This window comes from Cryptomeria japonica, chromosome 6 (genome assembly GCF_030272615.1).
Source record: "Cryptomeria japonica chromosome 6, Sugi_1.0, whole genome shotgun sequence".
Taxonomy (NCBI): domain Eukaryota; kingdom Viridiplantae; phylum Streptophyta; class Pinopsida; order Cupressales; family Cupressaceae; genus Cryptomeria; species Cryptomeria japonica.
Genome location: NC_081410.1, coordinates 521,608,667 through 521,680,755, shown reverse-complemented (window position 1 = coordinate 521,680,755; position 72,089 = coordinate 521,608,667). Strand labels below are relative to the sequence as shown.

Below are 72,089 nucleotides of genomic sequence, written 5' to 3'. Positions count from 1 at the left end.
TAGGAGCCTTGAAGACATTGAAGCTTAATAGATCTAGTGGCAATATCTCTCTCTTGGGGATTGGTATGATTTCATGTTATTTTCATGTCTTTGTATGAGCTTATTTACATCAATTTGCATATTTAAATTCATTCTTTAGACCATTTAGGATATTTGGTTTGAAGCATTGTTATTTACATTCACAATTACATTTAGGGTTTACTCTCATGCATAGGGTAGCTCTAGTTTCTTATCATTTAGGATCTTGCATACACACAAGGTTCTAGCACACACATTTTTAGTACTTTATCGGCTATTTGTGGAGGTGGAAATCACCAAAACATGGTTTTTACAAAGGCAAAACCCTATATAGCCACCCAAACCTTCCCTTTTCAGTTGCAGGTGCAGAAACAAGCATCCAGAGGCACTTTGAACTCTGGAAAAGGCATCAACACCACCCAAAAGTCTCAAAAGTGAAGAAATTTGTCAAGGACAGGGGCATAGTGCCCTAGTAATACCCAGAACAAGGCCGTGACACCCTGGTCCCTCCACTTTGCAGTGATTTTTGGTAGGATACAACTTCAACATCTCTAGTTTGCATCCTTTCATTTGCAGCTCTCTGTCAGTCCATCAGAGACAGTGGCGTGGCACCCTGGTCCTGTTTAGTTTTGTTTAATTTGTAGCATTTTTTACACATCCATAATCCTCCTTGTTTTATGCTTTCAGTATCTTAGTTTCAGATCTACAAGTTTGTTCCATTTCGAGTTCATTTATGCTTCGTTCTTTATTTCCTAGTCTAGTTGATCATTCAGACCTTAGTTTTTCTCATTATTTGCAACAAGAGGAATAGAAACCCTAAGAGATAATCCTTGGCTCTCTCTTTCCCACAAGAAGTAGCCAAAGTGATCTATCTCCCTAGGCTCTTTCATATTCCCAATGTATTGGAAAAAGTGGGATTAGATCCTAGTCACCCGATCTCGCTTTTCCTGCCCCCACATTTTGGTGAACTTGACGTGAATGCAACCTTCTTTAATTCTGATTTATGTTCTTAGATATGATTATTTTTCCTGTTTCAAATTCAAATTTACATTTACAAGTTTCAATTCCTTGCAAATTTCAAAACTTAGAGGTTAATTTTGTTGAAACCCTAATTTTTCAATTCAAAATTGAACTTGTGGATAGCTTAATTTGGATCATTAATTTCGGATCTGATTTAGGAACACATTTCACTCATAAATTTTATTCTCTAAATCAACATTTAGAGTGCTTTCATTCGTTAAAATTGAACATTTCCTTCTATTTTGCATATGTCATCATTTGAAAGAGGAAAAGTTTTGTCATGATGCATTCATTTCGTAAATGTGATAATGGGTTAGCTTCCCTTGTTTCAATTTTTAATTCTTCTAAAGAACCTCTTCCTATCTATGAAAAAAATTTAGTGCCTAAAAGATTCCTTATCAATCCCTTCAAAGCTCTCCTATGCTCTAAGGATGAAGATTAATTGAAAAGTGATCTTGACAATTCTCCTAAAATGTGCCCTTCTCATCTAGCTATCTTAGAGGAAGAGGATGATATCATAAACACTTTTCTTAATGTTACTATACCTTCCATACATGATGCCTCTCTAAGTGAAAATTTATTGATGGACATTGACTTATCTTCTCCTAAATCTGGTCTTACCAATGGGGGCATGTTAGTACAACAAGAGGTTATGAGCACTTCTCTCACAGATCTCCTTCCTAAGCATAATTCTTTGAAGAAAGATGTTAATCTCTCTCATAAATAATACTCCCCTCATGAGGTTAATTTTGTGCTAGAAGATGGTCTTGTCCCTACTTTTCCTAGTGATGGCATTTCCTCTTTTGATTTCAACAAAATTCTCACTAGAGATGATGCATTTTAATTTGAAATGATTGCCCTTCTCCTAAAGTTTGTCTTACCCCTAATGATGTCTTAGAGAAAGAAGATGAAATCATGATAAATTTCCTTAATTCTCTCTCCCCTAAATATCCTATTGAACACATTTTGAGGCAAGAAGATGATTTGGACACATGTAGTGATGCTCTCTCTCCTAAGGATGAAGAATTAATAAACAATGTTATCCCTTCTCCCAAAATTGGCAATAACAATAAGGACATCTTTGTGCAATATATTTCTAATAACCTCACTATTTGGGATGAACCATTAGAAGAAGGTGCTGATTATTCTCTACCTCATGAGAGAATCACATCCAAAGGGGATAAAATCATGATTGATGACTCCCTTGATAGCATCTCACCTTTCATGAATCTTAATCATTCTCTTTCTAAAAATAAAGCATCTCCCTCTCCTCAACTTGGCTCTACTCATAAGGATACTCTAGTTCATGGTAAGATTATTTACATCTCTTTCAAATATCTCCCTCTCAAGGGTGAGACTTTAAAGAGTAATGTTGATCTTTCTCCTAGATATTTTATTCCCCATGTAGATCCTTTGGTGATAGAAGATGATATGACCTTTCCTAGTAATATTCTTCCTTCTAAAACTTCAATGCCTACCCCTAGTCTCCCTCCTAAAATTGGTCTTATCCATGATAATATTTTAGTGCAAGAGGAGACTATCAACAATTCTTCCAACAATCTTGTTCATTCTTTTTCTAAGGACACCTTTGATATTCCTAAACCATCCTCAATCAATTTGATACATGTGAATGAAACACCTAACAAACCCCTCTTCACAATTCAAGGTTCTTGTCCTTCTCAAAATTCCCCACATAAGCCTATCTTATTGGTTCAAGGTGGTTATGCTAATGATTCTTTTTGCACTCCTAAGAAACCTATTATTACTGTGCAAGGAGGTTATCCTACTAAGAGCCCTTATGAGTATGCTAAGACAATTACTGGAGAGAATTATCATATGGTTGCTCATACTTACAACACAAGAAACAATAGGCCACCTAGTCCTCCTCTAGTTATCCCAACTTCACTTTCTCCCTCTCAACCTATTCTTCCACAAGCACCTCGTATATCAAACCTTAGTAAGGAGTATGATCTCATTGAACAACTTAAAGCTACTCCCACCAAGATCCCTAAACTTCACCTGCTTATCATGGGATGTTACAAGACGCTTTGAAAAACTTAGATGTCCCACCTGCAATGACACCTAATAACATGTCCGCTTTGATTGATCCTACAAACAAATCCAAAGCTCAAATTGTATTCACACAAGATGAGTTACCTTCTCCTGAAATCCAAAATCAGTATAATCCTCTAATGATTGTGGTTATTATCAATGATAGTGCTATAAGATGAACCCTTGTGGATAATGGGCATGGCCTTAATGTTTGTGGTGTGGACTTATTGGATAAGATTAATGTGGATCATTCTCTCATCAAACCTTCTTCTCTTACTATTCGAGGCTTTGATAATGTTGCTAAACAATGTCTAGGTGTCCTAACCTTTCCTGTTAGGGTAGGTCTTGTTGTGTTACCCACACCTATTCATGTTATGCCTAGTAATTTGACATATAACCTTCTATTAGGGAGACCTTGGATTCATAGCATGCAAGTTGTCTCCTCAACTTTGCATAGGAAAGTCAAATTCATTTATAACAATACGACATACACCTTGTTTGCTGCCAAACCTCAAGAACCATTATAAATCTGGATCTTCTTGTTCAACTACTTCCCATTCTTCTTCCAATCCTTCCACTTCTTCAAATACATTTATTTCCTTTAATGATGTTGTTCCTTCTATTACTCCTGATTCTTCTACTCAATCAGAATCTCCTCCCAAGGATATCTTTTCTCCCAAAGAAGTACTTGCAAATGATGATTGGGGATATCTAGACTTTACCCCTACTTTTATAGGAGAATATAGAGTATCTTGGAAAGGAGCTAAGACTGAGAAGGAGAAATCTAAGGAGCAACACAAAGAGAAACCCGCCTTGCCTAAGAAACCGAGTAACAACTTTGTGGTTGCTTCTAATTCAAATAATTCTTCAAATCCTTCCTCTAATTCATATAGCATTGAGACCTGTGGGGAGGCTGGACTCCTGAGAAACATCTCCACCTGTACTTCTTGGGTAGTTCTACACTTCTAGGTATAGAAAATTGGCATCACCATATCTTTCCAATTTGGCATCTCTTTATGGTCCTGGTTTTCACACTTTAGCTAAGAGTGGCTATGATGGCAATGGTTGTGGCGCAAATGAACAATGAATTAAAGTCCTTTAGAACATAACACACATGAAGCTTCGTTTCGACTTGGATATAATCCTTCTAAGCCCACCAAAAAATATAAAAGACCATCTCTCAATGTGAATGCTATATTTAGTAGTGATGATGACCTCACCTCAATTAAATTATCTTCTACTTCTTTCAACACTCATCCCCCTTAGAAGGAAATCTTGGTGATGAACAAATCTCTTTATAAATATATTCAAGAGATTTCTAGTCCCACTTATGAGGCTTTATTTTCTACTCATTCTAAAATCCCTTCTTCTAGGAATAAGGCTCCGATGAGTTGCACTTATCCCTTTCCCAAGATTTCTTGTGTGCAAGAGAAGTATGACTTAATGGCCTATTCTTCTCCTATAAACTTTTCTCTTTCTAAATACTTTTTAACATTCATCATCTTATACATGTTTTTAATCTCACTTATGGTAGAGCATTTAACATGTCATATTCAAATACATCATTCAATCTATCATTTCTTTAAATAACATTAATGGCTATTATGTTGCTCATCATTATGTGACATTGGTAGCTCATTTATTGGGGGCTCACTGTCATTCATGATGGGACAATTTCACGTACAATCATACTTTTGGAAGAAACATAATAGCCTTTTTATATCTCATCTCTTCTCCCTATATATATGGGGGGAAAGAGTGATTTCAAACATCTCTCCTTCTTAAGATTAAAATTTCCCCTTTGTGAAGTAGTGTCTTCTATAAGGATTCCTTATTGATTGTAGTGGTGTATTCATACTTGAATTCCTTCTCTCATATTGGAACAAGCATCCCTCAGAGGTATATTAAGTACATATCTTTAATTGGGACCTCCTCTTGGTGTTGGAAGTATTTGATCATTCATCAATTTATTTTCTTCATTGAGTAGTATCGTTTATAATAAACCCTTCTATTTTGTGCACGTGCATATCCCTGATGAGGATCTCTTGCCTTCTTTTACAAGAGTGTTATTATAAATAATCTCTCTTTGATGTCATCTCAATCCTCTGCTCTTTTCAAATCTCTTGCATTCATTCGTTCTAGAAGATGTTATATTTGTCTAAGATAACTCCTCTTGAAGGTAGATGTATTTTGAACAAAGATCTCTTCTCCTCCAAGGATCTCCTGTACACTTTTATTGAAAGCTATCTCTTTTGAACTATCTTATCCTTGCTTGAAGAGTATTCCCTCTCTTTCTTGGATTTATGACATTGTTGCATGATGGATATCTTCTTGGTGTCTAAGGTAGGTATCCTTGTTCTACTTGCATACACATGCACGAGGTGTTCTCACTCTCCTCCCATACATGGATCACCCAGATAGACTTTGTGGGCTAGTTTTCCATGTCCTTCTCTTCATGGACCACCTATTTTTAGGAGCGAGATGTCCATGGTTCCTTTTCTCTTCTCATGGATCACCAAAGTGTGTATTAATGCTTTCTATCTCTTCTTCCTTCTCTTTGCATTTTTTTTCATTTAAATCTTTCATCTTGTGTTAGAGAGCTCTCAAATCCTCACACTCTTTGTTGTGTTGGAATTGAGGCTTAGTTCTCTTTCTTACCCAATGATTCTCCATTAATTTTTGATCTTGTATCAAATATTATTGTGAGCATTTGTCATCAATCTTCTTTCACAATTTGATCTGGTAAACATGATACCCTATTTCAACTCACTAAAATTAGTAAGCTGAAACAGGGGGGCATATAGCTACCCTTGAATTTTCATCATCTTCCTTAGTAAGCATTTAGGTGATTTTGTGATTTTATCTAACATGTGTTTTTGTAGGGTGCGAATCCTAACTGTGTACTCCAGATACTGTTGGGGGCTTCATCTGACAACTTGTGGATATATCCTTTTTCTTGTTGTTTACTTTTATGTACTTTAGCTTGCATATGCACATAGTGTCATATGACCGCTAAAGTGGGGGATAAATGTAGTGTCGTAAATTGTACACCCTTACTAGGGTGGTACAATTTCACACTTAGGTTAGCACCCGCCTTATTGTGTCTTGCATCTTGCATTTCTAATTTCCCTTTAAGCATTTAATTAATTAAATCTAAAGTCATATTTCATCACTTCACACATCATAAAATTGGGCCCTTTACCCTAAGTGTGCCCCTTTTAATTTTATTCCTCTAATAAATCATTTAATCATAAACCCTAATTATGTCCTATTTTGACCTTTAAGGACCGATTTCGCATATCAAAACACCTCGAAATCAGCTGTAACTTTGGGATTCACTCTAATATCATCATATCTAATGACCCTAAAACTTGGTGAAAAGTTGGTCGGACCGTGGCTGGAGTGCACATGGTTCTCGACTTTTTTCCCAAAATTTCGGGACCACAATTCTATGATATTATAATGCTTAACCCCAAAATATTGGCAAGAAATTCAATTCCTAGGTCGGCCTAAAGGCGAAATTAAGTTGAAATTAAGATCTAGGGTCTCATACATAAGAGCTCTCTTTCTTCATTTGAAGGGAAGGGGGGGGGGGGTCTTTCTAAGAATCTAATAGAAGGTTTTTAGAGCATGAGGAGCCTTCTATGTAGTGAAAGACAAGCCTATGTGGAGTCTTCAAAAACATTCAACAACATTTCATCAAGCATTCATCATCAATTAGGAGCCTTGAAGAAATTCAAGAGTAATAGGAGATCTAGTGGCAGTATCTCTCCATTGGGGATTGGTATGATTTCATGTTATTTTCATGTCTTTGTATGAGCCTCTTTACATCAATTTTTATATTTACACTCATGCTTGAGATCATTTAGCATATTTGGTTTGAAGCATTGTTATTTACATTCAAATTTACATTTAGGGTTTACTCTCATGCGTAGGGTAGCTCAAGTTTCTTACCATTTAGGATCTTGCATACACACAAGGTTCTAGCACACACATTTTTCGGTACATTATCGACTATTTGTGGAGGTGGAAATCATCAACACAAGGGTTTGACTAAGGCAAAACCCTATATAGCCACCCAAACCTTCCCTTTTTAGTTACAGGTGCAGAAACAAGCATCTAGAGGCACTTTCAGCTCTAGAGAAGGCATCAACACCACCCAAAAGTCTCAGAAGTGTAGAAATATGTTAAATATAGGGGCATGGCACCCTGGTCCCTCCACTTTGCAGTGATTATGGGCAGGATACAACTTCAGGGTCTCTAGTTTGCATCCTTTCAGTTGCATCTCTTTGTCAGTCCATCAGGGATAGTGGTGTGGCACCCTGGTCCTGGTCAAGTTTGTTCAATTTTTAGCATTAGGTACACATCTAGAATCCTCCCCCTTCCATTCTTTTAGTATATTAGTTTCAGATCTGCAAGTTTGTTCCATTTTGAGTTCATTTATGCTTCATTCTTTATCTCCTAGTCTAGTTGATCGTTCAAACCCTAGTTTTTCTCATCATTTGCAACAAGAGGAATAGAAACCCTAAGAGATAATCCTTGGCTCTCTCTTTGCCACAAGAAGTAGCCAAAGTGATGTATATCCCTAGGCTCTTTCATATTCCCAATGTGTTGGCAAAAGTGGGATTAGGTCCTAGTCACTCGATCTCACTTTTCCTGCCCCAACACCTTCAAATCTGTAATAGATGATAATGATGCTTTGCTTCTTAGATGAAATCATATATGTTGTATGAAATGAAATGGATATGAAAAAACCCTAACACACACACACATGCTTGCAAATAAATGAAGTAATGTTGCTCCAATGGATAGAGGAAGAATATGCAGCCTTGAAGAAAGTCTAATAATGAATGCTTGAACACTTGAGATCCAATTCTGCCTTCATGAATGTATGATGATCTTCTCCTTATTGTGTGTTATACCAAATGAGAGGGGAAGATCTCCTTACATACTTTCCCATCATTAATTGTGTAATTTTTTGATAGAGGCCGACATAGGGAATTATTTCTCGCTCATATTTGAGATAGGTCAAAGGGAGAGGGGCCAAGATAGGTCCCATTTAAGGGATCCTAGGGTGCCATACCCTGGTCCTGCCCTATTTTGGGGTAGGATCAAGGTGGCCATGCAAGGTGTAAGGTGAAAAATGAAATTTACTTGCATAATAGAGGCAAAAACATGTCCCAATCAAGCATGGGGATGAGACTGATACGGTGAGGGCCCAAAATACGGTCAAAATTACAAGGGGTGCAATTTTAGGATGCTACAATGTTAAATAAGAAATAATGAAATTTCACATGACTGTAATCAATCTTTTAAACAGTTTAGTAGATAACTGGTGCAACAGATTCACTAATAAACTGGTTAAGATAAGTGCAAACCAAATAGAAAACAAAGCATTCTCCCACAAAAGCACAATCACCATAGCACAAGATATTTGACGTGGAAACCCAAATGGGAAAAACCACGGTGAGCAGAAAATCACAAGTAACTATTTGCAGAATAGCAACCACACCGGTTAAGGTTAGACCAGTTAAGGTCATACAATGTTCTTCACCAGAACAGATCCTGTTAGGAATCTAGATCTTTGTTAGGAGATAAGTCATGTTAAAGACTACCTTGTTAAAGGATTTCATATCCACAGTTGTGAACCATCTTGTTAGAGAATTTACAAAGGCTTTGCTTGGCCTACCCGGTTAAGGGTTTCAGACTTGTCGAAGATATTAGTAATCAACAAGTGAAAGATCTAGATAATAGCACAGTATGCTTAATTAGATCCTTGACGACTCCTTGTTAATGCATTTCAGCATTACTTCAGTCTTCAATATCTCCATATTCTATCTCTTCACAAGACCTAATCTTCTCTTCAATGATCGCACATAACCTTTTCTTTTCTATATCTCATACATGCAAACCCTAGACATGATGTCCTTATAAAGGAATCTAATTTCATGTCGGTCCAATAGAATTAGACTACAAGTTCCTAGGTACAGTGCATCTAGACACATTTGGTAACACAACACAAACACACCGCCAAAGTGTCGATGGATGATAACTCATCACACATTACAGTAATACCGGTTGGTAACTCATCACATATATATACCGGTTAATACAATATACCGATTACCAGTTGTGAAAAATGAAGACTGAAAGATCGTAGTGTTCCGATAAAAAGTTAACTACTACTTGGGTCCTTCGTACCGCTTGAGATCCTCAAACTGCTTGAGGTCTTTAGTCAATCTATGGTCTAAATACTATTCATTCAATAATACACAATACTGGTTGGAACAATTATCAGTTGAGCATAACTCATACATCAAGAAAGTGTGTGTCCATCAATGACAATCAAAACATCATCAAAATGCCATCACAGTGAGAAAAAATAGGGTACACCACATGACAATAGTTTTTTATACATGGAAAACCCAAGATAGAAAAAAACAAAGAGAGGATTAGCTCTCAATATTATTTTAATGGTTATAGAGAACAAAAAGATGGCTCATTATCGGATGGACTCACTATCCAAAGTTTAACGACTCACTATCAGATGATGGCTTGAAGCCAATATTACAAAAAATGAACTGTCATAATTGCATATGTCATATGCATGAGATACAATTTCATTGAGGTGCATAAATACTTTTACATTCGTTGCACATATCACTTTTTACATTCATTGTATATACAAAAATAATGATAAAAAAGACCATGCATTACTCATCACTAAGCAACTGAATATATACCAAGTAACTTTTCATGAAGTTGACTTCGCTGGAGTAAAGTTTATCCCAAAAAGATCTTTACACTCTACTGCAGGAACATATCTTTATCATATTGATGATGTCGACCAAAACACAAAAATACTTTCACCAAAATTAGAAAAATAAGAAGGATTACTTAGAACTAATATCTTGGCAATGGTTCTGGATGAAATTGGACCAAAAACTTGATGTTGTTCGCTAAGTCAAAATACAAGTACTTCATTACCGGATCCATAGAAGTGTTGCAACAAAAACTTTATTATCAGAAATCTTGGATGTAGACATTAGAATACAACATGATCCTAAAGCCTTGCAAAAACATTTGATGTAGATCCAAAAACAAACATCAAAATAGGCCAAACCAAAAAAGAGTACCGAAGCTTGTAGAAATTGTGTCAGAGTATGTCAGACTCATGTTGTTAGATTACCAAAAACATCAACGACAATATTCTGACAATCTCCCCCTTTGTCATTGATGGCAACATGATAACTAATATAGCATAAGAAAAAGTTTTATGTAAAAAAAAAACATATACAAAAAATAGTTTGTACATATTCACTCCTCCTTTGGCATCAATGGCAAAGGGTGTAGATAGAAAACAAACTACACACAAAAAGCTCCCCCTGAAGATAGAAACAAGAATTAACTAGAAGATTCCTTGATCTTTTGAATGTGGGCAAACCAAATACTTGTATTGTTGTCCCATTGTTGAATGGCATATGAGAGTAGTGCAAACTAAAGTTGCAGAGAGACAAGAGTATGTTCTACTTCTTCAATGGAACTAGGCTCGGAGAAGGTGAATTGTTTTTTTTTTTAATTAGTAATTGAATATTATATTAATTAAAAATAAGATTTACATTACATAGTATCATAATGTTCATTGTGCATTCCCCCTACAAAAAATTATCAGCAAGTATCTACATCTCTTACATCAAAAAACAAATTTTTAACCCTAACCCTTGACAATCTTCATGTTTCAAATCGACAGACTACAAAATTATAAAATACATTGCAATATTTTTCTTCCCACTAACCTTTATCCATCACTGCCTTCCCTTTGTCATCCATCTCCACAAGCGTAGCCGCATTCTGACCCACTATCTTTGGCTCACATCTAACACCCAAAGACTCTCCCTACAACAACACTCGAACCCTTCTTGTTTTCTTCAAGCCTGCAAGTCATCCTCTTTTGCACTTGGGAGGAACCTTCTTATCCTTTAGGGCTTCATAATTTTCATAAGGTCCCCACTTAACCTGCTCCAGTCTGATTTCCTAAGTGATCATGGATTCTAAGTATGCTTTCACCCCTTGTATTCCAATTTGGGTTGTCACCCTCCTCACTTATTTGATGCAAATCGCACTCCACAAGAGAAAAGGTCTAAGAGGTGGTGCAAATTCACTGACATGAATCCACACTCTGCCTGGGCAAGAAAACCCCTCCTTGTCTCTGGTCATTTCTAGGAAACTCTCCATTGAGACCAGCTATTCCTTCCTCACACACCTATGCATTATTTCTGCTACCTTACTCCCTAGTTCCAGCTTTAAACACCATGCCATAAACATCGAGACAATATTCGCATTGGTGTGGTATTGGAACTCTTTGTTCAGATATTCCTCCCATAGCAAGATTTTCACCTGTGTGATGAAAGTACTCTCTTCAAAGTTGAAGAGATTTGTGAGTCTTTCATCAAAAATTCGACGCCAGAAGGTGACCTACTATTTGTGGGTCTGCAACAAGAAATTCACCTCCATCACCCCGCGCTTCACTCTCACCTCACTCCAAGCTTCTCATGGACACTTAGAAAAATATGACTGACACTATAACCTGGGGGAATTAAGTACTATTTCATTGTCTTTGAATCTTTATTTCTCCTCCAACTTTGCATTCCACAGTTAAGCTAACAACATCTCAATATACGGATCCATCTCTTCTTTGGGAGGAAATTTTTTGGTTTTCCCACCTTGTGGCAGGATATCTTTCCTTGGTTTTGTTCGACCTACCGTTATTTCTTGGAGACAATGGCCACCATTTCCACTACATATTTGATCAATTGTGGGTACGAAGAAATACTTATTTTGTACATCTATCTCTATAAAAAATCTCACCATATTACACCCTTCTTGCTCCCATGCTTCAAACATTTAGTTTCATTGCTCTATTTTTTGCTAACAATGATGAGATTAAAACTACCACCTCTTAATTCTAGCTTGTCTATGTCATCCTTTCTTCACTCTACTTCATCTCATCTTGCCGAAATTCCATAGCATCCTTAGCTTGCTTATCCGCTTCCTCATTTCCTTCTTGTAGAGTGAGAGAGATTTTGAATTTTTGAAAATCCTTTAATTGTGTAATTATGATTTGAATTAGTTTGTCTATTTTCCAGTGAATTGCACTCACCTTCATTATTGCCTGAGTTATAATTTTGGAATCACCTTCTAATTGTAGATATCTTATCCCTATTATTTTTTCCATTTGAATTACCAGGAGGGTTGTGTTTTCTTCTGCAAAATTATTAGTAGTAGTGCCTAAGCCTGGCCCACATCTTTCCAAATCCTCACCTTCATGGTTTCTTGCCACACACCTTGCACCTGATTGAACTAGGTTACCACTAGTCGCTCCATCAAAAATCACCTTAATCCAGCCTTTATTTGGAGGAATCCATTTCACATTCATCCTATTGCATTCCTTAGGATCAACCCTTAAAAGCCCATTAATGGGCTCAAAGAAGGTGAATTGTTGTGCCTTAGAGAGGGCATGATTCATCAATGAGATGTAATCACTACACATGTCCCTTAACTAACCAAGAGAGAGAATGATATTTCCCTCTATTTCTGAAGTTCACAATATCTCTTGTGCAATTCTTCAATAACAAAACTGTCAGAACTTTTGAGATCCTAAGTTAGCTATAAGGAATGATATGCCTTCTGAATTTGTCTTGATTGAGTCAATCTCTTTAGGAATGCTTCTGGTAGTCTTTGGCCATTGCAAGCTATAAAGACGCACTGCATTACTAGTGGAGAGACAAGCTTGTCCTTAAGAAATAAGTTGGCATAGATTTCCATTAGTAGTTGCACATTTGCTTCTCAAATCTGATAACAATTTTTCTTTCTCAGCCTCTTTTTCATGAGCTATCCTAGTGTCCAGAGCAGAGTAGCTTTTAAGGGATTTTATCAGTGATTTATATTAGTCTAGACTAGAGGAGGATGGATCAACAAAACTATTCAGAATGATATTTTATAGTGTGAAAATCACCTCCTTAATCACCTTATCCATTTCTTTTAGATCCTCAAATACATCCTTCTTGGCAAAATCCTGAATGACTTTCCCAATTTGGAATTTTTGAAAAGAATCAATCTTATTTAAATCAACAAATAATGTACAAGAAGTGATCAGTTGGAAAGATAAAGGTGCAACGAGCAAATTTTCTAATGAGTCGTTTACTGTGCTAGAGCTAGTACTGGCTTCCACCCTTTCAGTGGTGTTAACCGGTAAGGCACATTCCTCAGATGAAGTCTTTTATTCTACTCTCTTTTCTTCCATATTGTCTTCTTTCTCCTTTGAGTTGTCTGACGAGACATCTAAAAAACTAGGTTCATTTGTCGAAGGGATTTCTTCCATTTTAGTGATATTAGGGCTAGTATTATCAGATACAATGTCATTAGAAATATTAGTAATGTTGTCAACAACAGATTCAGTAGATACACTTTATGGACCTCCAATAATGGATAATAAGCCAAGTTTTCATATTATTCCTTTATACACTCTACGGTTTCTATTTTCAAATTTTCTATGTCTTGTGATCCTTCCTTAAGGGTATCTAACCTTTTCTTGGTTCTGAGCTCTATTTTGTATACTTTTCAGAGAGTAGCCTTGTCCTTCTTTGAAAGGGTATTGCAAACAACTTCCAGGGCATATTACCAGATCACTTGATCTTCTTCTATGGCTTTGCTTTTAATTTCATTTAGAATTTTCCAAAGGTCTTGGGGAATATCTTTCTTAAAACCTTCTAAGACAACATTTAGTCTAATACAATACTAAATGAAGGATTTTTCTATTGTTTCCTTATCCTCTTTATCAACTTCAACATACATGTCACCTACTTGCTTTAGCTAACCTTCTACATCCATCATATTATACACAGATTCTAATTCAAGGGGATCCATTACTATTGTAATGGTGAAAAATTAGGGTTTCCACCATAGGAGGAAGAACCCACTAATTTATGAGTTAGGGACCATTATATTAAAAGAGGGAGGTAAACCCAATAGATATTTCCACAAACCAACAAGGATAAGGGCTTAGAATTCTATTGGATTTATCAGGGGATTGGATTAAATTGCCTTCTTTTGAGTTGAATTGTAAAAATAAAATTAGGGTAAATATCCTAGAAATTGATGTCAAAATGCATAAATAGTGAGCTACAGTCATCAAATCGAGCCACGAACTTGGATCTGAGGATTGTAAGAGGATTCATATTTGTTCCTAGAAGGAGCTCCTAATTTGTCAGGAATGGTGTGGCAGTCGCTCTGGTCCTCTGCACTTATCACACAAAGGCTATACCTCCTTGTGAATTTTTGTTTGTCACCACATGGAATTAGGGTTTCATGAATTCTTCAATAACATAGAACATGAATGTCAACTCCAATGCTTGAATCTTGACTTTATCTCTGCTCTAATACTTGAATGAAGACTGATTGCTTGCTTGATGTAGAATTGAATATCATGTGTGTGGATTGCTAAAATGAGAGGGGTAGACCTCCTTTTACAATTGCCCATCGAAAAATAATTTAATTTTTTGACATGAGCTGACATAAAGATGGAATTCTTGCTCACATTTTATGATCATTAGAGGGCCCAAATTTGGGTCCTGAGGGGACCAGGGTGCCAATGCCTTGGTCTTACCCAATCAGAGACCACTATTTAAGGGCGGGATGGGGTGTGCATTGAAAATGGTGATAATTTTGCATAGCAAGAGAAAAAATAGGTCCCATGCAGACCTTAAAGCATGAACACCAAGATGAGGGCCCCAATGCAAACAAAATTATAAAGGAGTACAATTTAAGACACTACAGCTGTATGCTTACCTTTGCCTTTATAGACTTACACTCATAATCCTTTTGCTTTAGTTTCTTAAGAATCTTCATGCATAGATTCGATGTCAATAATTTTCCATCTTGCTTCTTTGGGCTTTCCTTACTTAGACAGAGAAGATGTGGGGACCTCCTTCTTCCTCTTAGATGGTTTTTCCTTCACTTCACTTGGAGATACTTGTTCCTTTACAGGGGTACCAGAGGAGGTAGTAATCCTGCTGGATCTTTTGACCTATTCAATTTCTTCTTCAGTGACATTGGCCCTCTTCATGGATTCTGTAGACGTATAAAAATGACCACATTCTTAAATGAATATTTTATGTTCATTTCTCTATTTAATTAAATCCAATTTAATTAAATTATCCACATTCTTCTATTTTATTGAATAAATTATTCAATTTATTTAAATAAAATTCACCATACCATTTAATGAATAAATCATTTTATTCAATTAAATCCCCCTAGCCACTTTTAATTAAATTCAAATTTAATTAAATAGTTATCCTAAATTGAATAAATCAAATTTATTTAATTACAACCAAATTGAATGAAAATCAATTAATTCAATTAAATCCTATTATCTCCCATCCACTTGCAAAATCCCAAACCCCTTCCTAATCCCTTCTAGAATCTTCTAATCGATTCTAATTAACCTAACCCTCCTCTAAACTTTGTCACATCCCTAAGCAAAGGGATGTCACTTCTCAAATGGCCCAAAGTCTTGGATAACCATTAAAGGTTTTCAACCTTCAACCACCAAAACCCTTAAAGTCTTTGAAAACCATTGAAGGCTTCCAACCTTCAACCACTTAATCCCCAAAGTCTCCAATAACCATTAATGGTTAATTCAAACTCTCCCACATAGTTAAAACATTTGTTTTGACTCAACCTCTACCCAACCCAAAGGTCTCATCAGGCCATTAATGCTTTGACCATGATTATCTCTTAATCATTTGCACAAAGGTTTATCCTTGGATTAAATCTTAATCCATTGGATAAGCCTAATTTAGACTTGACCCTTAGCCTTTAGATAACCATGAGGTCTTCTCAGGCCTTTAATGCCTCCAACCACTTCTTTCAACCCAATCTTATGTTGACATTTGTCACCATGTCATTAGTGCAAATTGTGCACATGGATCCTCAACTTTCAAACTTGGCCCTTGATTAAACCTTTCAATCCTGACCATCCATTGCCCTGTTTGTGCTATAAATAGAGCTCTCATTCCTCCATTTTAAACAATCATCTCTCAAATTTGAAACATTACACTTATGCTCAAATTCTTTCAAGCTTTCATATCATTTTTATGTTCATCATTTAGCCTCTTTTAGAATAGAAATTAGTCTAAATATGCATGCTTAGATTACTTTCTTTATCATTTTAGTTCAATCATAGACTAAATATAGTATGCTAGGATAGTATTCATACTAATCTCGTCATCTTATCATCTAGTTTATTGCATTTGGGAATCATACCTAGCTTAACATCCATCTCATACTAAAATCTAAAAAAACATCTCTCGTTCTCATATTTGCCATCCCTAAACCATTTTGCTCAGTAATATGAGAGCAAAAACGTTGGTTTGAGGGACATTGTGAGATAGAGAACCATGGGACCCTCCTTGGGAAGCTGAGTAACACGTCGTTACTCCATAGCTTGCATCAAGAAGTCCTGTGTGTGTGTGTGGACTAGTATTTCTCATTATTTTCACATTTTAAGTTTTATTCGCCCACTTTTCCCGCATACATTTCTGGCGCCCACCGTGGGGCCCAACCCCAAATAACAAATCGGTTTTTAAAATTAATGACTTTTGCAGGTCCGCGGGAAACAGGAATCAGCGCATCAAAAACATATATTAGCGCATCCGCCTAATAGTTTAGCGCTTCTAGCCTACTGTTTAGCACGTGGGCTCTCTGTTTTAGCGCATAATTTGTATTAACAATTTTTCCTATAGGTATCGACGTGGGCAAAACACATAGTAGCGCATCGACTTAACAGATTAGCGCATCAGACCCTCATTTTAGCGCCTCTACTACATCATCCAACGCTTAAAACCAAAACAGTAGCGCATCAGATTTAAAATTTTCCTGCAGTATTAACCGCGGGAAAAGAAAACACAGAGTAGCGCTTCCGACGCCCAGAGCAGCGCATCCCAATAATAGAATAGCGCAGAGAAACCTAAGTATAGCGCATCTGGAGCATATTGTAGCGTGTATAGTTTGTTCTGTGGCGCATCACAAACAAAACAAAAACAAAAAAAACAAAAAAAAATTATTGTAACCGAATTAAAGTTTTTAGATTTGTAGAAGTCCCCCGAAATACCTGACAATTTTATCTTTTTGTTTGTTTGCAGGGTTATAACGGTTTGTTGTAGGTAGAGCGAGGAAATTTAATTTTACAAAAAAACAATTTCTTTTGTTGACCTCCAAAATGAAAAATTTGCTTTGTTGACCATTTCCATTTTTCTAGATCAGAAAATCTTTCTTTTAAAGATTAAAAAGAACATCATGTTTTTGTGGAGCAACATCTCTACATAGGTTAGCAAATCACTGAATTGGAGGCTTAAAAAGAATCTTTGTTTGCTTTGTATCGAAAGTGGAAGGTATATGCTCTTCCCTTAACTGGGTGATCAAAAATCCAGACCACTCTTACCGCTTTCTGTATTTCAAAAGCATTTAAATCCTTTAGCAGACCTGCCTTCCCGAGGAGTTGTAATCAACTCTTAAAGCCGTTTATGGCCGGTGTGAAGGGAACAACCTAAGTGGGGAATGACTTTGACGCCAAGAATTCCAACCCACTATAATCAAATGTGGAAAGTGACGAAAGTCCTTTTCAACGGTTGCGCGCAGTGATTAGCCTTCCCCTAGTATCCTCGAGATACGTAAAGCCTTTGTTCTAAAGGTTGGGAAGCCTCCTGAGGGAGTTTATCACTGACGGCCAAACGAGAAGCCTGATTACGAACCATAGAATTAGAAACTTTGAGCCGAGTCAGTAACCAAATATTTGTAACATTATAGTGCAAGGGTGGGGAAGAATCCACCCCCAAGATTACTCATCATATATCTCCCAAGATAACTACTCAATTGTGAAGCAATTCACTTTGGGTTAACTTCTGGCAAAAGGCAAAAAAACAGGTGCCCTCTAGGGGGTGACACGGCTGTTTGAGCTGATGGAGTATCGAGACTAGTGGGCTATGATGTTACTTATGACACTTGAATAAAGAGTCTTTCTGAAGTGTTTAATTTGTATCCAAAACCTGTTAAAACATTGGGGATTTGAACACATCATCGCAGAACATACACTTTCTATTAGATTAGGCAAAATGATTGTACTTTGTGTGTTGTGCTTACATTTGTTATTTCAGAAAATCATCCATCACACTTGAAATTTTTTTCAAAATTCAAAATTCTCACAAAAATACCAAAAAGGAAAAATCAGGGCAGTCTAGTGCATAAGAGCAACATCTTAGCGCGTGGAACACTTCTATTAGCGCATCCAAAAAGCAAATTAGCGCGTGCAGTAAAAACAGTAGCGTTTCATCCTCAGGCAAAATAGTAAACAATCATTTAGCACGTAGCAGTAACATATTAGCGTGTCGGTGCCCACAATTAGCGCATAAAGAAAAACAGTTAGCGCGTGGACGACACAGTATAGCGCGTAGTTTTTCCAAACAAACTTAACAAGCAATTTTCAATAGCATGAATTTAGCGCGTGAAAGAAACAGCTTAGCGCGTAGAAACCATATATTAGCGCGTTCACCAAACAATTAGCGCGTGTCAAGCCCAGTATAGCGCGTGGATTTTTCACCTGTCAAAGCAAAAAAATTTCAGAACTCCAAATTTTAGCGCGTGTCTTGAGGCAAATTAGTGCATGTGCTTAGTATTTTAGCGCATCAAGGAAATTCAGTAGCGCATACAACCTCTGTTTTAGCGCGTGATCCAAGGCCGAAAAACAGAGAGTTAAAAACTGAATTTTTAAAAAAAATTTCAAAAACATTTTAGAAGAGTTTTTCATCAAAAATCATCTTTTATCAAACCGGAGTGACAAAAACAAACCGTTAAAAACTTTTCTCAAGCTAAATTTGTGTCCAACAAGGTTGTCAGAATCTGAAACAAATTGCGCAATAGAGGACGTCTCTCCTATCATAATCCGGAAAATTTTCATCATCAGTATCAATCAAATCCTTTAACATCTTACAGATTTTTATCTCACAAACACTTGTCTAAAATTTTCAAATTGTCAAATCCAGTTTCCAGATCGGAAAACTTTTTATCCATATCATTTGACACGCTTTATCGTGAAGGGGCAGCTAAACCTTCATTCTGATAAAGTAAGATTTGAAATTTTCAAAACAAGACTCAACTAAATCCAAACCAATCAAAGGAATCCATTGATCACTCATGCATGACTAATCCCCTTATTCTGAGAAGAAAGAACCTCTATCGTAACATCACGTTAAAGAAATAACAACCTAGCTTTTCCAAATTCATCAAGAGAAATAAGTTTTTATACATCAATCGTCAACTCTTCAAATCCCATCGGGTATTTCTTCATCACGTCAAACGTTATATCCAAAACAAATCTAGCGAATTTGACAAAGAACCCCTGAAAACAAGAGCATACTGTCAAAAGTCTGCTTTTAATCAAAAGATAAACCGCGGAGGAAAGATCAATCCAGCATTCTTGCCCGACGAGTGCATCACATATAACACATCTCGACCAGAACCACCAACATTTGAGCAACACATCGAAGAGGACTTTGTTCCTTTCATCACTAAAAGTTTCTATTAAAATGCCTATCACTTGCTCTCAAAGAAACAAACAAAGCGAGACACCCGCAGAATCAAGTATGAATTGTAGATTATCAAATCCTTTTGAAGTTCTATCCTCAGAAGAGCCCGAAATTACTGACGCAATTCTTCAAGAATGTCAAGAAAATCCTTCATTCCAAAAACTCATCGAAAAACTCATGGAAAATGATAAAGAAAAATATCTACTCATGCTTACAAGTAAAGGCGTTAAACTTCCTAAAGATTTCGACGCAAACGTCTTTCAAACCGGGTCTCAACAATATACATATCAAGAACGACAAAGAGAAGAAGAAACTCGCATACCTGAGCAACATATTCCAGTACAACATGTACCAGAAATGCGAATACCTGAATTCGAAACCCCAGAACAACACATACCATTTACTACACCTTTTCAGTTAAGAACAAATACGAGGGAAGAACTCTTCCCTCGGCAAGATAATGCACCTTTGGTTGCTCTTACTCAACAAATGCAAATGTTGCAAAGACAAATACAAGATATGCAACAAGGGACAACAGTGCAGTATTCTATAAACAAAATTTGTCCTTATCCATTTGACAGAAGATTAAACATGGTACCTTTTCCTCCAAACTCAGACGTTCCCAAATTTGATAAATATGATGGGAAAAGTGATCCTCGGGATCATGTTCGAGAATTTTGCACCATGAATCTTGAATTCGCTCATGATGACACTTATCTGATGCGGTTGTTCCCAAGAAGCCTGGGAGGACAAACAATTGAATGGTTATCCAAGATTACACCACCTGTCAGATCATTTGACGAATTGGTTAACAAATTCATCACCCACTATTCTTACAACATCCAACATGCCATAACCATGCTAGATGTTTGCAACACCAAACAAAAGAACAATGAAACATTCATGTTATTCCTTCAGCGTTGGCGACGCATGGTATCAAGATATCCTCGAGATATTCCTGAAAAAGAGAAAATGGAAACCTTCATTGATAACTTAAATGGTGAAATGAGTTATAGACTCAAACTTCAATGCATACCATCTTTCGCCAAATTGATTGAAAATGGCATTCAAGTAGAGGAAGCTTGTGTCAAAAAGGGAACACTCAAGTTCTACAAGGAAGGAACAAACTCATCAAACTACAATAACCAAAACAATACCAATCTTGACAAATCTCGATTTTGGACGCGAAACAAAAATGAAGGCAACAATGAACCATATGATCCCAAATCTAAACAACCAGTGCTTGCCTTATCAGGAAATACTCAAAATACGAAAAATCCTAAAAATGCTACTCCCAGTGCTAACACATATGCACCAAACAATGCTCAAGGACAACTCAACACCAACAACGCCAATGATAATCAAAACAAAAACCTGAATCCAGGACCTAACAACAATGCACGCAACAACACCAACAATTTTCAAAAGCGTATCTTCACACCGCTGGGTCAATCATTAGAATCCGCATTCAGAGAACTGTTGGCAAACAAGGTTCTTTCTTTGCCTCTAATCAACAATTATGAACCCCCAATCAAACCACCTTGGTGGAATGATTCACACTATTGTGATTTCCATCGCAACAAGGGTCATAGAACAAATGAGTGCATGAGATTGAAACACATAATCCAGGACATGATTGATCAAGGCGACTTAACGGTGGATGGTCTCAAAACAAATAATGATCACGAAGCCTTCAACAATCCTCTCCCAAATTATAAAGATGGAGCATCAACTTCAAATGATACACGCGGAGCTCGTATTAATCACATCTACAACAACACAATCAACCACATCTCAGCTGAAGAACATCAAGTCAATGTCATAACCATTCGAGATAGGCATGATCATGAATCTGTCAATGTAACAACCCGAACTCAAAAATATGTCTTGAAGGGGCACACTGCACCTCCAACTACCACACCAAAGATCCAATACGACTTAGTTAACCAACTACGCAAGACTCCAGCTCAGATATCTATCTTGGAATTGTTGAAACTATCTCCAAAACACAAAGACATATTAGAGCAAGCGCTATTGGAAACAAATGTACCTCAAAATATGGATACAGACAGATTTCAAGCCATGGTCGCCCATATGACAGAATCTCATAACCTCACCTTCTCCGAGCATGATAATACTTCGTTAAGTCATCCGCATAATACTCCTCTACATATTGAAGTCATTGTTTGCAAACACCGTGTCAAAAGAGTCTTAATAGATGGAGGAGCCGGACTTAATATATGTACTTTAAAGCTTATCCATGCACTAGGCTTCTCAGAAGAATCTATTGATGATGAGGAAAGATCCTCTAAAGGAGCAATGATATTACCTATTCAAGTAGGATCAGTGCAAAAGGATACTATATGTCAAGTCTTAGATATTGATCTCACCTACAATATCTTATTAGGACGACCCTGGATACATGAAATGCAAGCAGTACCTTCTACATATCACCAGTGTGTCAAGTTTCCTTATGATGGTCAGGAAATCTCCATATCAGCTGATCACAATCCATTTCAACATTGCAACGCAATGGGGGCAGCCCAAGACAGTTTGGTTCCTTATAACAGAGAAAAGCAGCGGTCTTCAACATCCGATCCACCAACAGCAAAATCCAACTCCTTATGGGGAGACCTCAAACAGAAAATGCAAATCAAAGACCAAGGCATGGGCGAATATTCTATGGAGCCTTTATGTCTGACCAGATTGCCAACATCACCTAGATCGAATGGTTTACCTACTATATCAACACATCTAGCAACTCAACCCATCACTAAATTTGATGGTACCTTCATCCAATTGGGTACTCTAGCACATGAATCAGAAGATAAAGATGTTCTTAGCTGGCTATACAAAGATGAAAAAGAAGCTAATAGAGCAGCTGCTCTGGACGTTGTTCTACCAACGCACCTGTATGGAAAAGGCTACTTAATCATGAAACAAATGGGATATGGCGGTAAAGGACCTATTGGAAAACGCAAGGAAGGAGTCACTGAACCTATAGATCCTCCTTCACAACCTAGTAGAAATAAAGCAGGATTAGGTTCTAAATTCACGTTCCTATTAAAACGGCCACCACACACAAATGCAAAACCTCAATGGAAGGAAAAGAAGAAGTATAAGGAAGAATCTTGGCAGGAAGCACTCTTTGAATGAGCCGAAACAATCTGCAAGGCACGAGAACGTCAAGATCAGAAGTTGCATCAGGGAAAGCTTTTAAATCATCAGAAGGCCATATCTGTAGCAGTGGCTCATATTAACACACCAATGGCTCAAAAACAAATCATGTCATCACAAGAAACCGTCATTCCTCCTCGAGGAAGCACAATCTATGAACAAATCCAGACCGTGGAAGATGGATCAGATACAGAATCAACACAGAATATCAAAAAAGTATCCATCATCAAAGATTTGTTTTCGCCATACAACATACCTGTTTGCAGCACAGATAGAATTTGGGATAATGCCTATGAGATAGATTCCAATGAATATGAATGGGGTACCTGTTCCGATACTACTACAAATATCCCAGATGATACTGATTTCATATCCATTTCTCAAGAAGAACATAACGCAGAAGATAGACCTCTTGAATTTGGACCACAACATATCTATGACGTTCAGGAAAGCGAACAGAAATATTACGAACAAGTCTATGTAGAAGATGATACCATCAAAGACCTCGATGAAACCCTGGACTTCTTTAAAACCAAGACCCATCACGATGACAACTCTATCCTAACACTTACAGTAGCCGAACTTGACCCACCTAACGATTCCTTACCACTTGTCTTCCCTAATCTCATCGACTGGAATGAACCTGAGACCCATGATATACCAATTTTCCCAGATGATGAATCTATTATCCATTACCTATGTACAGTAAATCCCAAAACAGACTCTACCAGTGAACAAAATGACAATATCTGTCCATCAGGGAGTGCCAAGTCTCTCAGTCGCAAAAATGAATCAAATAAAGAATCTAATGCTGAAAACCAGTTAATGGCAGCTCTAGATCCCAAAAAAGAAAAAATAAAGGACGCATCTGAGGGTGAAAACCTTTTTAAGGCACCTGACGATGGGAGACTTGACACTCTTCCCGAACATTTTCATGAGCGATCACCCATATTGATTGAGCCCATTCAATCAATCAACATTGGTACCACAGAAGCAGCCAGAAACATTCACCTTGCAAAATCTCTGACAGAGGAAGAAAGATCGGCATTCATCATCTTCTTTAAAGGACAGCAAATTAACTTTGCCTGGTCATATGCTGATATGCTCAGAGTTGATCCACACTTAATCATGCATCACTTGTCCATCTCTATGGGAGTCAAGCCAGTCAAGCAAAAGCTACGAAAGATGAATCCATAGGTGGCACTCATGGTCAAAACTAAATTAAAGAAACTCTTAGACATCGGATTCATTCGACCTATTGACTATACAGAATGGATTTCTAACATTGTTCCAGTCTCAAAACCAGATGGTAGTATCAGAATATGCACTGACTTCAGGGATGTCAACAAAGCTTGTCCCAAGGATGACTTTCCTTTGCCAAGTATTGATATAATTGTAGATCTCACACCAGGCCACGCAATGCTCTCCTTAATGGATGGTTTCTCAGGCTATAATCAAATCAAAATAGCTCCTGAAGATCAAGACAAAACATCATTCACCTGTCCTTGGGGAACGTACTGTTGGAATGTTATGCCTTTTGGCTTAAAGAATGCGAGAGCCACTTATCAAAGAGCAATGACAACCATATTCCATGATATGATGCACACATTTATGGAAGACTATGTGGATGATTTACTAGCAAAATCCTTCACTAGAGCTGAACATCTCGGCATCCTAACAAAGATCTTTGATCGATTGCAAAAATTCCAAGTCCGACTCAACCCTAAGAAGTGTGTCTTCGGGGTTACATCAGGCAAATTACTGGGCTACATAGTCTCAGCTAAAGGTATTGAAATTGATCCAGCAAAGGTACAAGCCATCATGGACATGCCACCACCAAAGAATATTAGTCAACTTAGATCTCTGTAAGGACGACTTCAATCAATCAGGCGATTCATCACTCAACTAGCAGATAAAAGTCTGCCATTTAACCCCTTGCTACACAAAAATGTACCGTTCAGATGGGAGACTAAGTGTGCAAAATCTTTTTACCAAATTAAACAGTACCTGATGAATCCACCGGTTCTAGTACCACCAATTGCAAGAAAGCCTCTTATACTATATATCTCAACAACAGATATTTCACTGGGGGCACTATTGGCACAAGAAGATCAACAAGGAAAGGAACGCGCCATATATTACATCAGTAGAACATTGAATGGCTATGAACTCAACTATACATTCATTGAAAAGGCTTGCCTAATAGTGGTTTTTGCATCTTAGAAGTTCCGACATTATATGCTAGCACACACCATAAAGCTAGTAGCAAAAATTGATCCTCTCAAGTATCTACTCAGCAAGGCAGCTCTCATAGGCCGATTGGCTAAATGGGTCATGATTCTCAGTGAATTTGACATCCACTACATAGAAAGACGAGCCATCAAAGGACAAGCAATTGCAGATCAGCTGGCTGAAGCACCGCTACCAGGAAAACAAACCATGGACATCGAATTTCCAGACAGGGATGTTTTTGCTCTTTCTTCCAAACAATGGACCCTATATTTTGATGGATCCTATACACAACATGGTTCAGGGGCTGGCATTCTATTCATCACTCCTGAAGGACACACTATGCCAAGATCATACAGGCTTATGTTTCCATGTACAAATAATGTGGCTGAATATGAAGCATTGGTCATAGGCATCAAAATGGCTGTCGAGTGGAAAATCACAGAATTAAAAGTCTATGGAGACTCGCAACTAGTCATTAATCAAATCAACAACAATTATCAGACAAAGGACGACAAGCTACTACCCTACAAATGCATGGTGGATGACTTCAAACTATATTTTGTGCACATCACCTTTGAACAAATACCAAGGTTGAACAACAAAGCAGCCGATGCAATGGCTACGATCGCTTCATTACTACAAATTCTAGAACAATAGAGTCGTTATGAGTTCCTGGTAGAGCAACTGTTCTCCCCCGCCTATGACCACTCTGAATCCCAGGTTATATATGCCTTGACCGGTTTAGATTCTCCGTTATATGGACCAATATATGACTACCTCAAGCATAATATCTTACCCATTGACCAATCCCGTAACCAAAAATGTAACTTTATCCGACAAGCTGACCGTTACACCCTTACCGCTGATACCTTATATCGTCGAGGTCTAGATGGTACTCTTTTTCGTTGTCTTGATCGTAATGATTCCGATTCGGCTTTACACGAGCTTCATGAAGGTATTTGTGGTACACATTCCAGTGGCACTACTCTTGCTAAAAAACTTCTACGAATGGGATATTACTGGCCTACAATGGAGAAAGACTCATATCATTTCGCCAAGAAATGTCCTAAATGCCAGATCCATGGCAATCTGATACATGCACCAGCACAGGAACTGCAGCCATTTACAACATCCTGGCCCTTTTGTCAGTGGGGACTAGACCTAGTTGGCAAAATACATCCTTCATCTTCAAATGGACACGAGTTCATTATAACTACCACATAATACTTTACCAAATGGATAGAAGCAGTTCCCATGACCACGGTGATCGGGAAACAAATTGCCTCTTTTATCTTAAATTATCTGATCTGCAGATATGGTATTCCAAGTTCAATCGTCACAGATAATGGACGACCTTTCAAAAACCAAGATGTACAGGAACTATGTGAAAAATTCAAAATCCAACATCGATTTTCTACACCATACTACCTACAAGGGAATGGTCAAGCAGAAGCATCTAACAAGACAATCCTGAAAATACTCAAGAAAACAGTGAATGATGTAGGCAAAGATTGGCACGTACAACTCAATCCAGCACTTTGGGCATACAGGACCAGCATCCGCACACCTACAGGAGCAACACCATATTCATTGGTATATGGATCCGAGGCTATTTTACCCTTGGAGGTAGAAATTCCATCTCTTAGAGTCTCTTTGAAAGGTTTAATCCCCGATGAAGAGTATCGAGTTAACCGACTGCAAGAACTGGAACTATTAGATGAAAGACGCCAACATGCTTATACTCATCTCAAAGCATATCAGCAATGCATGTGCAGGAGCTACAATCACAAGGTCATTCCTCGCAACTTCAAGGTTGGTGATCTAGTCCTCAAAGAAAATCCAAGAAATCAACAAGATAGAGAAAAGAAAGGGAAATTTGAACCTAACTGGTTGGGTCCCTATGTCATCATATCAGTCTATGGATCGGGTGCCTATCAGCTAACAAATTCTGAAGGGGATGTGCTCGATGATCCAACTAACAACATTCACCTGAAGAAGTACTATACTTAAGGTAGCCTAGTGCACGGAAAAAGCCGAAAACAAACAAAAAAATAAAAAAATCCAGAAAAAGCAAAAATACAAAGTACAATAAAAATAAATGGTGAAAACCTGGTAAATAGGCGCCCTTGTGAAAGCATGGCTCCTTTATCTATATCCATGTCATTTTATACATCAAAACACTATTGGCCATCACCCAACATTTAGCATATATCCATTCAGGACATACTTAGCGTAGTCACTATCCTGAGTTATCCATCTGTATCTATTCTCTTATCGCATTCCACCATGGCTTGGAAATCATTGTACATAATCATATCCAGAGGAACACTCAGCTAGGGGCATTAAATTGTTCAAACACTTGCAAACATTCAAGACATTCCAACTATTGCAAAACTCAGACGCATAACATCCAACAAACACAACTACACTTCATCACAACAACTAAAACAAAAACAATACACAAGAATCTCAAGGATGGATGATTTTCTGAAATACTAAATGTTGCATTATCGCATAAAAGTCTTGATTATTTTGCATTTTGAACTTTTTAAATTGTTGGAATCTTCTCCTTATCTCATAAAAAGCTTCAAAGCTAGAGATTATGAGGAACTTCCAATATTTTCATAGTCTTCTGTCTGGGAGGCGATCACTTGTACTGTGTGAATATTTGCTTCGAGACGTGATACATTACATATCACTGAAGGCTTGATTCCATTTCACGCATATAAATGATCTACTTTTGTCTGTTTACGCAATACACACTCAGGTCGTCTTGGTTCAACTATACCTTGACGCTTGTGCTATCTTGCAAAATCAAAAATCATGTAAATTTTACTCAGGTCATTATGGTTCAATTATACCATTATGCTTGTATAAATTTTCAACATATCCAAAAATCAATAAATGCTCCATGATGATATTTACAAAGAAAGCAAACAAATGGTTATATCAGATGGCAAATATAGAATGAGAGATGCTCCAAAAACAATTAGTTGCATATCATTTTACAATTAGTTGCATTTCATTTTATAATTAGTTGCATATCATTTTACCATTAGTTACATATCATTTTGCATCATTATTACATCATTTTTTACAATTAGTTGCATATTAAATCATACATCTCATTTTCAAGATACATCTCACAACATATAAAAACATACATCCTGCATCATACATTACATCATCTATGTAAACATTACATCATCATATGCAAAGGAAGTAGCACACATAAACATGCATCCATATACACATCACATGATAAAAAATGGTGCCATCCATATATATATCTCAAAAAATGATCAAAATCTACAAAATGTGTCTCAACACTGTGTCCAGTACAAAGAATACAATGCTCAAAAATATAACAGAGACCCTGTCTCTCAAGTATGACTATCTCCGGACGGAGATGGTCTTGCTCTAGATGCACCCGCCCCTGGATCTCCAGGAGGGTCCTGTCTAGCTCCAGATACGCTCGCCCCTCGATCTCCAGGAGGGTCTTGTCTCGCCGGCCCAGTCACTCCTCGACTCTCAGATCGTGTACCAGCAGTTCGAGATCGACTCGATCTCGACTGTGCGAAGCTCTCTACTCATCGATCTCTGGGTACTGCAGCCTCATAGTGCTGCCTATAATACTCTGCCTCCTGTACTCTCCGCGTCAGCTCTCTAAGGGTGTCTCTCAATGGACCACCCGTCGCTGCTCTCTGCACAGTCGCCAACGCCTCCTCCGCTTGACCCTGCCACTCTATCTCCGTATCTCTCTCAGTGGTCAACTGCGAGATCTGTTGCTGATATGTCAAAATCTGTGCCTGCAGCTGCTGAATTGTAATTTGCAGGGTCCGGATCTGTCAGAATCCTTTTGCTTTAGTTTCTTAAGAATCTTCATGCATAGATTCGATGTCAATAATTTTCCATCTTGCTTCTTTGGGCTTTCCTTACTTAGACAGAGAAGATGTGGGGACCTCCTTCTTCCTCTTAGATGGTTTTTCCTTCACTTCACTTGGAGATACTTGTTCCTTTACAGGGGTACCAGAGGAGGTAGTAATCCTGCTGGATCTTTTGACCTATTCAATTTCTTCTTCAGTGACATTGGCCCTCTTCATGGATTCTGTAGACGTATAAAAATGACCACATTCTTAAATGAATATTTTATGTTCATTTCTCTATTTAATTAAATCCAATTTAATTAAATTATCCACATTCTTCTATTTTATTGAATAAATTATTCAATTTATTTAAATAAAATTCACCATACCATTTAATGAATAAATCATTTTATTCAATTAAATCCCCCTAGCCACTTTTAATTAAATTCAAATTTAATTAAATAGTTATCCTAAATTGAATAAATCAAATTTATTTAATTACAACCAAATTGAATGAAAATCAATTAATTCAATTAAATCCTATTATCTCCCATCCACTTGCAAAATCCCAAACCCCTTCCTAATCCCTTCTAGAATCTTCTAATCGATTCTAATTAACCTAACCCTCCTCTAAACTTTGTCACATCCCTAAGCAAAGGGAGGTCACTTCTCAAATGGCCCAAAGTCTTGGATAACCATTAAAGGTTTTCAACCTTCAACCACCAAAACCCTTAAAGTCTTTGAAAACCATTGAAGGCTTCCAACCTTCAACCACTTAATCCCCAAAGTCTCCAATAACCATTAATGGTTAATTCAAACTCTCCCACATGGTTAAAACATTTGTTTTGACTCAACCTCTACCCAACCCAAAGGTCTCATCAGGCCATTAATGCTTTGACCATGATTATCTCTTAATCATTTGCACAAAGGTTTATCCTTGGATTAAATCTTAATCCATTGGATAAGCCTAATTTAGACTTGACCCTTAGCCTTTAGATAACCATGAGGTCTTCTCAGGCCTTTAATGCCTCCAACCACTTCTTTCAACCCAATCTTATGTTGACATTTGTCACCATGTCATTAGTGCAAATTGTGCACATGGATCCTCAACTTTCAAACTTGGCCCTTGATTAAACCTTTCAATCCTGACCATCCATTGCCCTATTTGTGCTATAAATAGAGCTCTCATTCCTCCATTTTAAACAATCATCTCTCAAATTTGAAACATTACACTTATGCTCAAATTCTTTCAAGCTTTCATATCATTTTTATGTTCATCATTTAGCCTCTTTTAGAATAGAAATTAGTCTAAATATGCATGCTTAGATTACTTTCTTTATCATTTTAGTTCAATCATAGACTAAATATAGTATGCTAGGATAGTATTCATACTAATCTCGTCATCTTATCATCTAGTTTATTGCATTTGGGAATCATACCTAGCTTAACATCCATCTCATACTAAAATCTAAAAAAGCATCTCTCGTTCTCATATTTGCCATCCCTAAACCATTTTGCTCAGTAATCTGAGAGCAAAAACGTTGGTTTGAGGGACATTGTGAGATAGAGAACCATGGGACCCTCCTTGGGAAGCTGAGTAACACGTCGTTACTCCATAGCTTGCATCAAGAAGTCCTGTGTGTGTGTGTGGACTAGTATTTCTCATTATTTTCACATTTTAAGTTTTATTCGCCCACTTTTCCCGCATACAGATTCTTTAATAAGGTTTTTCACATTTTTGCTTCTTTCTTTTTAAGTCTACTCCATGTGGATTTTCATCAACTTTTCTTGAGCAATACCATATCTTTCTTGTGAGTCATTAACATGGCTCTCTAATAAGACTTTTGCAAGTCCTTCTAGAATTTCCTCAAAGAATTCATAACCTAATGACATAATCCACTCGGTTCTTGGAACAACAGCTTTCATAATACACTTATCAGTTGAAATCACAAATGCGATGTCATCCTTGTACTTCTACATGATGGATTTGGGAATCCTTTGCTTATTGTGCATCTTTAATTGAAAAATATAAAAATATGTTGTAAACGCTTCTTCTTGAGCTTGGTGTAATCACAGAACCTCTTCAGACATTCTATTATCTAATGTGCTACCAGAATGTCTTGTAGCCAAAATACTCCCAATTTTGGTAATATCTTGCAAAAAATAGAATAGAATGTGTAGTGATAGGGTTCCATATTTGAATGGATGCTTCTTCTCCTTGCATTGCTTTAGATTGTCAATAAACTGTTGTCTCAAGATCTTGCACAGATCATAATAAACATTATTTTCTACCATTTCATAGGCCATAATAACCACAGTGGCTGAAATAGAATTAGACATTTACCAACTTCCCTTATCTTGATATCTTGGCTTCCTTTTGCTCTCTCTTGCAACTCCAAGCTCTCTAGTTACATTTATGGCATTCATACTCTTGATCTCACATAATTTATTGCATTCTCTAGTCTACACAACAACCATTACCAAGCACAACAAAGATTCATCAACCCTAGAGGTCTATGTTTTAATCTCACCCCAAGAAGCTATTAGTTTCCTGGCATTGAAGGGAGGTTTCTCCTTTTTGGTTCATTGCATTATTCATGTTATTGTCTATGATTTATCATATCTTAATTGTATCTTATTTTTTGAATTTTTGTTATCATTTTATTTCTACAATCTATCTATCTTGGTTGTCTGTGGAGGTGGAAATACAACAATAGGGGTTTGACTATGGTAAACCTCTAAATCATAGCCACTTTCACCCCTATTCGTTTATGTGCAGGTTTAATCAAGAATAATGTAGAGATTTATAGAGGCTTCATTGTTAGACCCTCGATGATTATTTCTCCATTCCCCTCATCTTTTTGTCAGTTGATTTCATTCTATTAGTTTCCTCTTTAGTAGCATTATCATATTTAGCACCCAAAACTTGAGTATTATTGTTGGAACGTTTCTAGTAAAATTTGTATACCTTGTTCGTACAAGATGCTTTCATGTTGCACTGTTGTCCTCTACCCATGCATACATCTTGGATAGAGAGTGTATGAGGTTGTCTAGGTGATGCTTATAACTTGCACTTTCAACTTTTATGGTCTAAATAATTTTATCGTTCAACATTATATATTTTTGCACAATTTTTCATTCGAGTGTGAAAAATTAGAGGTTAGGGATCCCCAAAGGTTTTCTCACAGTGGAGAGAAGGTTGTTGAGTCCTCAAGGGGTTTGACCACTCTTCACAGTAGTTCAATTTTCCTCTGCTACATTTTGGTGAACCTAATGTGAAACTCGCCTCTTAGTTTAAAACTTGTTGAAAAAATTTGCAAACTTTTTTAAAACTCAAAACAATCACTTCTTTTGTATGTTTTCTCTCTTTCTTGTTCTTGAGGTTGTCAGAGTGTTGTGGCACTCATCTATAAGCTTCACAATCTAGACTGCTTCAAGAATTGTGGTGGGGAGTACTTCTCCACCTTGCAGTCTCCCTAATTGATATAGTTCACTGAGACCTAGTCCAAAGTTCTCAAGGATGGTTAATCCTAATGATTCAATCTTTTCCTTTATGTTTAGGTTCAGGGGGTTCTACTATATTTGGTTTTCAACCTAAATCTCAAAATCATACTCCAAGGAATACCCTTTGAGGGAATACCCTTTGAGGTCTCCTCCTCCTATGGATCACGAGTCTTCTCTAATGGTTGCATTCAATCAAATTCAATCCCTTAAGGAGAACCTAAAGGATTAATTTAAAGGTTTCTTAAATCGGGAGAATGTCATCCCTTGGGTCGGTTCCATCATTAGCAGCCTAAGAGAGGTTCTCATCTCAAATCATAAGGGACTGGAAGTTCTTAGGCATTATCTATGATAGTAGGGTCTCATGATTCTCCTATTGTATCAAAGCTTTGGGACACTTTGTTTGACATCAATAGTCCTCAAACTGGTGTTATTCTTGATTAAACCCAAAATGAAGCCTTGCAGAATCCCTTAGGGTATACCATTCATGCTTCTAGATTTGTCACTGCTACTTCCATATCTCATGCTTCTGGTGTCAACGCTAGTGGACTAGAACTGGTATTGTTCCTTGTGCTAGTGTTGGTCCTAGCCCTTGTATTGTTTTTGGTATTGATGATATTTTTTTTTCTAGTATTCATTATCCACCTCCTCCTCCTTTGCATGTTAATCGTGTCCTTAACACCATATTGCAAAACATGGGACAACTTTAGCAACAACTAGCTAATCTTTCCATTGTTGCTAATGAACCCTCTCTTTCACCATATTATTGTTGTGGCCCACTTGTAGTGCAAATCCTTAATGTTAACCTTCCCCAAGGGTTCAATTCTCTAAAATTTGATAGATATAATGGTGATGGAGATCCTTATGTGCACATTGATTCTTTCCTTACTCTATTCACTGGTTATCATAGTCAAGATCATGTTTTTCTTAATCTATTCTCTCACTCTCCTAAATGGACCACGTTAGAAAGGTATAGCTCTTTACCAGATTATCCAATTCAAACTTTTGATCAATTGATGGATGCATTTCTCAAACGATTTCAAGCTAACATTGGCAGAAAGGTCATCATCGCTGACCTTGTTTATTGCAAATAACAACCGAATGAGAAATTAACTAATTTCATATCAACATACCAATATAGATCTACCAAGATCCCTTATGTCTTACCAAATGGTGACCTTTAAAGGATGTTTATTGGTAGTTTGTAGCTAACATTGAGGGTGAAGCTCTCCTTGAACAAATATCCAAAATTATCTAAATTTTTACTACTCTCACTGATTATTAGCATACAATGACTCAATTTAGAGATCCTGCTCTAAATTCTCATGTTGATACCTTTGGAGTTGTTTCTTCCTCGAGTGGGTCCTGAAAGAACAAAGTTGTAGCTAATGTAATAACGATTTCTCAAGCAACTAAGAAAAACACACTAGAGCCTCAACACAATCAGGTGACCCTCCCTAATATAGGACCTCTTCCAGATAAAATACCATACTCTTGCTAGTATGATGGTTCTAAGTTCTAATCTATACTGATGCATTTTTGCCTCATTCATCAAATTTTATATTTGCATCATCTTCTCCTCCATCAAGTGATTGTCCTTATGTAAACATGGTCACCATCATTCTGATTTATCTCTTTTTTTCTCCCTCTTCATCAAGGGTTAAAGACAAGCCCATTCTTGAAGGCAGATCTTCCCATCCACCGAGGACCATGCAGCCTCTAGTGATGTCTTTTGTTCCTATAACTGTTACTAGCACAAACAAAGGAAATGTACATGCACTATCAAAGTCCAAGGCTCATTCTCCATTCGAGCTACCTCTCCTTGCAAATATCCCTCACCATACTCTATATGGAAAGAGCAAGAATTCGCCCTATACTCACCCTTCTCCTTTGGCTCTCAAATCTCAACCTTTGAGGGCTCCTCCTGTTCCTTTGAATTCTCCTAGAGAAAAATAAGGAAAGGTGTCCATGGTTATTCTGCAATGCTTGCTATGGTAGCACCTCCTACTTCATTAGTTGGGCCTTCTCTACTGGTGATAGCACTGATGACCTCTCCTATGGATAAAAATGTTACTAAGTCTTCTTAGGCTTCTTTTCTTAGTCCCCATCTATGTCAAAACCATATAGCATGTGAACATAATTGTCATTGACAGGAAATGGCTAGGGAAAATGAGGTTGCTTTGAAGGTTGATGGTAAATCCTTGGTGTCTAGTTTCGATCCCTCTTCATCAATTCTCGCTTTTTTTTATGTTGCTCCCGCTAGTTCTGCATCTGCTTTTGCTTCATCCTTTGTGATGCTTCATGCCACTTCAAGGACTATTGATGAGCCTCACCCTAAGTGGGTATAAGTATTCATCCCTCCCTCCTTGGAGTTTCCACTTATCACCTCTATACATGATATCCCTTTGTTTTCTCATCCTATAGACATTTCATACATAGGTGGTGTGTATTGCAACATTGTTTAGTCCTCTTGCTTCATCTCTAATCTTCATCACAAATTTATTGGGGCCCTCAAACCTACCACAATTGATGTGAATTAATCACCTTAGCCACCTAAGCATAAGTTCAAGTAGGGATATATTCTTGAGTTTCATAATCAAAAATCAATTTATGTGACCTCTATGTCTACATCTATGCTTTTTGTTGAGCAGGCTTTTCCTTCTCCAAATTTTTTCACCTCCCCTCTTCTAGAGGTCGATGATATGACTCCTATTTCCCAGCATTTGGCTAAGTCACCTACCTCTTCTTTGAAGAGGTGTATGTTTGAATCTCTAGAGGAGATATAGGCTTTGTCAATGATCTTCACATGATCGTTGACTCTTTCCTTACAAGAGTTGTTGGATGAGAATGATGAGGCAACCTCATCCTTGACTCTTGCTGCTAATGAAATGCCTAGTACTATCTTGGCAATTGTCCCTCTTTGGTATCAACCTCCCTTCCCCTATGATCAATATTGGGAACACAATGATCTAATAGTGGAGGATTTCTAGAGCAGTACTCATCTTATCTTTTAAATTAGAGTGTGCTTTGTTTGTGTTCCCCTATGCTTGTCTTTATATGTTGTGCTCTCTTGAAGGACTCAACTTACTCCCTAGATACTTGGATACACGGGATAATATCTCTTGTACACTTCATCTATTTATCTCATACTTATTTTTTTCATATCTTACTTTTTCGATATTTGGGGATGATGTAAAGCGTTGGGGGCATTTGGGCTTTCTTCCATGTTGGCCTAAATTTTTATGTTATCTTTGTCTTCATGTGTCTTTCTTTAGATCCAAAAACTCGGGACCATGATGAGTAATTCATATGCAGCTATATAATCTAATCTTATTACTATCAATTCTATTGATGCCAAATAAATGGATCCCCCTATCTCTTTATGTGTTTTTGTTGATGTTGTGGGCATCATGTGCTATCTATTGCAAGGTAGTATTACATTGAAACATCTTGCTATATTGAAATGACACAAATTCTCTTCTCCTCAACATGACTCATATTCCTCTCCATGTAACACATCTCATTCTACGAGGGGTTTTCATGTTTTCATTCATGTCATATTTATCTTAGATCTTTTATCGCATATTTATCTTAGATATTTTATCTCATTTATTTCCTTGCATGGGAGCCAAACCACTGTATTTTATCTAAAGTAATCTTTATATCTTGCATGTGTTTGTCTTACATTTTAGTTTGTATTAGTCACATGCCAATTGATCATATGGATATCTACCATAGAACAACTTGGTACCCATATTGAAACCATCTCAATAATCTTCTATCTTGATGATCATTATATTGCAATTTGTGTTTCATCATTAATCATTTTTGTATACAAATTTTCAATTTTCATCTAACATGTTTGTCTATAGCTAACATTTTTATGATGATACAACCCAAAATTACTCCATGAAGGTTCAATTCAAGTTTCTTCACTATGGGCAACTCTACGTGGATAGAAGACTTCACTTCCCCTTCACTTTTCGATATAATTTTCTCAACTCTTTTTCTTTCTACTTTAGCTTGCATCTCCTTTTGATATTATCACTATAGTGGGAGAAAAATGTAGTGTTGTAAATTGCACCCCATGCAATTCCACATTGCATAATGCCTTTGCATGAGTCAAATCGGTGATAAAGATTGTACTTTGATTTCACCCACTTGCTTAGCTCGCTTTTCCATCTGTCCTACCAAATCTCTCGACTAGTTGGACCGATTCATTCATGGACACCTACATGTTGTGGAGACATCCGTGCACTATGCATTCATCCCACAAATATTTAGACTAAAATTAGTCATTTAGACATTACACCTGCTAATTCTAACAATGTAATGCCTCATTTGATGCCCACCAAAGTCGGTACGTTTCCCGACTTCATTTATCTTGCTATCTTGGATTCATTTTTCTCTCTCTTGCAACTTCAAGCTTTCTGATTACATTTGTGGCATTAATACTATTGATCTCACATAATTTCTTGCATTCTATGTTCTACACAACTGCCATTACCACGCATAGAAAATCTTCATTAACCTGGGAGTTCTATGTTTTTCTCTCACCCCAACAAGTTATTAGTTTCTTGGTGTTGAAAGGAAGTTTCTCCTTTTTGGTCCATTGCATTGTTCATGTTATTGTCTCTGTTTTGTCATATCATTCATTGTATCTTCTTTGTTGAATTTTTTTTATCGTTTTATCTCTATAATCTGTCTATTTTTGTTGTTCATGGAGGTGGAAACATCAAAGTAGGGGCTTGACTGTGGCAAATCTCTAAATCACAACCACCCAACATTTTGTCCTAGTTTGTTTGTGTGCGGGTTTAATCAAGAATAACACTGAGTGTAATGGAGGCTTCATTATTGGACTCTTTGTGAGTATTTCTCCATTCCCCTCATCTTTTTGTCAATCCATTCTATTCTATTAGTTTCTTGTTGAGTCTCATTATTGTATTTAGCACTCATAACTTGAGTTTGTTGCTTGAAACCATTTTGGTATGAATTTTGTACCTCATCCATATAGGACGCTTGCACGCCATGTTGTTGTCCTCAACCCAGTATGTCTTGTACAGAGAGCATATGGAGTTGTCCAGTTGGTCCTTATAACTTGTACTTTTGGCTTGTGTGGTCTGAATATTTTTATCTTTCAATATTTTTTTTTTTTTCACACTTTTTCATTCTAGTGAGAAAACTTAGAGATTAGGGAACCCCAAAGGTTTTCTCAAAGTGGACATAAAGTTGTTGAGTCGTGGAGGGGTTTGGCCACCCTTCACAGTGGTTCAATTTTTCTCCTCTACAAGAAATGTCAAACATTTTAAGATCTCCATATCCCCATCATATCACATCAATGTATTCCTTTAGAACATTAATTATATATCTCCCCTTTCTTCTTTAGAACAAGTTTTCCCAATGAAAACATTCTTCTTTGGTTTAATTTTTCTTTACTACATATATGATTGCATTCTTCAATTTTGGACACCTTCAAACTAGGGCGTCCAATGGTCGTGTTTGTCACTTTCTACTCTAGATTTCATATACAAGTTCCTCTTTGTATCTCCTTTCTATATTTGTACATTTCTTTTGTATTTCTCTTTTGGGCTTATGTATTCTTTCAATCTTGCTTAATTTAGCCTTCTTTAACCTAGTTCATTCATACACACAATCAATTCCAATCACATGTAATAAATAGAAAGGATGAATCTAAGATAATTTGGCTCTTTCTTGTGAAAGTAGCCAAGCCCATTTATTCCTCTTTAATGTTGTATGGGAAAAAGAATCGATCCTAGGTTAATGCACATGTTAGTATAGGATCACCTTTCCTACACATCACTACCCATGTAGAATGTCTAACGGGGAAGATAATTTCCATAGCTAGAAGGTTCTAAACCTCCTTGAAAATCAAGGATTATATTAAGGCATTGATAGTTCTTTGTGATGCAAAAGGGGATAAGGGTCCAAAGATTGTTCCATATGCAACTACAAAGCTCCTAGCAATCACAAATAGAGATGGAGAACCTCATATGTTTTGGTTGTATACCTTTAGGCAACCATTAGGCAATTATTCAAATAAAAAATATTTAAATTTAAAAAAAAATATGATGACTACAACTTTGAAAAATGTATATCTCTCAAAATCTTAAAACTAACATTTTAAGTACAAAATTATAAGAAAAGTTAATCATATTGATATTCGATGGTCATCTCATGAGATATAAATTTGAATTCCAAGCCATAATGAGATATACATTTGAATTTCAAGCCATTTGACGATGCTTTACTTATGGTTGGGTAGTGATTTCACTATTTGAGACTTGTTAACCCAAAATCTATCAATTGCTATATCTCAAACACATTAACAAAATCTCTAATTCATTCGAGACACCTAGTTGATATATGACTAGTGAAAACTCTAAAATTCTACTTCAGCGTCATTGTAATGGTCACACCCAAGTAGGTTTCATTACTTACAAGTCAAGGCAAGAAAAAAATGAGAAAAAGTGTTATGCCAAATATTCATCTCAAGGCAAAAGAGAAATGATATCTGAAATATCATGCATGCAAAGTGCGACAAAAAAGCTTGACTATGGGAACATGTAGATAACTCCATCAGGGCTATGAACGCCTGCTGGCAATGGAGCAATATTTGAGAAATTACAGTCTATAACCTCGTCGGAGCTCTAAAAGCTTGCTGGGAACGAGGCTCTATTCAGGATGCGTTTGAAGTTAGAATAATCCATGTAGCTAGTCATATAGGATGCTAAGGATCTAAGAGAGGGAATTAACTCAATTGCATACACATGGGCAAAAGAAGATCAAAGTTTCAAGAACCAATGGGGAAGTTTTCCATGTCTCCATTTGTAAATCCTAGTCACTAAGTGTGTTAATTTGGATGTTCCAAGGGAATTTAAGGATCGATTGACCACTTATCTATGAAATATTTTGTACCTCCAATTCAATTGGTGTATTATAAAATGCTAAAACAAATACAGGCATCCTTGCTCGAATAGGAAATACATATTCATCACACATATTGCATTAACGTAGGTCCTGTCAAAAATTCATTGTCTCCACATGCATTATGCAGATCATCATATCATATAGGTTTGCACAATGGGGGCATAACTGAAAAAATCCTAAAAATCATATAAAGTCCCAAAAAAACCCTAAAAATCAAATATGATCCTAAAAAAAATCTACCAAAAACATTCATATATAATCCACAAAATCCAAAAATAGTGAAAAACATAAAAATTAAAAAAACAATGAAAAACATAAAAAATTAAAAAACATTGAGAAAACATAAAAATCCAAAACATTGAGAAAACATGATAAATACAAAAAACATTCAGAAAATGTCTTGAAAAAATACCAAAAACATTCTGATAATGTCTTGAAAAAATCAACCAAAAACATTCAAATAACAATCTACAAAATCCATTTTATAAAATGTCTCACAAGAAATAAATACCCTAGCAAATATCCAGCAAACACTTCGCACGAAGTTAACAAAGGATACGACTATCCAGTCAAACATTTGCAATCAACTGATCAAACTGTCTTATCAATCATAACATATCCATATCAAGTGATCATTATCTTGTCTTAAAAAAAAGATGATACACTCAAAATTAGACAGGTCGGTCTTAAATGGGGTCCGCAACTTTCTGAGATCAAACATTATCAACTATCGCATCAAACAATCAAAACGAAGAGACAAATCAATATGGCTGTTGGATTTTATCCAGGCCAGTCTTTATCTTTTATCATTTGGCGACAGATCATGTTCCTATGCTACTCAAGGATGTCCACAAGTGACTAGAGGAGCCATGATGTGCATTATCTTTTTTCTTTGTTTGATGTTTGTGGTGTGAACTAATGAAGTTTTGGGGCAATAGTTCCAGTGGGTGTCTATGTTGATACGCTCATTCGACAAATATCTCATGCAAAATATCATGGATAGTTATGCTTGTAACTATCCCACATACCTCAACCCTTGGCGCTACAACTAGAATGGGGGGCTCACTCCTTGTCTGCTACGTGTTTGTTTCTTCAATGAGATATCTTTACATCTTGGTTCCTTATACCCTGATGTGCTAAGCTCCATTGTTCAATAATAAGGATTAGTGATAAATATATATTGCACAATAAATAATGACACAAGTTCGTGAATGAATCATTCTCATTTCATCTCATTTGCTTATTGCTAGTTTGTTGATTCTTTTCCCATCATCTCTTTCTAAATCATTTTCTATCATTTTCTATCATCTAACATTATTCTATTTCATTCTAAGGTTCATTTTCTCATATTCTATCTCAATATCATCTTCACATCACCTATCCCTGTCTCTAATCAACTAATCATTCTTCTATCTTCCATCTCACATTCTTCTTTTTTTGAGAGATCATTCATGTCTTTAATGCACAAACAATCTCTCGAGGGGGCATTACACCCTAAGCATCGTCGGGGCATACTGGGGCAAAAAAAAATAAAAATTCTTTGAAACAATGTCATTTCGACTTTGTCTCAAAGAGGGGCAAATGTAGACACCTAAAAATGTCTCATTAATCGCATACTAATTATTCCTCCAATTAGTTAAATAATTATTTAATTAAGTTAATTAATCATATTCTTCTAAATTAATATTTCCCCATCATCTTACTAATTATTTCTATTTCAATTCTATCATCATTTAATCATTTAAACCATTTTCTAATATTAATTAAATATTTATTATTTAATTATTATGATTATTAATCTTTCAATTTAAATAATCTTTATTATTTAAATAAATTCATTTTCAATTTCTATTTCTAATAAATTAATCATTTAACCCTTTTCTAAATAATTAAATATTTATTATTTAATTAATTGTGATTTAATCCTTTAATTTAAATATTCTTTATTATTTAATTTAATTCAATTTCTAAATAATTAAATAGTTTCTCTAAATTATTTAATTAGCTAATTAATTCTTCAATTTCAAATCCCAATTCCCCAAATTATAATTTCATTTAATTCCAAATTCTTCTAATTTCATTTAATTAATTTCCCAGATTCTAATTTCATATAATTAATTCCCCAAATTCATTTAATTTCATTAATTATTCTAAATTTTATTTAATTTCGTATTTCTTCCAAATTCAAATACATGTGCATGATTTCAAAAATCAAATTTGAAAATCAAAGTCAAGTTCTAAATATATTCAAATAACAAATTGAATTTAAAATAAATTCAATATTTGAATTAAATCTCATGCAAAGATTAAATTGAAAATCAAAGTCAAAGTGCAAGCATATGCTAAATTAATAAATTCAATCAATTAATTAATTAATTCCATTATCTCTTCAATTCCTATTTCTATCTTTTAGTTAGCTTTGTTGAGACATGGACCAGCTAGGGCTCGAACCTAGGACCTTCCATATGCTACTAGAGTGCTCTACCACTGAGCTACTGGCCCCTCTTGGACCAGTCCATTGTCGGTCCGGGTGTGGCTTATTTCCAACACCAACACCCCCCCTTAAGCCACACCTCTCGTGTGCTTGGGGCTCCTAGCTTGGACCTGGCTTTGATACCATGTTGACATGGACCAGCTAGGACTCAAACCTAGGACCTTCCATACGTTGCTGGAGTGCTCTACCACTGAGCTACTAGCCTCTCTTGGACCAGTCCATCGTCGGTCCGGGTGTGGCTTATTTCCAACACCAATAAGCTTTTTCGAAATAAAGCTCTCAATCAGCTTTCAATCAGTTAACTATCTCCTCCTCTTTATTTCTTCCAATCACCCTTTTTCATCTTTCAATCAACTTTTTTCTCAATTAGTTGACTCAATTAATATATTCAATCTATTATGTTCCACCTCCAAATCAACAGTTCAACTATCAATCAACATGTGAGCTCACCTAAGTTCCACCTCTTGATCAATTTGTTCCACCTTTAAATCAATCTCATCCAATAATCTATAAATTGAGCATTCAATCTCCCATCTCAACAATCACGAACTTTGAATCTTTGTGTCATTTGCAGGTTGCCAGCGCGATATCTGAGAGCCACCATACCACAAAGAGGAGAAGAGCAATGGAAGCTATATGTAGTCTTGGAATAGGGAGATTTTATTGAATATTTGCATTCCTATTGCTTGTTTGCATTATTTCAATATCTATTTGTTTGAATTCTATTAGGATAGGGATTTGTGATTTCCCTCTGATTCCTAGTTGATTACATTTGATGAATTTTAGCATACGACAAGATCCACAAATGATTTAGCATTATTTGTGGCATTAATAGTTGCTATTGTTAGATAATGCTTAGATTTATGTGTGAATTAATGCTTCCTTAACGTGATTTGAGTATTCAACTTTCTAATGTTGATGCATTAATTTATCTTGTGATATTATTCTTATATATTTATTTTAGCATTTATGACCTCGTATATGAGCAACTATGATTTGACATAAGGGTAGGTGCAATAAGGTTGTAAATTATAAGTGAGACAGAAGAATGAAGAGGGAACAATGAGATCCTTTCAACATGTTGTACCACTTTTTTATACACTTATGGTGATTTTATCCCTTTTTGGTAATCCTAGTTAAGCAACTACGAGGTTAATAGGAATTTTATAGGGTCCAATTAAAGGTTTTACTTCAAACCCATGTCCTATGATATTTTGTGGAGGCAATTAGAGCTAATAATTATAAAGTAAGATTTTGCCTTTAAGGCATCTTATAGCAAGGGTGTAGTGTTAAGAAAGTGGCTTCTAGGAGGGAAAAGACTAGAGGTCATATGGGATTATGTTTAGATGCTAATTAAGTTTTTAGAGTCCATTAACCACCCAAAGGGACCTTGCATGGCAGGGAAGAAAAGGGGTTTTTAACAAGCTAAGAAGGAGGTCCATCTGATTTATATTTGATATCTCTTATTTAAAAATTGTTGGGTTGGCTGGGAAAGGAGAGAAGTTGGAGGTGCAAAGTTTCATTTTCAAGCTATAGAGATTGAAGTAGGCCAATAAAACCTTGAATGTCAAATTTATTATGTTGTATTTTTTCTAATTAGATTGTTGGTTGTTTATTTTAGCCCCTCTCACCTCATTGTTCATTTTATAATTCTAGTTCAATCTTGGACATGATTAGAGTTTGAAGTGAATTCTTTTGAATAAGTGTGCTTCAAGGATGGTATAAATATCTTTCATAGATATTGTTTTTCCTTATCTTCTTGTTCTTTTTCTCCTTAATTCAAATGGTAGTTGTTTAGTTGGTGTCCTAGGATGGGAGAGGATGAGAAGGATTTGGGTCCATGGGGTTCTTGATAATTCATCTTTAAAATGTTATATTACACCTAGGACCATGAGGAGATTTGTTTATTGGTCCACAAAGAAAGGTCGAAGGGGCGAGGCTTGATAGTACTAAAAGATAATGAAATAATTTGGCAAAAAATATTTGTTACTTAATACATCCTCACCCACTAATACACTTTGTTGAAATAAACAAAATACACTAAAACCTTTTAAATCTTGGAGGTTGGCTTGGATTAAGTCCAAGAATGCCATATCGTTAGGAAGTAAGCAACTCCTACTAATTTTTGATAGATCTAAATAGAGATGTAACATTTAAATGGCACTTTATTTTTCTTTGTTTCACTATGTTTGATGGTATGCAATTTTGTTGTTTAAAATCTTTTAAAACAATTTAAACTTATTGATCTTCATTATTGACATATTTAAATAAAGATGGAATATTTAAGTAAAATTTGATTGTATATTATTTCATTTATACATAATTTTTTGTGGTATGTTGTTTATAATTTCTATAAATACATCAAATCTCAATAATCTTCAACTTATATAAAAAAGTTATTCTAAAAAAAAAATGTTACAATATACAAAAATTATATGCAATTAGAAATTTATATTAAAATTAAAATATAATTATAATACTTACAAATAAGAAATAAATGAAACATTTTTCATTTATTTCTTTAAAAAATAATTAAAATCTAATTAATTTACTCACTCGTTTTTAGAAGTTGAGGGTAAAAATAAAGAGTAAGGTTATAATTTTTTTGCATAATTACAATATAGAAATAAATGTAGAACACATTTATATATTTATATGTATTTTCCAAGTTGATCTTAGTCCTACTTTAGCCTTCTAAGACCAATCTTAGTCCTACTTTAGTTTTCTTCCTTATACTCCTCTTTCTTCTCTATCTCATTGTCCAATCTCGCACCGATTTCCTTGAGGCTATCACCAACTTCCTAGAATTCCTACTCTTTTGTAGTACGGCCAAGGGAAACTAAAGTAATCTTGAAATCCATGGGAGCAGCAACATCCTTTGTCACATCTCCAATAGGAACAACCACCTACGCAATCTGCATTCTTGTCTCATCTCTTTCTATATATGACAAAATCTCAACCTTCTTTGTATCTTTTTCCTTGTTGCTTCTAGCTAAGTAGTGTTGGAATCAATGAACACTGAGAGGGGGGGTGACTCAATGTTCTATAATTTACAAATTTATTAAGCCGATTATTTAACCACTGAATGCAAATAACTGAAAGCAAAGTGCAGAAACATAAACCAATTAAGCATGCAACCATAACACCAGAATTTTTATGTGGAAACCCAAAAGGGAAAAACCACAGTGGGATTTGAACCCACAATATTATTATACTATGGCCAATAGTAGAACAATATTACAAAAGGGGAATGCACTTGCATTTAAGCACACTTCATTGAGCTCACTGCTCAAATACATAACAGGGTTGCAACCTCAAAGGATTCACTATCCTACAATTGAATCACAGAAGTAACTACACATTTTGAACTGGAGTACAACATCTATAAATGTCGGGAATCAGTTCTGGTTAGGCTAAAAAATGATCTATTGTCACTGCTCTGAAAAACTGCTATGTTTTGCTCTACTAGCAAATACTAGATCATCAAAACTCAAGATGCACACGTGAAACTGTGCTCAGTCGCTTCCAACACAATCTTGTATTCACACACATTTTTTTAAAATCATCATTCAATTCTATCTTATATATTCGCACCACCAAAATAGATCTCCAACTCATCGGCTTCTCAAAATAGAAAATTATGAAATGTATAGTGATGTGATGGCTCAATCCTGAACTACAAATCCTTATTCTGGACCTAAAACATATGATCACAAGCTTCCCATAAGTCAGTCCAATCACCTCAAACTCATCAACATCCACCGGAATCACCTCAAGGAATTCGAACCACGCGCTACACCATCAAACATGAAGATACCCTTGTTCTTCCTTCAATACCGGATACCAGATGAAGAAACTTGCACTAGAGTCAACACCGAAGGCTAGAATTGCATGATATGATGCCTCACACATCCAATCAACTATTCCAATCACTGCAACAAGAACTTAGTCACCGGAAATGAATAATGTTTACTGGATCTATACATTGTGTTCCACTTACCAGACTTATGCTTCATGAATAACCAAACTTACTTAAGAATTTTGGTAATCCCAATCTCCATATACTGGATAGGATTACAAGGCTGAGTTGCCATCAATGACAACCCCTAAGTAATCTTATGCATCAAACATTATCAATCTTCACCGGAGCATCACCAGAACAGTGTCTCTTGCCAACAAGTAGTTATCAATGTCATCAATTGGCTGTGCCTCAACCATTTTTTTACTTTTATCCATACTTTTCATCAACCAATTAGGAATAGTAGTCATCTCCATACCATCATCGAGACACATCTCTCGATAAAGATCTCTCAATGTCGAGATAACATCATCATCATCATCAAGATTATCCTTAGTCAAATCATATACATTCTTCCCCAAACTAACCTCCAAAAGGACAGTAGGAGATCTCGACTAATCATCATCTTCATTAGGTGGAGTAGATGTAGTCGTGGCATATAAATCCTGAACATTCTTTGATAATATCAATGTGTTGGAACATTGTTCAATCTCTTTGTTCTTCTTTGGCACTTCAATCTCCTTGATTGATGAGACATTGAGTGAAGGTGAAGGAATGATAGTCTTTTACTTCTTCTTCTTGAACTCCTCAATCTTCTTCCCTCTAGCCTTGACTTCTTCTGGTGTGTTCTTCCTTCGCTTGGGAGATTGACTTTCCTCATCCGCATAAATCCTTATGTCATTGATAGTTCTTTGATCTTCGGAAGAGAAATCCTCCTATTTCATCTTTTCATATGTGAAGATAACACCCATGTCAACTAACTTGTTCATCTGATCAGGAATGAGGAAAAGTCCACACTTCCTCATGAAATCCATGGACATTCTGGACCACATTCTTCTTTTCACCGTGTGCTCGTCCATCAAGTTGGCCCAATAATCTTCTATGTCCACCTTGTGTATGAATTTATCTCTCCTTATCCTTCCAAATTTCTTATTCGAATCAAACCTTTCTCTTCTTTTGTATGTCGCAAGGCAATAAAATGCAAGTTCTTCAATCACTGTGTTAGCTGCTACGACAGAATGGAAAACCTCCAATGTTTTCCCTAGGGAAATAGGAAATGTCATCCTCGTTCTATGTTTGTCCTTCTGGATATAATCAAACTCCAGAAGCTGTCTCACCACCTCGAACAGGATCATTCCGTTTGTAGGATACTTAGGAAGCCCGTAGGGTTCAGATTGAAATCCATGAATCCTAAAGTATGTGAAAGTGGGAAACTATATGTACCATGATCCATATTTCTCTATCATCTATGTTGCCTCATTGGACAACCTCTTGTGGATTCCGCCTTGCGACATCCGTGTTATGTACATAGTGAATGCATCATTCACTCTCTTATAATATTCAATTTGATACATTCTTAGTTGTGAATAGCATTCATAACTCCTAAACTGTCCTTGTCCATTCCTAACTTCACCTCTGCATGTCAATCCTTTAAAAAAAACAAATCGTGCAAGTAGATACACCAGGTAGGAAGTCATGGCAAATGACTTGGATCTCTCCACATTCCTCAACTGAAAATCCAAATTGCCACTTATGATTTTTGACCAATTGATCAATGTTCCCTTTAGACAATCTTGGATGAAATAGAACATCCATCCATCAAATATTGCACCCTATGGCATCCCCATCACTCAGTTAAGAAGGAATACCAAGTCGCTATATTCCTCTTTGAAATTTGTGCACATGAGTGTCTTGGGAGCCTTGGAATGATGGACCCTAGGTTCAATCATCCACTCCTTGTTCACTACGGTCTTGCACGCATCCATCTTCTTCTTATATCTTTCTTCATATTCATCTTTCATCCTATCTTTCATGTCTACTCCACGTGGAATTCCAAACACCTCAGCAATCGTGTCCTCGGCAAGGTAGGCAATTATGGCACCCTTAGGAGTCTTGATCATTCGGGAGTGAGGATCATAACATCGTGCACATTCCAGGACTAGCTCGCTACACTATATGGACTGTAGAAATCCGGTGGCCTGGTAAATACCACTTTTCATAATGTTTGCATAAGTTGGGGAAGGAATCTGGCTTCCAATTCCGAACATTTGTTGCCGCATATGGTCCATATTCAGGAAATGCATGTTCATGTCTACAATCTCCTTCCATCTGGATGATATCTTGGATTCTAGATAGAATCTCGTCTCAACTATCTTTTGTTGTTCCTTCCGAATGCTAATTCTGGACTTCGACATTGCACCTGTATGAAGCTAGAAGTTAGCAACCTCGAAAAATCTTCCTGATAACTATTTTCAGAATTAAATAAGTTCTGATTTCTTAATGATTTAAACAATTTTAGAGATGGAAATCAAGAATTTTATCCATATTTTAAACGAATTCTAAAAATAGAAGAAAATGTGACAAGATTAGGGTATGAAACCCTAATGAAATTCATTAAAATCACCAATTTTTAGACTTAAAAAAGTCTGAAGACACCTCCTTATACTTAGAAATTTCATCAAAATTAGAGTGCAAAGGAGATACCGGATTGGGAAATGAACAAGGAAAGGTGTGAAAAGTAAGATTTTCACTCAAAATTTGTTTGAGGACGCCTTCCCAAGATCAACAATGGCTACCAACAAGTCTGAAGACAACCTACAACTCTACAAATTAGTCCTTAAAAACATATTGCAATCACGTGTAATGCAAAAATTTGATGAAAACACCCTTCCCATGGTGGAAACAATCAATTCTGGGTATATATGTATGGCTGGTAAAGTAAAAAAAATTTGAAGACAAGTCTGAAAATGTGTGTTTTAGACTTACCAACACCTTGCAAAGTGATAAGAAACCCTGAAAATGATCTCAAATAGTGCAAAAATGCCCCCCAAGTAAAATCGCCAAAGTTGACAAGTGGCTAGAAATTAATTTTTTTTAGGATAGCCTGCAACAATGGCGTCTTAGACCTACAACAACAATGAATAACTCTAACAATGCACCTGAAACCTCTCCAAACAGCCCCTAGACAAAATTGCCTAAGGTGGAAATGTGTTGGGAATGAAATGTATGTCTAAAAAGTGTGTTCCCAGTCAACAATGAAGGTAAGATAATTTCCAGCAATGGTGAAAAATCGGGTCTGATGGCAATGACAACAAATTTCAAGCAATGGCACCACCCAACATGGAGGATAATCACCAAAAAATGGAGGAATAACCTCCCCAAACAAAATCGCCCTCTCCTCAACAATGGCGTCACCCAAGGAAAATCGCTAAAATCTGAAAATTAGTCTTCAAGCACATTCCAATGGCTGCCAAGAAAAATGAACAATAAAATCGACTTTCAGCCTCAAAGGTGTCAAGTTGACACTCCACCAAAATCGCCCAGCTGAAGAAAATAATAAAATATTGCTGGCCTCCCTCCTTTTAAACTAGTTTTCACCTTGGATTTCCACCACACAAGCAATGTGGGATAAAACTTTGATACTTATACTTGCATGGGGAAAATTGATTTGCTTCTAGAAGGTAAAAATCATTTAATGTTTATTGCAAATCATTTATTAATTATTTTTGTTTTTTAAATAATCATTAATAATCACGAAAATAATTAATTTTAGATCATTTATTAAAAGATGTTTAAAATTTGGATCAAAATTGACCCCTTGGGGAAAATCGTCCCATATTGGAATAAAAATCCCAACGAAAAAATTCATTAAAATTATTAAAATGCCTTTGGGGGAAAATTGCCCCATGTTGGGATAAAAATCCCAATCAAATTTCATCAAACTTGCACAAATTTGCTTCCAAGGGAAAATTGACCCCTCTAGACAATTATCAGGACTTAAAATCGTTAAAATCATCACTGGTGGAAATTCACCTTATGCCTGGAATAATTATCCGCATTAAAATACCTAAAATTTCATTATGAAAAGCCTTGGTGGAAAATTGTTAACAAGTTTTGATTCCAATAGTTAGAATGAATCAGAGGAAAACTGAGAGGAGGGGGGTGAATCAATTTTCCACAAGTTAAACAATTAATGCAGATTATAAACCTTCTACCAGAGCACAATGAAAATAGCATGGTGAAAGATAAAGCATGAAAGCACACAACACAACACCAATATTTTTGACGTGGAAAACCTAATTAAGGGAAAAACCACAGTGGGAAACCCTACCCACAGTCAAATAATACTTCTGCAGCAGTATGTGAAATATTACAATGGGGATTGCACTTGCAATCAAGCGAACAGCCTAAAGCGCATTGCTCAACACAAAAGGGAAGTCTCACTGACTTACATAAACATCGAACTACAATCCGAAGAAAATGAACTATGAAGATAGCATCTCCTAATGCTTGATACAGTTCCAGTTAAGCACATATGTCTGCCCTTCAATACCAAAATCTCCTCAAACCTTCGCTGAATGATATAACATTGTTTGCACATAAACCACTTTCTGATAATGAAGACATAACCACACCATACCATTCTATGCGAATTACATGAATATATCACCTATATATATAGATCATCAACCTTAATAAGCAAGATCGGCTAAACCCTAAACCTATAACTTATAATTACAACAAATACATAACACGATACCACTGGACCAATATTATGATTTACATTACATAGCATGGACCTAATTCAAACTCCCAAACAATTATATCCACCAGAAATTTCGTCAAGACCAAGTGCAGCACGTTTCACCAACTGTTACCAAGAATATCAACCGGCAAACCAGAACATAAACGATAGATTCCGGAGCACCAAATCATGAACCAACTGAATATGACAAGCATATAATCATCCTGAATAATCATCCAAAACAAATCCAACAATCTAATCATGTCGGATAAAAATCTTTGATAACCTCAACCAAAACCATGTCAACCGGAACAGGTCAGCAACCAACCGAAATAGGTGAATAACCAACTAGACCAGTGTTGACATCAATGACAACACAATAAATTTCTGCATAATGCCAAGAATCTCCCCCTTTAGCATTGATGGCAACACTGGATGTAAAAAACATCCAAGTGCCAAGGAATGCCAACAATCTCCAAAACTGATCTAAAATATCTCTCCCCCAAATATTTTTTGTTTTTCACACGAGAAACTCTCCCCTTTGACATCAATGACAAAGGGCTAATGTCAAACCAAACAGCTGACTACTCCCCCTGAGAAACGACATCATCCCATCAACTCGGATCAGAAGATATTCCTGATAAGCTCACTGGATTGATGCATCTCTGCATCACTAAGTCTCTTCCAGAGGGGTGGTGACCCCCAATTGATTCCTGAGATATTCAAAAGTATCTTTAGGCAATAGTTTAGTTAGAATATCTACAATCTATTCCTTAGTGTGTACAGAAACCAATCTGACTTCCTTTGCTTCAACCTTTTCCTTCAAGAAATTATACCTTATAGAGATGTGTTTTGATTTGGAATGAAATATCGGATTCTTTGACATATTAGTAGCAGTAGTATTATCACAGTGAATAAAAATAGGCTCATGATAACTTACCCTTATATCCTTTAACATATGTTTCATCCATAAGATCTGAGTGCAGTTAGTTGCAGCAACTACATATTCAGCTTCAACAGTAGATAATGAAGTGCATGATTGTTTCTTGCTAAGCCATGAGACCAATTTCTTCCTAAGAAAGAATGCACCACCTGTAGTGCTTTTCCGATCATCAACATCTCTTTCCCAGTCAGAGTCTATATAGGCACATTATCTGAAATCATCATCCTTTGGATACCATAACCCATGATCTATTGTTGCTGCCAAATACCTGAATATCCTTTTAATAGCAATATCATGACTTTCTCTTGGATCTGACTGAAATCTAGAAGCAATGTAGACAACATTCATTATATCGGGTCTGGTCTGAGTTAAGTACATTAATCCACCAATCATTGATTTGTATCTAGATGGGTTCACTCTAGGAGATTCATCTTCCTTTGACAATTTGCAACCGATTATCATAGGGGTTCCAACTGGTTTTGAGTTTTCAAGTCCAAATTTCTTAAACAATTCTTTCACATACTTAGTTTGACAAATGAAAATACCTTTATCAGTCTGAGTAATTTGCAAACCTAAGAAAAATTTCATCGCACCAATTATAGACATTTCAAATACATTCTTCATGTCATTAGCAAATCTCATGCATAGACTTTCTTCTCCTCCAATAATGATATCATCAACAAAGACTTCAATAATTAGTATATCATCATGCTCAATCTTATAGTATAAGTTACTATCAGCATTACCTTTTCTAAAACCGAGATTTGAAAGATATTTATCCAATCTAGCATACCAGGCTCGAGGGGCTTGTTTCAATCCATATAAAGTTATATTCAATCTGCAAACCATATCCTTGTCCTCTGATAATGAAAATCCATCGGACTACTCAATGTAGACTTCTTCATCAATATCTCCATTTAGAAATGCACATTTAACATCCATCTAATATACCTTGTAGTTCTTGTGTGCAACATAGGCAAGAAATAGTCTTACCGCTTCAATTCTTGCAACCGGAGCATAGATTTCATCATAATCAATTCCTTCTTGCTGTGAGTAATCTTTGCAAACCAATCTAGCTTTGTTTCTTACAACCTGACCTTCATCATTTAATTTGTTCCTGAAAACCCATTTAGTTCCAATAACATTTTTATATTTAGGCCTAGGAACCAATTCCCATGTGTTATTCTTTTCTATCTGATTTAATTCCTCTTCCATTGCTTTCATCCAATTCTCATCTTTACATGCTTCAATAAATGATTCTAGTTCAATTTGATAAATTAAACATACCTCTTCAGTAGCTAACCTTCTTCTTGTCATCACACCTTTCCTCTTATCTCCAATGATATGATCTTCAGAATGATTCAACTTTACATACCTGGCAATCTTTGGATTATCTTGACTTTTTGATTCTTTATGCTCTTCAGCAATCACTGTGGAATTTTCTAATGTTACCAGAGCAACTGGATCAATTCTCTGAACTGATTCTTGCACAACCAGTTCTGATCTGACAATTTCATCTTTCGGTCCATAGTCATATGATCTGATCTGACTATTGCTTTGCTCATCCACTTTGGCATTTATGCTTTCCATTATCCTCTGCAATCTTTTGTTATAACATCTATATGCCTTACTCTTAGTCAAATAACCCAAAAATATTCCTCCATCACATCTAGGATCAAATTTCCCTAATGCATCATCTCTTCTGATATAGCGTTTACTTCCAAAAATTTTGAAATACTTAATAGTAGGAGTATGACCGAACCATAATTCATAAGGAGTCTTACCGGTATCACCTTTTATGTGTACTTTGTTGAAAGTGTATACAGCAGTATTGACAGCTTCTCTCTAATAAATATCAGGCAATTTGACTTTCATCATCATTGTCCTTCCAGCATCTCAGATAGTTATGTTCTTCCTTTCCTCTATTCCATTTTGTTGTGGAGTTCTAGGTGCAGACAATTGCCTTATGATTCCATGCTTCTCACAAAAATTGTTGAACTCACCGGATGTAAATTGACCGCCTTGATCTGATCTTAAGCATTTTATCTTCAATCTTGTTTATGCCTCAACCATAGCTTTGAAATTTTTGAATTTCTTAAGAGCTTCTGATTTTTCTTTCAAAAATGCAACCCACATCATTCTAGAGTAATCATCAATAAGCAACATAAAGTATTTATCACCTTGACAACTTTTAGTCCTTGCCGGTCCACACAGATCGGTATGAATAAGATCAAGTATTTCATTAGATCTATCATGTATTGTTTTGAAAGAATTTTTGACTTTCTTACCCATTTGATATTCTCTACATACCGGATTATGAGGCTTGATAATCTTGGGCAAATCTCTAATAGCCTGGGTTGAACTGATCTTCACTATGCAATCAAAATTCACATGACACATCCTCTTAGGTCAAAGCCAACTTTCATCAATCCGAGCAATCAAGCAAGCCTTCTCACCGGAGTTCAAATAAAAAATATTTCCTTAGGTTTGAGTACCAGATGCAATTTACAATCCAAATCTATTGATAATCTTACATTTCCATCTTTGAATTGTAATGAATTCCTCTATCCATCATCTGGTCTACACTCAAAAGATTATGCTTCAAACCTTCAACATAATAAACATTGTCAGTATTAGTCTTACCATCCAAGGATATTGTTCATTTTTCTTTGATCACGCATGCCTTGTTGTCTCCAAATTTGACTAGTCCGCCATCAAATTCTTGCAGAGTTAGAAATTTCCTCTTATCACAGGTCATGTGATGTGAGCAACCACTGTCTATAACCCATTCATCTTTCTTTTCAATTTTAGCAGCTAGAGTCTTCTCCTCGGTATAAATTGTATCATTGACAGGTTCTAGAGATTCATCCTTGATAGCAATAAAGACCCAATCTTTACCTGAGCTTCCATTACCGGATCCACTTACGGGTTCATCATCATCAGAATCATTAGTAATACCAAAATTATCATCACCAGTATAATAACATGATTTGTCCTTATTCCTTCTATATCTAAGTTAGATCTGATATTCCAGATTAGATTTATAATTCCTCATAAATCTTTCATGGCTCCTAGCAGCTCTTTCGGGACATCTAGAAGCAAAATGACCAATCTTATTGCATGAAAAACATTTAAAGGGAACTTTTCCTTCATACTTACTTCCAACCGATCCTTTAGGGATTCCTCTGGCAATTAGGACTTCCAACTCTTCAAGTTCTATGTCTTCTCTTTCAATGTCTTCCAACTCTTTAGCATATAATTCTTTCCAATCTATCTTCTGCTTACCGGAGGCAGATGCTTTAAATGCAATCTTTGTTTTAGTAGCATTCTGATCTCCAAGTTCCTCAAGTTCAAAAGCAGTCAATTTCTCAAGTAATGTATCTCTGGTAACAGGGGTATTTGACAGTCTAGAGTTCATTTATTGAAGTAGCCTTTATCTTGTAAGCCGGAGGTAGAACTCTCAGAATCTTTGAAACAATCTCATCCTCATTAACTATTTCACCGCAACATTTAATTCCCATGACAATCTCATTCACTATATCCATGAAAGAACTTATCTTCTCATCTTCTTCCATCTTCAAATTTCCATATCTCACCTAAAAACCTTCAAGTATTGCAATCTTTACTGGTTGGTCGCCTTCATATAGAGTTCAAGCTTCAACCAGATCTGCTTAGCATTTTCTAGCTCTATGACACTAAACAATTTCACATCAGATAGGGTACTTAACAATGCTTCTTTTGCTCTGACATCATTATCATCTCTCTTTTCTTCATCAGGAGGTGTCGAAGTTCCGAAATTAGGATTGTGAGGTGTATACCCTTTCTCTACTATCTCCCAAACTTCAGCTCCAAGACATCTTAGATGAATCTCTATTCGCTCCTTCCATAATTTGTAATTTGTACCATCAAATCTAGGACTCTCCTTCCGATAGGGATTAAATGTAGAACTTGATGCCATCAGATCTTCTCAAGCGGTTAAGCTTTTGCAGAAAGGACCTTGCTCTGGTACCAATTGTTAACAAGTTCTGATTCCAATAGTTAGAATGAACCGGAGGAAAACTGAGAGGGGGGGGCAGGTGGGGGGGTGCCGGTGAATCAACTTTCCACAACTTAAACAATTAATGTAGATTATAAACCTTCTATCGGAGCACAATGAAAACAGCATAGAGAAAGATAAAGCATGAAAGCACACAACACATAACACCAATATTTTTTACGTAGAAAACTCGGTTAAGGGAAAAACCACGTTGGGAAACCCTACCCACAGTCAGATAATACTTTTGCAGCAGTATGTGAAATATTACAATGGGGATTGCACTTGCAATCAGGCCAACTGCCTAGAGCGCACTGCTCAACACAAAAGGGAAGTCTCACAAACTTACATAAACATCGAACTACAATCCGAAGAAAATGAAATGTGAAGATAGCATCTCCTAATGCTTGGTACAGTTCCGGTTAAGCACAAATGTATGCCCTTCAATACCAAACTCTCCTCAAACCTTCGTTGAATGATATAACCTTGTTCGCACATAAACCACTTTCTGATAATGCAAACATAACCACACCATACCATCCTATGCAAATTATATGAATATATCACCTATATATACAGATCATCAACCTTGATAAGCAAGATCGGTTAAACCCTAAACCTATAACTTATAATTACAAAAATTAAATCACACGATACCATCGGACCAATATTATGATTTACATTACATAGCATGAACCTAATTCAAATTCCCAAACAATTATATCCACCGGAAATTCCACCAAGAGCAAGTGCAACATGTTCACCAGCCGGTACTGCCAACTGGTACCAAGAATATCAACCGGAAAACTAGACCATAAATGATAGCTTCTGAAGCACCAAATCATGAACCAACTGAATATGACAAGCATATAATCATCCTGAATAACCATCCAAAACCGAATCCAACAATCTAATCATATCATATCAAAATATCTGATAACCTCAGCTAAAACCATGTCAAACTGGAACAGGTCAACAGCCAACCAGAACAGGTCAGTAACCAACCGAACTAGTGTTGACATCAATGACAATACAATCAATCCCTACATAATGCCAACAAATCAATAGGCATCAAGAATCATCATTTTGTTCATCATCAAGTAATTCGCAATCCTGGTCGAAAATCGTGAGTCATCAGAAGGATTTCCTACACTTAGTCAAATTTTTACCTCTCTGGTGGAAAATCGCCCCATGTCTAGATTCTGGGTGGGGGAAAAAAGAGGTCCATCAAGAATCCAGTGGAAATTCACCTCCCATCAATATTTTGAGTGGGGGAAAATCATGGGTCATCGGAAATATGGGGGGAAAAGCACCTCCCATCAAGAATTTTGACATTTTGACCCTTAGAAAATGGATTTTCATCGGGAATTTTACAATTTAACCACTCAAAATCATCTAGACACTTAGAACTTTCAATAAAACGCATCGGAACCCAAGCAAATTTACCAAAATTTGAGCGAAACAAAAGGAAACATGTCGAGATAAAGTGCAAAATCAACTCGAATAACTTCCTAGGAGCGAGAAAACAACTCCTAAAGGTCCTGAACACCCGAGCACTTAAATATCACTGATGACGACATTGAAAAACACATTTACGCCCAAAAGTCTACACTTAGACAAAATTAGGATCATTTAAAATCTCAACTTTTACGTACTTGATCCTATTGTAGGTGAGAAAAAACTGATCTGGGAGCTTATGGCACAAGATCCAGATAGATCAATCACCCAACAATGAAGTACATGCAATGAACACACATGCAAACCAAATATCTAAGCTAGAAACACACATGCATGCTACGAAAATCTACTCCATTGCACTCCTTAAATCAAGGTCTTGTGTTTTTAAGATTTTTGCTCTTAGAGCATTGTGCACAAGAGGCTATGATTTATTGGAGATTTGAGATGATAAATGCAAAGAAAGCTAAAGAGAGCGAAATGCAAGAGAAGAATGCAAAAAGAGAACTAATTGTTAGATTGCTAGATAGCCTCAAATGAGAAAAGGGGTTGGGTTTTTATAGATATCCTCAAGGTGAATCCAAGTTGTAGAATAAATGTTGGTCTCACATGCATAGGTGAGTGAGATAGATGGATGTGAAAAATGATAAATAGAGGATGAAATAGATATGAACTAGATTTAGGAAATGGATGAAAAATGGATTTAATAAATAATAATGTTATTAAATGGATTTATTTAATATATGATACAATATGAATATTAAAATATAGTGAAGAATAATGGAATAATGAAAAATGAATATTGTGAGATAATGGAGAATAATAATATTATATTATATGGATCTACTTGATAATGATTGGAAAATTGAAATTAAATAAGAGGACATTTTTATGGAAATTTTTGTGTATACACCTATAACTTCAAAACCTTAAATAGCAATAGGCATAATCAAAAATCCAAGACTCGGGCACATGAACTCAAAATTGCCCACCATGCTACCAAAACCTTAAACTAACCAACGCAGAAAGCAGAAAAGAGGGGGTCCCCATTTGCAATGGTGTGATGTATGAAAAGGTAACAACAGAACTTCTATACAAAGTTTCCCAAAGTTCGTAGGAAAAGGAGAGACGCATGAAGTGATTTCACCTAAAGTTTGGGAAATGAGTACTAGAGTCAAGTTACAATTCTCCAATAGAGAGACACATGAAGTTTGGGAGATGAGTGTATCTAAAATTGTAAATATATTCATGAATTATATATTTATATAACATTGTAACACAGTAAATGGATTGTCGTCTGGTGGGGCCTGAGTGATAAACCGACGGTCTCGAGCTAAGACTGTGTAGAGAAATCATTCCCAAATGAGAATGGTTAAGTCGTATGCTAGGCACTGTGGCATTCACTAGCTGGTAGTGTCCTCTAGGCCGGATCGACGTCTATGATTTGCCTAGCTCAGTCAAAAAAAATGTAATGGCTGCTTCCCTTTGAGATAGAATCGCTTCACTAAGTTCACTCGGCTAAGTCTAATCATAATGGAATCGCTTTAGATATCCATATTTAGGTTTACTGTTATAATAATAAAAATAGATTTTATTAAAAAGAAATCCTTTTTTATCCCTCCTGCCGCTGGAAACAGCCATCTGTCCCCAAGACAATCAAGGGACGGTCTCCAACTACATAGTTGACCGTTTCCACATTTCCGATACCGTTTCCGAAAATTTTGCTTGATTGGGGATGGCTTGAAAATGTTTCCGGCCATCCCTCATACCTAAAACTGTTTCTGTTTCCAAAATGTGTGCCTTTAGGGTGGAAACGTGTTCCGAGTAACACTGCTTCAAACTGCCTTTGATCGTCTCAGTTTTGTTGTTAGTTTTAGGTTTAATTCAAAACCAGATCCTGATTTCTTGCTCCACTCAAAAGCATTTGTTGGTCTTTGTTGTCCCCTTTCTTTTTGTTGGTTTTTGTCTCTTTTCCATGTATTCTATTTTCATAGCTCCAGTCAAAAGCGTTTACCTTATTCAAAACATCAACAGATTTATACTTCGAATCATGGAAATATTGATCATATCATAAGATAATGGAGCCATTTTGGGCCCACAGATATATGTTTATTGGTCGAATTACACGGTGAATCTAAGCAATGAAAAAGAGATATGAGAGGACTTAGAAAATTACAGACTTGAATTAACAGAATTCTAAAAAAATTATCATGACTGGAATTTGTCTTTTATGTATTCTGGATTTGCGAAACTCTTTTTTCTTTATTTTTTTGAATGTCACATGCCATATAAATATCAAGTTGTGCCTGCTCATTTCCTACATGATTGGCACACAAACTCACCCTTCGGGCTAAAGTAATCATTTATAAATTCTGTATCATATTTGATTTAATAAAGCTCGTCTTCTTCCCAAAGTCCTGTTGCCAGATCAATATATATTATATACAAAAAAAGAATATAAAACAGAAATGCGGCGACTGAAAAAATAAGTGGAGAGCCCAAACTGCCTTTTTTAGCCATTGTTAAGAGAATCTAACAATGTATCTGTTAAGGCTTTCACAATCTACAAAAGAAGGGATGCTCTCTCCATTTTAATAAATGTTAACAAGCAAAACACTAAATGCCCAATACAGTTCCATATCTACCTAGGAGGCTAGGACCAAATATGCAGATACCCATTCTTATCGGCAGAAACCAATGGCTTCCCAGCATTATTCCATGTGCATGCAAGAACAGAAGTAGAGTGCCCTTTAAGTGTACTCATAATAGCAGCTGAAGGCCTGGACCAAACATATACTGTGCCATCAGTAGAACCCGCTGCTACATAATTGTCATCAGCACTGATGCATGAACGGCTCCAATTATTAGCCACTCTGTGACCCTGTGCTCTGAAAGTTGCACAAACTTCCAACGACCGAACATCAAAAAGATTGTGCAAGTTGTCTCGGCCACTAGTGAGAACAAACTGACCATTGCGTGACAAAGTAACCGATGTTATACCAGAAACATGAGCAGCAACTTCATTGACTAACTTTCCAGTCCGCGTATCCCAGAAACGGAGATGTCCATCCACATGCCCTGAGTATATGTGCTGCCCATCTGCAGTTAATGATACAGAATTGCAGTTGCTGTGGCAGATGATGGTGTTTGCCACATACCCTTTGTGAAGGTCCCAAACCTTAATGGTCCGATCATAAGCAGCACTTACAGCTTTCCTATTTGATAATTTGCTGACATCAGTAGCACAAACCTTTTCCGAATGACCCGTTAAAGTATGAGCAATACGACCAGACTGCACATCCCAAAGATACAATTTGTGATCACTGCTAGCTCCTAGGATAAATTTATTATCACCGGAGACACCAAGATCCAAAACAGCACCAAGGCAACCATGTAATGTACTTATCAAGGTACCTGAATTTATATCCCAAAGTTTAACTAGCATATCTTGCCCACCAGTAATTAGCCGATCACTATTGTTTTCAAACAGCAAAGAATGGCAGCCACCTTCATGGGCATGGACAGTATGTTTTGTAGCAGATGGTATACTTGACTCTACATAATCCTCTAGTCCCAACTCACTTTGCCGCACTATGCCATCCACTTGCTGCCGTGCTGATTCTTCTATGCTGCTAGCTTTAAAACGATTCATCATATCTTCATACATCGCATTGGCCTGGAAACAACATCACTAATCAAAATTCTGAACGAAAACAACAATATTGGTGAATTATAAGTTCCAGACAATAAGTTCATCTTCTTAGTTTTTAGAAACTATTAGCTTCTTTGAAAGTCTCTGCTTCAAAAAACCTTGGTGACAATTTTCATTCAATCTTACAATCTCCATTAGATAAACTCAAATCCACAATGGAAAGATTTTCATAATAATGCATGCAAACATAAATTTCAATCGAGCCCTGCAAACAGTTGAAGCCTGATTTTTATAAAGCGGACAAGTGCGAATTATTTGCATTCTGGGTAGACATTTTATCCACGTGAGATCCAACGAGTACCTATCCATTAATCCTTGCAGGATTTATAATGCAGCAACTTCACTTATTATTGTTCCTCACACTAAAGAAATACTAATGTCTGGGGGAATATCTATACCTTGAGAGAGATGGGAAGGATAATACAAGTCAATGATTTTGACTTAGCAGTATGCACCAAATTCTCTTTTAATAAATGCGTCTCATGTTCTTGTAACCTACGTGGTTTAAGGTTACAAACAGTTGTGCCAAGTCAGTCCAACCAAAATATCAGTTTTAACTTTTATCAGATGATAGAGCCAAGCGTTGATTTAGCAGCATGCACCAAATTCTATTTTAACATATCCCTTCCTATTCTTGTAAACTACATGGTGCAACGTACAAACAGTTGTTGCTAGTCATTGCAAGCAAAATATCAGTACAATCGGATCCAAGTAGTGGCCACAAATAACTAAATCACAAATATGCAACCAAATCAGACACCAGCATGCTTGGTGTTAAATATAATCTAATTAGAAGACTATCACGTTCTTGATCATCACATAAAGTGAAATATAATTTACATAGTCTACATCTAACAAGAGAAGTACACATTTTTTTAAAAAACGTTAACATTGAACATACAATTCTTCCCAAACGTGTATATTTGCAGAGCACATGTCACGGGTCAAGACAGATTCAGCAAATACTTGTTTGTCTTTATTAAAAAAACTTTTTACCTGTATCATATATGCAGCTAAAATTCAACATTATCTTCCTCTGACAGATATCGTAGACATATCAGACTGAAGACTCAAAAAACTACAAACAAATGCAAACCATTTAACAACCAGGCAAACACCAAACTTTCTCTCTCTCTCTGCACAGTCTAGTGTTTCATGCACCTGATGATGTCCGTGAACTTTAGAAAACCTAAAACCGAAGCAAAAAATGACTTAAACGGGTACAAACACAATAGTACGGATATGGATAATAAATGACAAACATGAAACACAATGATAAAGGAATGGTTATCAGAAAATGTAGAGGGCATAGCTAGTCTAAGAAGTACATTGTTCTTCGCATAGCTTTCTTTTGATCTTTGTATATTTGCTTTATAAAATTAAATTCTCACCTCATTAAGACGCTCCGATTCTTGCATCTTCTGTAACATCCACCTTTCAATCAGCATATGATTTTCTGCCTCCGCACTACTTAGTTTAGATGTCAGGCCAGCCACTTGCTTACGGAGTTCAAGGTTTTCACTTGCAGTGAGATCAAAAGCACTAGATTTTTCTTCCAAACATCCTTGTAATTCCTCAACCTTCTTCCTGCAACCCTATCATGTTAAAGAACTTGAAACTAGATGCACGTTGTCTTGCAGCAAACTTACGCTAGACTCAAAATAAATGATGAAGTATTACTGCAAAAGAAAAAAGATGAAAAACTTGCATGATTAGGACCTAGCTGATAGAAGTTGACTTTGGAGTTCATTGATCAGATTATCTTTTTCTTGATTTTGTGCCTTCAAATTCCGACACTCAGAGACTTCCTCCACAAGTTGTTCAGAAAGCTTTGCTTGTGCTTTGTAGCATTCTCGTAACTCAATCTCTGATTTCTCTGACTTTTCCTTCCACACTGCACCCTACAATTTTTTAAAATGAACGTCTCAAATCAATGTTTTTGCATATATTTCTTGGATAATATATATACACACATTGTACACAGAACCTAACAATACAATCCTACTTTACATAGAATGCAAATGGCATGATGTCTAATTCCACATCATAGCTATGTGCCTTATCATATCTGTGAAAAAGAAACATTCACTGGGAATTAGGAACCAACACGTGTCAATATAGAATCTTGACATTAACAACTTCAAAATCTATTTCATGAATTATCATCAAAATATTCTTCCCAAAAGTATATTCTTAATGTTATGGATTGCAAAAACTTGAAATCTCAAAATAATCAAAATTGAAAACTAAACTTGAAAGTTTTGGAGCAAGAACCAATAAGATAAATATTAGATGGAAATGCAAAAGCAAATAGTAGGAAATAATTCTCTGTATAGACAGACACCTAACCCTGACCACATCCTAACATAACATGATTCATCCTACATATCCCATTCCGGCATTAATTAATTAATTAATTAATTAAGCTTTCCAACCATCTTCCTATCACTGATTAAATAAATTCCAATCAAAATATTTAATTATTAATCATTTTAGCCCTTTCTTCTATAGTCCAGCTCTTCACAAGACTCCAAAAACTGAATTTTTGGATTTCCGAAAGAGTCACTTTTAATACTCACACTTCATCTTTTCCAAGAAGATCTCCACCATCCAAATCCGTTGAATAATGGACCTCCTTGTGTTCACCAATCACAAGGAGCCACTTCGAGGCTTCTCGTGGCTCCCCTTCTCTCAAGCAATATCTCTCAAATTAATCATAGCCCTTGATCCTCCATCCTCGAGTCTAAATAGCTCATCATATGAGCTGTTTGCAAGAACTCTTCGAATGTAAAATCATGCTGTTCAAATGAACAACCACATCCAATTAATCATCACAAATCCATCTTGAATACACCCCCACTTTGTGTACAAAAAGTGACTTGGTGAGAAACTTTGGTTTCTTTCATCTTTTATGCATAGTATCTTAGCTTAATTGGAGGTGACACTTAGATATGAATAGGATTTAGATTTCCTAGTTTGAATCCCCTTATTTGTGTTCTATGTTTGCTTGTTCACACTAAGCTAAAGTAAATATTTAATTATTAAAACTAAATAAAGAAATGCTAGTCGAAATTCAGGATAGAAAGGAAGCCAAATGAGTTACCAAAAATGTGGACCTTATTTAATGATGATTTGATATGTCCCAATGAAATATTCTTAAAAAAATAATAGAACGAAATTCCTGTCACAATTTTATAAAAAGAAAAGCATAATTAAATAAATTCTTTAGCTATAAGTAGAAATCTACAAGTAATCTTAATTTACAAATGAACAATCTTCAAACAACTTTTTTTCAATCAACATGTGCCAATGAAGCCTTCCTCCTTGCATAGGACTGTAGCTAGTGTTTCCTCAATGTCCTCCTAGCTCACGAGTTTTTTGCAACTCGGATAGCCCCCACCATTGTGGTTAAATACAAGGCTCCCAGGGTCCTGATGAGAGAAAAACTAATCAGAGACAAATGAAGCTGCAAATAATACAACACAAAAAAATGTGTGCTTCTATTTTCCATTTGTTCAATACAAATTACATACATATATAGGAGTTATATTTCCTATATTATAGGAAGGTTCCTATAACAACTCCATTATTACGGGTTAACAAATAAACAAACTCCTATAATATATGAGTTGTTAAAACAACTCATAATACAAACAAACATTTACTATAATATTAAGTTGAGAATCAGAGACAAATGAAGCTGCAAATAATACAACACAAAAAAATGTGTGCTATTTTCCATTTGTTCAATACAAATTACATACATATATAGGAGTTATATTTCCTATATTATAGGAAGGTTCCTATAACAACTCCATTATTACGGGTTAACAAATAAACAAACTCCTATAATATATGAGTTGTTAAAACAACTCATAATACAAACAAACATTTACTATAATATTAAGTTGTTTCTCAACTTAATATTTGTTACACATAATTAAACATGCGAACACTAATAATACATTTTCCCAACATTCCCTCCCTTAGTGTGAACATGGCAAGAACTCACACTCCACCTGCAGTAAGCCCAACTCTTCAGGCTCACGATCTTGGTTCAAACGAAAGGCACCTCCCATCAACCTTTCATGGTTTTCACACAGGCTTACCACAAACTTGGACATGAACAGGAACCCACCAACTGTCCATCACACGTGGTTTTCTGGATCCTCCCACAAACCCTTTCAGATCTATTAACTGCATTACATTAGTGCTTTTGTTCATTACACTATTTTACACTAGGGAAGTTATAAAGGAATCAACATTCATATCGCAAATGGGAATGGAACATTGGTTATATTCCCCCTAACAATGTGAAATTCCACTTATTCACACAACTAGGAACACTGAAAAACAATTCATATGCTGCATACTAGAAAATAAAATACCACCAAAGCTGATAAGTGGCACCGTCGTTGGTGACTGACGAGAGGACGCTGATTGTCCTCCAGCCTCCAGTGCCTCCAACCTCCAGTTAGTTTGCTGGTTATATTCCCCCTAACAATGTGAAATTCCACTTATTCACACAACTAGGAACACTGAAAAACAATTCATATGCTGCATACTAGAAAATAAAATACCACCAAAGCTGATAAGTGGCACCGTCGTTGGTGACTGACGAGAGGACGCTGATTGTCCTCCAGCCTCCAGTGCCTCCAACCTCCAGTTAGTTTGCTAATTAGCAAATTCGTCTTTTGAGGCTCATTTCATCTCTTGTGAAGAAAAAATATTCCTTCCCCCCTTTGATGTGAAATTATTAGGAGTGTCAGGTACCACCGATCATGCACTCCAATTACAATTGAGATTTTTTTTTTTTTACAATTTGAATTTTTGACATACATTCTTTTGATGACAAGACAATTAACAACTCATACAATGAAGAAGAAAAAATGGACGCTATTATAAAAATAATGATACAACTTGACTTTGAGTTGCATACAATACTTTTATTGAATTTTTAGACTCACATAAAATACTTCTCTTAAAAACTAATACAACAGTTTGAAACACTAACGATAACTAGACAATAAATTATAATGTCCTCTCTTTTGTATCCGCAATATCCTTCATTTTATATGGGCTTCAACTTTGATGCTCCCTCACTTATTTTGACATGTTTGAGAACACAAATCTTCGTATGATGTATGAAATAGAGCATATACTACCTCAATCTTCTGCTGCACATTACTTTTGAATTGCAAACATGAATTTGAAGATCGCTATGGCCTCCACTTTCACAATCTCATTTGTTTTATATTCTTCACTAACCAACAACATATCAACAACACACTAAATATCAACCAGAATAATGAATTCGCAGCTGATTACATCTACATCTATCTCCAATCCTTCCTCCCCTGCGTGAAGGCACCAAGACTTGAAAGAAGCGGCTTGACTTCTTAGGGAGACATGCAGATATGCAGGGAAGCTACATCAGCCTTCAACCTTGGTGGTAATTCGATTTTTATGTTACTGTATCTCTTTATGAAGTGGCAAGACAGCTAGAAAAAGAAATATTTAGTCACAATAAATATTTTAATGCTTCAGCCAAAAAACAAACACAGACAAAACACCTTTCCCATGATATTGAAGCCAAAAACTCTAGCTACGTGCAGGAGTATCATCTACTCCAACATGAATGCTCAATCTCTAACCAATTATGATGGGTTTTTTCTTTATCTTGTTCGCAGGAATCCTTCGAACCACATCAATTGCACCAATGTCAAGCCGCTTTATGCTGGAGTTGAGCTCTAAACATTTACTACTGACTGCTTCACTCATGTAAATCATCAAAGAAAATGTGGTGCATTGCCATCACGCAAATCTTCTCGCAACAGACTTCAAGCGTTGCTCCTCCCACACATGCGCTGACACCTATATATTCCCCTAAGGCGTGAGTTCCAATAGGACTGCTCATAGATTTCACACTGAAAACTTCTCTTCATTGTTAGACATATTTTTCTGAGCAATAGATCAAATGCAAAACTACTCCAAATTTTTTACATTATGCTATTTCCTTCCATCAAAATCTAACCTGGCTCTGATACCATGAGAGAAAAAGTAATCAGAGACAAATGAAGCTGCAAATAATACAACACAAAATAATATGTGCTTCTCTTTTCCATTTGTTCAATACAAATTACATACACATATAGGAGTTATATTTCCTATATTATAGGAAGGTTCCTATAACAACTCCATTATTACGGGGTAACAAATAAACAAACTCTTATAATTTGAGTTGTTTTAACGACTCATAATACAAACAAACATTTACTATAATATTAAGTTGTTCTCAACTTAATATTTGTTACAGATAATTAAACATGTGAACACTAATAATACATTTTCCCAACACCTGATTCCTGAAACTCTATCAGAGATGTCTGAGATGGGAGGGTATCGATCCAATATTGCACAGTCAATATGCACGTCTCCCTAACTTCACATTTATTGTCCATGCTGAAAGGATCCAAGCAGGAAATGATGAACTCAGTACTTCCATGTTATAATGGATAGAACATTCTAAAGTACAAAAGAACTGGCTACATCAAATAGGCATTTAAAATGAAGATTGGTATTTAGATGGGAAGTAGCCTCCCTTCCATCCAAAGATGATTAATCTTCATTGGTGTTAGAAAAATCCCAACGTATAATTTAGTCTTAGTTATTTATTTAACATTGGAGAGAAATGACTAACCATTCCTTCCCGAGCTTAAGTTATATATTTTATGATATATAATATCAGCCCTTGAGTACAATAATTCATTAAAAAAATTGGAATATAAAGTTTAATCTCTTTGGACTCTACGTATGATTATTATAAAAGTAAGAAATCGAAAATCTTGACTAGCTAACCCACCAGTAACTTCATTAAGCTGTTTATAACCACGTTGCAAAATAGTATCTTAAAACTGCCATCAAATTCTTACATTCATCAAGGATAGCTTGAAGCATTTGATAGCCATATGTAACAGGAATGAAGTGATATTACTCAACTCAAACTACAGAAATGAAACACTAAAAGTGAACACAAAACAAATAGTTGTCGTGATGCCCTTAGGACAAAGTCACAAAACATTTGTATGTATGAAAAGTTTGAAGAGAAACTCCTAATGCCCCTAGGCATCAAGGGTTGCCATAAGGCATCCCAATGATCAAAACAAGATGAATTAGATCGTGTAAAATGGTGAGAGGAATGCCCTCTAGTTATGCACCATTCCTACAAATAAAAAGAGGATAGGCCAACTTAGTCAAAACACGTCCTAAAAGAATATAGTGTTAACCTCACACATATAGGCCACTTAATGAGAGTAGTCTTACTAACACATGATACCAGGTACTAGGCACCAAAATAAAGAGAAAAGATAGCCCAAGGGTGTACCACATTTTGGTAACTCGGACCAACTCATGGGAAAGCGGCACAAGTAATTTAGGGATTAGGAACCAAAATGATCAAACCAAGATGAAATAGATTAGATAAAAAAAGATAATAGTCTAAATTATTCAAGGTATATATCCCAATATAATTTAATATTAACCTTACAAATGTAAGGCACTTAATTAGAGTGATCTTACTAACACAAGTAGATCCTATACTATTTTAGTATTTACAAGGTACCAAAATAAGAAAAGAGATGGCCAAAAGGTGTACCACATGTTGATAACTATTGGGGCCCAATGGAAAGAGGTGCAAATCAGATTAAAATCTCCAAGAAGCTTGAGATGTGAATCCCTACAATCATCCTTCTTCAAAGCTGTTATGACTAGCTTAGAATCATCTTACAACACAATCACAATTGTGAAAATTAACCTTTAATCCTTTGACCAAAGCCATCATTTCAGAAGATCTACCGTGATGATTGCATAGACACAAATCATCTTACATGTAGAATCAAAGCAAATAAACCCTCTCCCTACAACTTAGTATAGCTTTAACAGCCTGTTTATGTTAGCACATTGTACTCATGAAGAGAAACTAAGCAGTCCTGAGCACTTGAAGACTTCTTAACTTGATCCCTATTAGCAGAGGCTTTAAGATATATAATGTGTATACATATATATGTGTATATGTACACATATATATGTATATATATACATAAATATACATATACATATGTGTATATTGTAATGTCCCCAAATTATAAATACCCAAATTTTTGCCCTAGATCACAATTATTAATTAAAAACAAAGTGGAATTAGAGATACCCTTCACTTTGATTGAGATCCTGAAAACACATTAGGAATCATAATTCATAAAATAGATCTTTTAATTAGAAATCATCATACATATATTAGAATTATAGATCCAATCACAAGATTACTTAAATCAGTTTGAGAAGGCTCAACCATAGAAGAGCTCAGATAGGGGAACTCGATAGGGTGCCCTAGAGATCCTCTAACATAGGCCCAACGGTGGAACACTATCCCCCTTGGCCTCAAGTAGCCCGTGCCATCCATATGAGGTGGAGTACCTAGGGAGGTGTCCTATAAGTTAGCACCGTTCCCATCAATATTGCCACTTCTATCCTACTTCCCATGATTGAACATTCTTAATAAATTCATTTACCATGATAGAGAGCATGAGGAGCATTAACAATAGGGTGCCCTAGAAGTCCATCCTTTCTAAGCCCAAAGGCAGTACCCTTTGTACCCCTTTGGCCCCATGGGACTCCCTGGTCTTATACCATGAGGTGGCGTACCTAGAAGATGACCCCATCACCGTTCCCCTACTTCTAATTCCCCAATTTCTCTACCATGGCTGGGTTACTGCAGTTAGACAGAATAAATATGTATAACATCTTATATCATAATCACATATTTCCTATATCCATACATTAAACCAGTCATAGATAAAAACACACCATGAATCAACAACATATCTATTATGCTATGTCAGGTAATCATAAACAGCAATGCATATTAATTCAGAAGTATGCAGATATACACAGAATTATTACATTATGTATGGAAATCCATACCACAAACAATACATAAATCGCACTGCTGAGTATTATATCTTCCTTGTGATTTGATTCCTTTTTTCCTTGTGTGTTTCAATTTCTTATAACAATGCTAAGTCTGAATCCTTCGATGATGATTTCTTGAATGCTGGTGTGTTCCTCTTATACCCCTCCATTGGGTTTGTAGTGTGGTGACTTTCCTTCAAGGTTGTGACTGATGAGATGGAATGTGTCTATTGGATACCAATCGCATCCCTTCAGTATCTAACCGTCTCTCATAATTCATCCTTGTTAAGTCTAATTAATCTTAATCGATTTAGGGAATATCGATGTTAGGAAAGGAGAAAGAAGGAGATCCCTAGGGCAATTAAGTTACCAGTTTAGGTTCAGGAGCGAGTTCAAGGACATGAACCCGGTTCCTGGGTTTGGGCCAAAAAAATTTTGCCTTCTGGGTTTGTGGGTTGGGTTCGTCTGTTATATATGTGTGTGTGTGTGTGTGTGCAAAAATTTAAAGAAATATACAAATGAAGTTGTTTTAGGTCTCAAATGTATTTAGCAAGGGGCAGATTACGTTTTTTTGCTTTAAAAAGGACAAAAAAAATATTTTTTTTAATGTTTAAAAATCACTTTGATGTGACTTAATCCAGCTAGTCACCTGGGTTCACCCGGGTCCGGCCAGGGTTCACTCCAGGGCCCCTGGGGTGAACCCTGGCCGGACCAGGCACAAACCCAACACGAACCAGGACCCACGCGGACCCGGTCAATGTTAGGGGCCTTAAACAGGTGAGCCCAACAACTTAGCAATTATTATTTGCTAGGCACACAGTAATAATCTCGATCCACACACCATAATAATCACGACCTACTCACAGCAATAATCACAATCTACTGCTATTACTTGGGTCAATGTTAAGAATAAGAAATTGTGAAGTCTTACTATCGTAAGACAATTTCTTATTAAGATATGTTTATAAGGGGCATCAGATTGGGGGCATGACATATATATGTACATATATACATATACATGTGTATATATGTATATATACATGATTGTGTGTATATACATATCTGTGTACATATACACATAATACACGTGTATATATATATATATATTTGTGTAACTGTATATACATATATGTCTGTTTGTATATACATATGTGTATATATATACGTGTATGTATACACATATACATATATGTGTATATATACATGTATATATATATACATATAGATATGTATATATATGCATATGTATGTGTATATACTATATATATATATATATACATATGTAAATACATACATATATATGTGTACATATTATATATATACATATGTATATGTATATATATAATATGTACACATATATATGTATATATATACATAGTATACATATACATGTATATATGTATATGTATATATACATATGTACATACCCACACACACATATATGTATATATATGCATATGTATGTGTATATATATATACATATGTAAATACATACATATATATGTGTACATATTATATATATACATATACATATATGTGTGTATATGTATATATACATATGTACATACCCACACACACATATGTATGTATATATATGCACATATGTATATGTATATGTATATATACATATATATATATGTGTGTGTGTGTGTGTGTACATATATATGTATATACTATATACATGTGTGTATATATGTACATGTATACACATGTATATCTGTGTGTGTATACATATATATGTATACATGTGTATATATATATATTATACACACACACACATATATATATATGACATACATATACATATATATGTGTATATATGTATATATATGTATATATATATGTATATGTATATACATATATATACATGTATATACACATACTGTATATATACATATATATACATGTATATACATACACATATATATATATGTATATATACACATACATACACATATATATACATATATATGTATATATACACATACATACATATATATACATGTATATACACATACATACATATATATACATGTATATGGGGGGTAGCGTTCAACTTTTTGAAGTCAAACTCCTCTTACAAGACCATATGGAACTCTCGATTTGCCATGGTTTGAACCTGAGTTTTCTTCAGCAACACTCTATTTCTGCCAGTCCCCAATCCAGCAGACTAACATACATATTTATTACTCATTTGTTTTGCTAACCAAACAAAAGTAAATTTTAAATGTTTGCCCCAAAAAACAGAATTATACATGAATGTTGACTCTGCTTCAATTCTACAAATATATTGTTCTCTGGTTTCCTTCACATCCTTTGCCAAACAGACTTTAATCAAAGATTTGCATGTTGTTTTTTGATAAAAATGTGTCTGATTGAAAAATTAAATTGAATTGAATTAGAGGTAAAGTAAGAAAAATACATGGGAATCGTAGGCTCTGTAAAGTAATGAAATAGCAGGGGCATGAGCGCCTTCTTCGAG

General features: G+C 36.0%; 1 protein-coding gene and 1 non-coding gene across 4 annotated transcripts in view; both read right to left on the bottom strand.

The window, feature by feature from the left end:
• Positions 1 to 41,887: 41,887 nt before the first annotated feature.
• On the bottom strand, positions 41,888 to 41,959 carry TRNAA-AGC (transfer RNA alanine (anticodon AGC)). Its single transcript has one exon. It is a non-coding gene; the product is annotated as a tRNA-Ala (tRNA).
• Positions 41,960 to 59,287: 17,328 nt separating this feature from the next.
• The window catches only part of LOC131067958 (autophagy-related protein 16), a 15,528-nt gene continuing 2,726 nt past the window's right edge, over positions 59,288 to 72,089 (bottom strand). For 2 of the 3 annotated variants that reach the window (XM_058003126.2, XM_058003125.2), the window contains exons 3-6: positions 72,030 to 72,089; positions 62,357 to 62,538; positions 62,029 to 62,224; positions 59,288 to 60,601 (exon numbers count right to left, since the gene is read on the bottom strand). The exon at positions 72,030 to 72,089 is cut by the window's right edge and continues 77 nt beyond it. In XM_058003126.2, the coding sequence (XP_057859109.1) occupies positions 59,579 to 60,601; positions 62,029 to 62,224; positions 62,357 to 62,538; positions 72,030 to 72,089 (1,461 nt within the window). In that variant the 3' untranslated portion in view covers positions 59,288 to 59,578. Of the gene's footprint in view, positions 60,602 to 62,028; positions 62,225 to 62,356; positions 62,539 to 62,647; positions 62,681 to 72,029 lie in introns of those variants that run through there. The other variant, XM_058003127.2, reaches the window with a different exon arrangement.